This window comes from Melanerpes formicivorus, unplaced genomic scaffold (assembly GCF_026170545.1).
Source record: "Melanerpes formicivorus ecotype bairdi unplaced genomic scaffold, bMelFor1.0.p_v2 SCAF_2, whole genome shotgun sequence".
Lineage (NCBI taxonomy): Eukaryota > Metazoa > Chordata > Aves > Piciformes > Picidae > Melanerpes > Melanerpes formicivorus.
In genome coordinates, this window is record NW_027142354.1 from 51518485 (window position 1) to 51589919 (window position 71435).

Below are 71435 nucleotides of genomic sequence, written 5' to 3' on the forward strand. Positions count from 1 at the left end.
AAGTATAGAGGTACTGAAACTAAATGAATGGCACTTGGTCACAATCAGGAGAGAAAGCTTAGATTTGCAGGGAACTGGTGCCTCCCTCACTGAACATTTAATAAAGCCTGTCTTTGGGACAGGGGAAGGGATGACTATCAATATATTCTTTCTCTCTCTCCCTCTCTGCTTTTGCTACACATTTACTCCATTGGCAGACAGTACTGAGTGGGAAACAGTACTGTCCACCCTGTGGATGAGAGCTGATGTCTCTATGACTTTGTTTTGCCTTCTCCACCTTTCCCCCTGATCTGGTTAAGTTTGTTTCCCTCCCCCCCCCCCCCCTTTCATTTTCATACAAGGGTGTAGCAGCCTCACCTGGAGCCTGTTGTACTATTACTGCCAGTAGCAGCGTTTTAGCTAATTGCAGGCTTTGTCACTGTAACCTGTGAGATGATGCCATGTGCACTACCAGATAGCTGATCACTCACATCCAGTTGAGATGCCCCACAGCAACACACTTATATCTGGGTTGCTGGGAGCACAGGGTTTGGAACCAGCTTCATTCTTTTGCAGTAATTTTGGAGGGTTGTGAGGTTGCAAGCAGAATGATATTTGTTTATCCAATACCAGATACCATTCCGGGGGGGCACCAGCCCTCCTGTTGTACGGCTGCAGAGTGGCACCGGAACGTCCCTAGGACTGGCCCCGGGCGCTGCTGCAGAGCAGCGAGCTGTGTTTGAGGGTGTGTGCGCCTTCGAGCGTATCAGAGGCAGGCTTGTGTAAGCATTACTACAGCTCTACCACGTGCAGCTGCACCTGTGGCACTGCAGGCGCAGCCAGGGAGCAACCTTGGATCCTGCAGCACCCGTGAGAGCTGGTGGCTTCTGAGGGCTACAGCCTGGAGGACAGAGCGTGCTCAGCACAGCAAACGTGCCTCATGCAGCCTGCACACAGGGACGAGGGCTGTGGGGAGGCTGCTGAATTAAACTAGCTTGTGTCTTTTATGTAGCTGTCCTTCCAGCAGCGCTGTGCCTCACTCTGCTGCTGCTGCTGTCAGGCACTGGACACATGCCGTGCCTGTGGTAGATGAGCCACTTCTCAGGTTATTCCTTCCCTTCCTATTGATGTTGCTCCAAAGCAATCCCTCGGTGGTAGCACTTGGTTTATCATGGCTTGGCAGGTTTTATGGCCCCTGAAGGGTTTTGAGTTCACTCATTTTCTCATCCTTGAGAGGATTGCAAAGTTTGGAAAGTACTTTCACTTTTTCTTTCAAGGTAAGGATGGGTGTTGCTTTGGCCTGTAGTTTCTTTTCCTTCTGAAGTTTAGGATTTCCATTGCAGCCTCTGCCCTCTTTGTCCTGCCAGTGCCCTGTGCTGTTGGAGAACACAATCCCCCTCTTAGCTGCCCACCATCCACTCAAACCCTTAGTCCTCAAAGAAGAAAACATAGGTGAGTCGCCAGAGGCATGTGAATCCAATACATTGCAACATTTGTGTGTTTACCTGACCTTCAGTGTTTACAAATTTAGCTGGCAGTCTCATGAGAGAGGGTTTGACCAAATTATTTGTCAGCTGGACCTTAATGCTCTTCTTGTTTCTGGTCAGTCTGGCATTACTGTAAGGACAGCTTGTTCCAAGCAAGCTCCTAAATAAGCTTATGTGCCTGAACAGCATCATCACATGTTCTCAGTACTGTCTCCTGGTCCTTTTTTAACTCCACCCTTTCAAGTTTTTAACTTCTCTGCTATTGCTCAGAATAATTGCTCTATTTTCCCAAATAAGTGGTATCATCTTGCTACTGTCTTCATTGGCAGGGTATAGCTGGTCTTTCCTCCTTTGAAGAGAGGGCCTGATGGCTTTCCCAGGCTGTGCTAAAGCTTGCACTTTCCAACAGAAGGAAAGGGAGAGGCCATCACGTGTAGGATGGCCAGAATTCAAGCAATATGCTATATAATGTCATAAAGCTTAGTAAACTCGATTTCAGGTTTTTCAAAGCAGCATTCAAGCCTTATCTTTGTCATATTTAAAGCATCATACAGTTCTAGATGCTGTTCAAAGGCACTATGGATTGCCTGCTCTTCCATGGTTTGCAAATGGTCTATGCTTAGTGAGGGCTGAAAAAAACCCCCATGCCTCAGATCCAGGCATTTCTGAATGTGGGATGCTTGAGAACAGATTATTTTCAGCCTCATCTATTTTCTGATTCTGTTAAGACTATTCCTGATAAGCCTGTGTAGTCAGGAAAGCTTCAGTATTTCCCAGCTCCAGCAGGAACCTAATCCCAATGTCCTACTATTATCAATAAGATGTTTCACCAGGGGCTGTGGTGAACCCAAGATTTGGGCTTTAATTGTTATCACATCCTCATTCACCAGCCCTGGACTGTTGACTGTGGCCAGCTTTCACTCGTCCATGCAATGCATGTTGCCATGAAATACATCTCCTCTTCCAGGAATCTGCAGAGTCAGCTGGCTGCCACCGTAGGCTGCCTAGAACCTTGGGAGCTCTTCCTTGATGCAGAGCAGTTGCAGCTTCCCAGGGCATCCTCTGCTGCCTCCAAGGTATCCTGGCTGCTTTAACTCCCTCTTTCTGTACAAGCCAAAATGCTTTTAATGGCCTTCTGCAGACTCATCATCAGCTGGTGTTAGCTATGGGACTAGCAAGTGTAAGTGGTAGATCTGAGAGAAAACCACATAATTCCTGTCATTACTGCTCAGAAGCAGCTTGTGCAGGGAGTTAATGCTGAGTGCCCAGGTAGGCACTATTTCATTTTCTATATGTGGAAGCAAAGGAAGATGCTTTCCTCTACCTGTGGGGATGGAAAGTCTTTTTGGCCACGAGGCTATCTTGTGATACATGGTTCAGTAGCTCCTGACAGCTACCACAATTATAAATAATGATAATAATCAAGAATGCTTCAAGCATGTGTGCTGCACCCCTCTGCAAACTGATTTTGTAGTGGCTTGATTTCATGTCAGTTTAACAAAATGCTGAATGTGCACAGTTCTTTTTCATTTTGTCTTAAAATAGGACATCTAAATAAGGCACTCTGTAGGCCTTTCCCAGTCTCTCCTGGCTGTCAGCTTTCACTGAGCTTCCCCACACCTCCCACTGCATTTTTTTCTCCAGGGTAGGAAGAGATTCTGCAATGTAAGTGGGATTATTCATGGGTGACAAATGTAGCCTGGTGTGATTGCAGGATAGAGAAAAGCAGATACACACTGCAGAAAATCTGAGAAATAGAAGTGAGGTTTATAGAGGGATTATGTGCCATAATGTCTTAAGATAGTGGGGGGCTGATCCTGTGCTGTGTTAAAATGCAGTCTGGCTTTAGCCTTTCCATGAGCTGCTGTTTCCAATGACAGCGGAGAAGCTGGCGCTGCCTTTGCCATGGGGGTATTTTGTTCTTGCACTATCTAAACCAACTCAGGCTTGATTTCAACCCTCCTGAGGTCCCTCTTGCACAATCACATCAGAGCTGATCTCTGTGGTGTCACCAGAGCCGCTGAGATGAACGGCAGCGTATCAAGCTGAGTGGCTCTGCCTCTAGGGCACCGCTTTCCAGCAGGGGAGGAATACCTTTGAAAATAAAAAGCTATATCCCCATCTACATGGAGAGCCTCACAGCAGACTCCAAAAGAAATCACTTTTTATTTTAAAAGAACTGCTAAATAAACTCCAAACCACATTTTTATAAGGGAAGATGGTATTTGCAGAAAAGGTCAGGGCTGTAACCAGTCAGTATCCTCAGAGATAGGAATTCTCAGCCTCTGCAGCTTCCCATAATATGTCATGTCTTTAAACCCTCAAGTCCCCGTTTTCCACTCCTGATCAAGAAAGACATGAGGTTTTGATTTCAAATTAAATGTTCCACTGGTTGGGATGTCTTTCCTTAAAGAAAATGCACAGAAAGAATGATTGTTGGAACTTCATTAGTTACGTGGTTGTGCCCCAGCTCCCTCCATGTGCCAGGACCTGTTAGCGCTAGCACTGCAGGAACAGATCTGGGAGGGACCTTTGGAGGCATCAGCGGAGCTCCTGCACCCAGGGAGGTCCAGCTGCACCCCCTTGCATCCTGTCTCCATAATTCAGTTTTGGCTGGTGACAGGGTAGGTGACTGTGATGAGTCTGGGTGATGCAGGCTGCCCGGCGCTGCTCGAGGCTCGGGATCTGCTGCATTTGTCACCAGGGAAGCGTGTGGCAATTTCTGACTTTAGCAGGTGTGAGAGAAGCCTTTCCTGCGAGAGTCTGCGAGGAGAGCATGGAAACACGAACATAACTAGCAGTGAAAACTGAGTGGGATTTGTGTTTCTGGTGAGGTGTCAGGAAATAGCTTTAAAAATGCACTGCTGAGAGGCTTCCCAGCAAGCTTTAACTATTCCCTCACCTGGGAAGATCGCTGTGATGAATTCATCAGGCGTGACGCAGCAGAGAGCTGCTCTGGAGATGCCTCGGCTCTCCTGGCATCTCTAGGCGTGGGCTCAGGGAGGAGAGCAAAGGGCAGTACCTAGGAATCATTAAAGAGGAATGCAGAAGCATTGGCAGTAGGCTTGACTCAGCTCTCTACGTGGGCTGACATATGTAAATTGCCATATACATTTGTAAATGTTTTGGTATGCCTGAGCAAGCCAATATCTGGAATTAATTTTGTTCTTTTGGGAGGCTAGACAGGGAGCCTGTAGGAGACTAAATCCAAATGGACCACATCTATGAATCTCGGTTGGATTTGTTCAGCTGGATGAGACCTGTGTACGTGCATTTGCAGTTTGAATTCCCTTTATTTGCTTTTCCTTACCTCACTTGTAAAGTGACTCAGACCAAGCTGAGCTAAGCTCACTCCAGTCTTGAAGCAGACTTGTATGCTAGTACTAAACATATTTTAAGTTATACACTCCTCAGGGTTGTGCAATGCAGAATCTCTGCTCTGCAGTCTGGTTTAGGGCTTCTTTTTCTCTCCCTGCTTCTGCACTTTTGAATGTCAGCACTCTGTTACTGCGCTATTTTGCGCAACGTGACGCCCTAAGGGAAGGTGAGGGTCACTTCTCCATCACTAAAGCCTAGCCACTTTTTTGGAGCAGAATGCAGTCTCACCACTTTACGCATGAGGAGATGAAAAATAACCTCTCTAGTTGAAATGGCAAGGAGGATGGTAGAGGGCAGAATGCAATTACCTGAGCTTCGCCACAGCCACGGTGTGAACCAGCTCCTGAGATAAAATTCAGTGGGGGGGTCTTTCCATGCCAGTGGGTGGTCCAGCACCAGCACAAGCTACTCCTTGGCTGCAGCCTGACTGCAGGTTGGTCTAAGATCAGGTCTTGCCAAACTATCACATCCCTGCTGGCAAGAGGCACTTTCCCACTGGTGTTTGACCACAGCCTGTGGCAGGATTATAAAAAGCTCTTGCGCCCTAAACCTGAAGGAATGCTACAGGTCCTGGATTGCTGCAGATCACATTTAGGCTTGTAAAGCCCATCTCATCCAAAGGCTTCAACTGGATTAGTTATTTTTAAACCCCACAGAAGGAGTGTTAAAAATGTGCTTTTTCATGCAAGCTGCCTTAAAAAAAATAGCCGTGCTTTATGTTCTGAAGTGCTTTCTCATAATTTCCCTGTCCCTTTGCTGCCTACACCCCAACGCTGTATGAAAATGACTTTGGAGACAACATAAAGTGCTGCTTCTGCAGCTTGCTTTTTGTAGGGCTTAGGATTTTGCTCTTCTCCTTTGCTTAAACTTCACTCACCATTTAAGATTTTGATATCTGATCGCTGCTGGGATGGCAATGGAGTGATCTGAGAGAGAATTACTGCTACTGTACATTCCTGTTATGTCCCTGTACAGAGCCACTGGCTGGTACTTAATGATAGATTAGTGCTAGCTGACAGTGGAAAGCCAAATGGAAGTCCTCTGCTTTTAAGGTAAAATCTTCAGTGGTAACTTGCACTGCATGAACTGACTAAATCTTCTATAGGATCAACAAGGTTGGAAAAGACCTCAAAGATCATCAAGTCCAACCTGTCACCCAAGACCTCATGACTACTAGACCATGGCACCAAGTGCCACGTCCAATCCCCTCTTGAACACCTCCAGGACAAACCTTTTCAGCTGTGACAGCTTTTAGAAAGCATTAATGTTTTATTTGTTAATAGGTCTGACTAAAATCTTAGCACCTAGGGCTTTGGCCCCATGCTGGGGGCTGGGGGCACCTTACCTGCAGGCAGGTGCCATGGTCAGCCAAGATCCCCCTTCTTGGCCAATATGGGTTGCTGAGCTGCACCTATAGTCAATCTAACTGAACACTGTGGTGCCAGTGCCAGCCTCCCAAGGAGATTTTGTAATCTCTCACCAAGGTATTGAGAAGAAACCCATGACCACTTGCATGCCCCTACTGTCTTCCTAACTTGAATACAGTCTAATTTAAAACAGTTGAGGTGCTTCTGACATGCTGCAGTGAACCAAATCTATGGTTCTTGCTGCAGGAAACACCCCCTGAAAAAGGCAGGGACTTTTCCTGAGCCCCAAGAAGCACACAAGCTTCTGCCCCTCAGGTTTTTTTTACCCCTCTGGTTTGTTCTGCATCTTCCTTTTTACCTTCAAACCACACAGCCAATGAGTTCTCTCTTCCCCAGGGGGACTGGCAAGCCAGTGACAAGGTCTCTGCCCCTGTGCTGGCTCTCCCTGGTACGCAGAGAGAAGCGGCTGGCTGCGTCTCCATGCCCTGTCCCAGATGGGGGAACCTCTGCCCAGCCGACACTGCGGGCCAAGCAGCCACATTACCTCTGCCCCTTTGGCTGAACCTGCTGGCTCAGCTTCAGAGGGCTTGCCTTCCCCCAGCTGAAATCCCAGATAAACAGAAACCAGCCACAGACTTATTCAAAACATTTATTAGTGTTTAAGGAAAATAATAGTGTGAAAGGTACAGAGCTTTGTCTAAAGCCATATGCATTTTCTTCTTCTTTTTACAAGCTTATTTGGCTGCAACTTCTACATGAGATAGAACTAGTATGTTTTTTTTTTTTTCTCCCAGAGATTTGGAATTAAGGACAGTTTGGTATTATTTTTTTTATTTTTTTAAAGTATTTTTTTCCTTTCTCCTTCGTCCTCTTTATTTTTTCCCTTTTATAGTTCAGCACTTTTCAAGTTAGGACAGCATCTTCCAGGGTTTTACTGCTATCTTTTTTTTTTCCACTCTCTCTCTCTCTCTCCAGTAGGCATTTTCGCTTCTCCCAGTATTTTCATCCCAGAACAAGGCTCATTCCAGATGCAAAGCATAAAAGGAAACATTCATATACCTTGGCTTTTAAGCTAAACCTCCTTCATGAACAGCGAGTTCATAAGGAATGTTAATTAAAGCATCATACAGTATCTAAATGGACTTCTGTTTTTTTTTCCCTGTTTTGTTTTATATATAAAGAATTAAGGCTATGTAGATGTCACAATAAAATAATCTCAGGTAAAACGCACCCCATTTGTTAGATATGAAAGGAGGTTTAACAATAAATAAATGCTTTATGCTGTCAATAACATTATGGAACTGTATAAAACTAATATTTACGCAGCTTTAAACATAAGAGGAAAAAAAAAAAACCAACCCCACAACCCACCCCCCAAAAAAAAAAAACCCCAAACACCCAACCAACCAATACTAGTGGCATGAATATATACAACACAGGTCATGACATAGGTTTAAATTATAACAGCCAGCAGTGTTCTTGGTTTGTTGTTTTTTTTTTGTTGTTTGGTTTTATGGTTTGTTTTTTTTTAAATGGAGACACTATAATAAATAGAAATGTTAAATATTTACAATAATAGCATATGTGGAATCAGTAGATGAACACATAAAATCTTCACACACAGAGGAGGAAAAAACAAAAAACAAACAACCAACAAAACACAAATTGTTATGCCTTATACAAAATAAAATATCAAATAAAATATCCCTCCCACCCACAGCTTGCCCTCCCCCCCCCCCCCAAATTTTCACTGACTAAACAAGGGGAATGTACAGTTTTTCCCCCCCTTAGAACAACTGAATACAAATAAAACTGTATGCATGCTGAGGTGGTATGTTGAGCGAGACATTCAAGGATGTAGTGCTCTGTGTTTGGTTCCCATTGATAATTCAGACCTCTGCTGAGGGAGGGATCTTATTTTTGCTCGATGCAAGAACGTTGTTGATAGCAAGTTGTTTCTGTTTTGCATTTGGTTTTTCTTTTTTCCCTCTTGGATTGTCTTTTTTTTTTTTTTGGTTTGAGCTTGTTCTTCGTGGTGGCTACGTGCCACCAAGGGGAAGAGGACACTCACAGGAAACCTATGGAGGCATGCTAGAAACCTTAGAGGATCACCAGTAGCCACTTAGTTTGTGGAGCAGAAGAGTTGGCCAGCAGAGGTAGGCCCAAGCAAACCTTGGCAAGCTCCTCCATGGGACAGCTGCACACAAGCCAACGGAGCGGTTGGCATTCTCATGGCTAGGAGCTCTGCTCCTCATGTTGACATGGTCTTTACTACTGTAGTACCTGGTCTGATCCCACCTCTTTCCAATTAACTCCAATGAAAATTTTATCAGAGAACAGAAGTTATAATCAGGCAGGATCAAGGTCATATCTTCAAAGGCTTGGTGATCGCATAGAGACACACCTTTCCAACTTTAATGGTCCTCTCCTGCTTCCTACGTGGCTTCTATTAAAAGCAATGCCTATAGCTTCTGCGGGTGGATTCATGCATTAAACCCTGAATACAGCTATTAGGAGCTGTGCTCACTTAGCAGTAACTAAAATCCGAGTTGGAAATTGTAGCCAAATTCCAACACCTTCTCCTGTTTATGCAGCTCCTTCCCACCATGCAGCAAGACGTACGTTACTTCGCTGGGTACGTTCTGTCTCTACTGAGATGCCTTCCTGCCCCCACAGCCTTCCTCCCAAACTTTCTAAATGAGAAGGCTCAAATCCCTGGTGTGATTCCCACTTTCTAAAGGAAACTTGCTTTTTCTCTAGAGGAAGCTGAAGAGTTCACCCTTCTGTCCCTGTGGATGCTCTAACCTCCATTTCCAGTACAGTATCTGGGGATACGAGATTACAGATCTGCAAGCTGAGAATTACAATTGCATAGGGGGTAGGAGAGACCTCTCCAAACACCTTGTTCACACTTACAGCTGCTTAGAGACACTAAGCTCTTTACACTCTCCATCTTCAGTAACTCATTCTACAGAGATTGGTGGTCATTATCTGCATGACAATTAAACACCAAATCCACCCCCCTCTCCTTATCTTTGGCATTTGGATAAACCACAGCTGATAGGCAGGTTAAAGTGGGGCTCCACAACCCAGCAAATGCACCATGATACTGCTAAGGAGAGACACATTTCTGCTGGGCCTTCAATGCAGCCCTACAGAAGAACAAAGTATACCACGTCCTTTGTTGTCTGAGCCTGCACCCATCCTGTAACTTTGGGCTGTCTCTAGGGGTGAAGGATCTCTGTCATCCAGTGGGCAGGTGCAAAGCAGAGAATATGCACAGGGGGTCCACCAGCATACTTTTGGGGGTCCTCCACATTGTGCAAGTCTTAACAGTCACATTGCCTTTTCTGGAAGCTGACTAGTCATCTTCAATATGCTGAATTGTCTGGATTAGCAAGTGCTAAGTTATGCAGTGGTTAAAAAACAAACAGGGGGCACTTAAACTAGGATGGGAACAATGGCTCAGAAGTTAGCTGAGAGAAAGCGGTGGAGCTCCAGACCACATGGTTCCTGTTCAAGAGACAGGGTAGCTATTTCAATTAGAGAGTGTCACATAGAGAGCCTCGAGCTCTTGTGTTCCCAGCCACAGGCAGAAACCAAATCCCCCTGGAATTCAGCCATCTGCTCTAGGGCTGTGCCCTAAACCTTCAGAGGTGCTAAGCCACAAACAGCCACATGCAATCTGGCAGAGCCCTCTTGGAACCTTCTCCCCTGCCAAGGGAGCCAAGAAAAAAAACAAAACAAAACAAAACCCCCAAACAAGATTCTAAATTTCAACTGATGTCCATTTCAGAATAAAAGGGGAAAAGAATTTAGTCTGAGACGTTTTGCCACGTTCAGTGGCTGCTCAAGTGTCGAGTTTGCTGGATATATAACCCATTGCCACTGCTCTCCCTTTGCTACTATATACACTGTTGCTGAGGTCCATATATATCTTGCAATGCCCTGTGCTTGACCTCTGAATGGGAAATGCTTTGGAATGTCCATAGATGGGAAGATGGGACTCAACGGAGGAGGTTTCCAGTGGAGGGGGAGGATGGGGGTAACAGGGAGTTGGTGCCGTTTTTCACCTCCGGATGTCAGAGAAGTCGGACAGTTCATCTGCCCGGTCCGTGAGCCCGTGTGCCCCTTTGGGACCGTGGCCCCCAGCTTTCACCCGGACATGAGCATTCAGGTGGCCCTTGGTACCTCTCTCTCCCTTAGATGCTCGTGAGCTCTCCCTGTGGTCTGAGTCGGAGTGGGCCAGCATGTCCCCACGGCCCCCGGCGGCTTTGCTGGCTTCACCTGGTTTCTTCTCGGAACCCAGGACGGCGTCACCATGCACAGCTGAGGTGCAGAAGCTCAGGATGGAGCAGAGGCTTCCCCAGTTCTGTTCGCACTGGGCCTGGACACTTTGTGTTATTGCCTTTTTCACCTCCTCGCCGCAGGTGAGGAGGATATTCACTAGGTCAACATATGGCCTGGAGGTAAAAGAAACAGTGACAGGAGAGTCAAACAGATATGTAAGGGTCATCTGTCAGTAAACCAGTGTAACGGCCTCTCTGCCTCACCCTACCCTCTGCAAAGCTCAGTTCAGGAGCATTTCCCCCTGTTGCCCACCAACTTGGCAGCCTTGTAGAGCAATTCTGCCCCATGCTTTGTTAAGCAGTAAAATCAGCCACAGTGAGAAATGCACACAATGGCATCCTGTCAAACAAAGCTTCACTCAAGTGATTGCTCCCCCATTTGAGATGCTCTTGGAGAACTGCAATGTCAACCACAGGAAGAATATGAGGTCTATACACTTGGCAAATAGGGCTGTTAAAGGGGAGAACTGCTTTTGCCCCTACCTCCTTCTATGATCCTTCATCTTTATTAGTCAGGATACACAACAAAGGAAAACTGCTCATGTCCAGAGCCATCAACCTCAAATAGCTTACTATATCCAGGTGAACAACCACTACAGAGCATGCACTGATCACTGGCCTGCAAGAGGAAAGCATTTCCACACCTCTGCAAAGAGCAACATTCAGCTAGCAGTGCTCTGGCTTTTCCAGTCATCTCACGATTTCCCATAAAGATGCACCAGCTGTTGACCTTCACCACAAGCCAGACTCCCAATCCAGCTGCAGAGAGCTCAGAGACACGGAAATTCACTTTGGTGACACCGTTTCCTCCCACACCAAGTGTTTGCTCTTCATTTCTTCAGCGAGTTGAGTGCAGCTTTCAGTACGTACCTTTCCCCAGACAAACAAGGACTCCAAACGAGCCATGGCCCAACACTATTCCTGCTTCCCACCCGCCCGTCTGGGCCCCGCAGCACAAGGCAGCACAAGGCAGCACAAGGCGGCCCAGGCGCAGGCACTTTGGCTTCCTCAAGCCACAGGTCACAGAGTGCAGCGATTTTAAAATAGCTGCGGTCACAAGTTTTGTGGGTCAATATTGATGTTGTCTATTGACACAACTGCTCAGCTGCTAGCGGGCCCAGAAGAACGTGCTTAAAAGTCTTCCAGGGTAGGAACCATCCACAGTGCGCAAACGAGAACCGCCCGGGGTCAGCGGCTGCGGTTGTGTGAGGGCGATGGGGCTGCGCCTTCTGGGCGTATCGTCCACCAGCTCTGGTGGCTATGGACAAGTCTAGATCTCTTTCCGTGAACCAAGTCAGAAGAAGTAAAGTCAAGAGATTATAATCAATCTCTGACACTACCCTGATTTTACTTTGCCCAACTGCTTAAACTCATTTTTGAATAACTGATCTTGGACAGCCACCTATTCCCCATCTCAGAATATTTCCCATATTTGGATTGTTTCTGCCTGTTTAAAAAAAAAAAAGTTACTTGGAATGCAGCAATGACCAATGTGCCAGGGCCTGTCACCACTTCCACCATAGCAAATCAGCCTGACCCCCACCACAGCTGACTCAGAAGGAGACTTCACCGCCCTGACTGCGTTCCTCAGCGCTCACCAGGAGAAAACAAAGTAAAAGTCAGAGAACAAGCCCGAGAGCTGCCACTTGCTCCTCCACTCTGTTTTTGTTTTAAATGTAAAAGAAAATGAGAACAGAGTACACTGCATACAAAGTGACCCAGCAAAAGGAAGGAAAAAAAACCAAACAAACCAAAGCAAGATAAATCAGTTGTTGAAATTGGGCATAACCTTTACAAAAATCTGCAAGGAAAAGGTTGCTGGTATGACTAAAAAGTGTCTCAGCTGCCAAGTATTTCAGGTATTCAGAGTCTGCCAGAGCCCTGTGGATTAATACTGGCCTGTTTCTCCTTCACTGTTTTACTTTCTGCATTTCAGCTGGCCTGACCATAGTACCTGAACTGAGCACAAGGCTGCAAGTCAGCAGACGTGATTTTATTTCCAGCTCTGCCACACTTGCCTATTGATCTTGAACAAGTTCCTTAGTTCAAGAGCTTCAGAGGCCATTGCCTCTAAATTTAGGGGAGAGGAGGAGGCTGGCTGGCTTCTATTTGGGGAGTCCCACATAGGAAAGCTAAGCTCTGACTCCGTGAGATGCTGAAGTGTAGGAAGCTCTAAATGAGATCATGCAAATTATAGGTGTTCAGCTGAATGACCCATCTCTTCTCAAACCAAGAACCCCCCAGTTAAGCTCCCCAGAAATAGGCACCTGCCTTTGAGCATTCCTGCTTTAGCCTGTTCATAAAATGAGGCTAATTCACTCCTCCTTTGACAGGCTTTTGGCTCTCATGGCTCCTCTCATCCTCAAATGATGGGAGGCAGAGGGGGCGTTAATTGGTGCGAAGTACCCAGTTTACAGCCTACTAACACAGTCTGAGCAGTGCCCACAGAAAGATGCTGCTGCATCATGGAGCCCTGTTTCCCCTCTCCCCCAGGCACCAGGATGCTGCTCTTTGCCCTGGGCACAGCCAGCAGCCTTAGCAAGGCCAGGATCTACCACCAGCCAAGCCTTTGATCCCAGCCTCAGGAATGTCCATGGCAAGGACCTTACTTTCAGGACACCACATTAATCTTCTGTGAACCACAGCAAATGATTCTGCATTTCAGTACACTGGCATCAAAGCGTCTCTCTGCAACTGCAGCTTAAGTATTGGGGGTAGTTTCAACTGAAAGCGAATCAGAGTACAGCTTCTTTGGGTACTAATGCAAATGCCAAGTCCAAAATACATGATTCTCTGAAAACACTTATCTGTCACAATCACTGGGATGTGGAGTTTCTGTCTAACATCTGCTAGGGATACAAAGAGGCAGGGTAGGAAGATGCTCTAAGGTTAAGCCTGTTGCCAGGCTGTGGCTCAGCCTTGTTTGGGAGTGAGATGTTCACCTGCAGGAGAAACAGGCTCTGATTTTTCTCATTTGTGCACAGAATTGGTACAACCAGCTTGTGCCTGGTCTGTTGCTGTCATGTAGCAGCTTTGATCAATTCCAAATAGGATTCATGCCTGCCATTCCTTGGAGGGCAACCGTGTTCCCAGTCAGTGGAATGAACTCCTCAAACTCCAATTTGTGCCTTCATTTTGTACACCTCCATGTTTTATTAAAAGGCATTTGAGATTAATAAAGAATAAGATGAATGGGAGATTACCTGGGGGACTGCAGCTCTTTCAGGGACAATTAACCACAAGACATTTGAAAGTACGTATTTAAAAAAGGAATGATCATCTTGCTGACAACTTTGCACAGACCTTCTTTCCCCTTCCCCTCTAGCTGTCATCTTTAGCAGGATACTGGGGTCTGGCCAATGTCTTGGAGCTCAGAAAGCACAGAGGCTTCACAAGATGCCTCTGGCAATGGCAAACACTGATGCTGTATTTGCCGAAGGACCAAGAAGACCTCCAGATCCAACTTTAACCCATTTCACCTCCTTCCAGTCACATCTATCCCTTTGCAAAGAAGTAGCTTTCAAGAGCCCTTGGAAAGAAAGCATTACCTTGGTCTTGTACATGGGAAAACAAGATGATCTTAAGGCCAGAAGGAGATGAAACAGCTCTTGGGCAGATGCACAGCCCATTGGCATCATCGTGCTCCTGGAAAGAGCTCCCACACCCCTGACTGCACTAGCAGGGAGGCACTTACTCATGCTGCAGCAGGTCTTTGAAGTGAATCATCTCCACAATGACCTGGACGTTCTCCTTGGCAGCGGAGCAGAGGTCATGCTTCAGGTAGCACTCCCGCTGTAACTGGAACACCATCTCTTTAATGGCAGGGCACTTACGGCTGATGCAGCTGAATTTATGCCTCAAGGCATGAGCCTTACACTTCAGAGTGTCTTTAATGAAGGATTTTCCCTGAGAAGAAAAGAAATGGAGTACGTCTGTATTTTTGTCCATTAAGCACAGCAGCTGATTTATGCCCAGCTAGCCGCTCCTCTGTAGGACCATGTCAAGGGTTATTAGATTGCTAAAGGTATCACTTAATGGCTTTTCCCTCTCTTTGTTTCTCTGCTCTTAAAGACCATGCCAAGTTACCTGGGGCTTTGCTATCCCAGTGGAGTTGAACACAGGGCTTTCTCACTGGTATTTTGAGGCTTCCTCTACCCCAACATCTCAATGCCCAACAAGGGAAAGGGCAAAAGTAAGCACTTTGGAATAATTCAGTGCTCGAGGTATTGGCTTCATTTGTTTCTAGGGTGGCAGCACAGCAGCTTCACACAAAGGAGAGGGCAACCTGGCATGGCTGAGGTCCCCAGGACCAAAGGCAGATACCCGTTCAGTAATGGGAGCTGGACAAAATGAGCTTTGAGAGTCCTTTCCAACCCGGTGCAGTCTGTGAGGTGCAAACTAGGTTTCAAAATATTTGTTTTTTTTTAATTTTTATTTTAAAATTGGTTTTCAAATGCACAGACATAAGTGAACTGTCTATATACACCAGCCCCATTACCCAGCTGGCAGCATTTTCTCTACCACTTCCTCGGAGAGGGACTCAACTCAGCGCTAATAATAATCCTACAGTGTCTTGATGTCTGCTTGCTGCAAGAATTGAGGTGAAGCAAATCAAATCAAGAAACTATAAAGTTGCAGGAAAGCTGTTTTAGCAACATCTCTTTGTGGCTCCTTCATTCAACTGCTTGGTGAGCATCAAAATTCTCCCTTCCTTTTCTCCTTGCTCTCTGATACTATAGCTGCAATGCACAGTGCATGTGTCACAGTCTGACAGCACTGCTCAGGCCCCCTCTATGTTGCTGAGCAATAGGTATGTAGAAACCTCCTGCACTGGCCCCATCTCTCCACTAGCTTCAGATTATTTTACACAGATGCTTCATGAAGACCAAGTTCTTGTTATCCTTTCTCCAGAGAGTACACTGGCACAGCTCCACTGACATTAAGATTCACCCAGACCTGCAGGCAGATGTCCCCAAATTGTTTCAAGCCAGAAATGTTTCTTGCTGATCAAAGAACTGCTTCAGTCATCATCCCTTTCTATTCCCCATACCAAAAGGCACTTGCCCTTCCCTTCAGCAACAAACACACACAGCACTGTAGGCAAGTAAGGATAAAAATTAAAATTCTTACATAAACCAAACCTGACATCAACTCTAAGGTGACAGAGACAGGAAAGGAAAGCAGAAGGCAGAGCATAGAAAATGGTCAGTGTTAGTCTTGTCATTTAAGGCAGCCTGAAATAACTGTAGATAATAGAGATGAGCCATGAAAAAGCCATGTCATAGGAGAGGCTACAGTCACCTCCATATCAAATGAAGCTCCAGGGGCTTAATACTGCTACACTGCAATGGAGACAGCTTGGGTGTGAAACAGGCTGTATTTGATTAGCAGTACCCGGGGATCCTGGGAAACAGGCATCAATGGCTACACTCAGCTTTCATAGGCATGTTTCCCTCCCCTCCCAGCTGGGCTTACTTCTTTGGTCAACTCTGTTCACTGACAGAATATTGTGCAAAAATAAATAAGCATTTTCTGGAAGACACTTGGAAATAAAGGTTTTCAAATACCCACAGGACAAAACTCCACTTTTAACAGCTACCCAGACCCTTTGTACATCCTTGATGAAGAGCTTAAAACTCCAGCACTTCAATAGTGTTTCCTACTGGGTGATCCCACTATCACTCATGGCACAGGCTGGATCCTGAAGGTAGCTCTACTGTATACCAAGCTTTTAACAGTGGTTAGTAGTTGGTGCTTTTACTCAAGTTCTGCTGTAAACTGCATGTTCAAGTCAAATGGCCCTTTGTAATGTTCTCTTCTCTCCACACTGAAGTGGGAGAGTAGGTTTACAAGCCATAATAACAGGATGTCTCAGTGGTGCATAAATGGTCTGGAGAGAAATTGAAGGACACAAACTTAATACCACATACCATCTAAGCAATGTATTTTAACATCAGTGATTGAACCAAAGACTTATTTGAATACAGCAGCTTTAGGAGGTTGCCTGTACAGGTTGAAAGCATGTCTTGAGAAACAGCTTTAGTAACTGCATATTGGGAGCATTTTGATATACCTCAATGAACTGGGAGCTCGAGCTGCATTTCAGAATCAGCTCTAAACAAACACAGTGTAGAAGCCTAAGCCACACAGTGTTTCTGAAAGCCATGTTGAGCTACATTAGAGTTCTGATGGAGTTATCCTGGGTACAGTAGGTGGAAGCGATCCAGGGAGCTGTAGCTAGAGACAGCCTGTCTCCTGAGACAGACTGCACACCTCTACTCTATTACTGTTCTGGGGTCTGGATTCTGGGCCCTTCAAGAGAAAAAAATCTTAGTGAAGCTGGTCATGTACAAAAGCATATTTGCTCCAGAATGCTATTCCCACACCCCCCCCCCCCGCCCCCCAAGATGTGTTAAAGAACTAAAATACATGCCAAGTGGATATTAGAAGCAAGCAGATAGAGAAGACATTTCACTGTGTTACCTGGGCATCAAATTTTCCAGCGTTGTGCAGGAATGTCATGCAGATCTCGTGTAAGCCTCGGATCTCGCAAGAATTGTTTTCAAAGCATTCAAACACTCCACATCCCACATCGCCAGCATTAACCAGGCAGTGCTGGATTTCAGCTAAAACGAGCATTGTTACAGTTAATTCCAAGAACTGTTCATGGAAGCTGGTGCTGGGTACGGGTGGGGAAAGGAAAAAAGTTATTTTGCTAACATCATCAATTCAAAAGAAAAACCCACGTGACAACAGCTTTTGTACCCACAGCATAGCCACTTCTTGCAGAAATTAGGCCAGAACTTGGGCGTATTATGTTATGAGAGTGATATCCAAGAAGCAAATGCCAAATCCACTATGCTTACGTCAAGCTGTTTCACTTCAGAACTGCCTAATGCTTCTGCATTCCTCAGGAGCAAAAGATGGACGTGATTTTTGCCGTCTGACTCGTACCAAAGTCCCCCATCAAATCCAAGCGCCGAACGAGAAGCCCAGGACCCAGCTGGCTAAAAATGCCTCGTTCCTGGTGCTCTGAGCTGCTTTCTGGTGATTTAGTGCCACCTTTCCCCTTTCTTTTTTTTTTTTTAAACCTGATTATTATGTTTTTTTGAACAGAGCACTGGGTTTCCCCCTGTCGTGATGTCTATGGAATTAATGACAGAACTCCCACTGACAAAGCGCTTCGCGCTGGCTCTTGTACAAAGCTGCAACAGTGCCCTTGCCCATGCAGAAATCAATTTAAAGAATATATAAATATCTATGTAGTACATAAGAGAAATCTAGAGCTAGCTGTTATGCACATATCCAGTCTGCCCTTTCAGATGTTACGTAATATGTGTGTGTGCGCGTGTGTGGGGAAAAAGTGCTGTCTAATACTTACTAACCAAAAAAACCCCAAAAATCTAACTCTTAACAAGACAGCTTCTGGTCCTTTTTAAAAAATTGTTGCAGTAGTACTGCCAGGGGGAAGGTGGTTGCTGAAAAAGCCTAGGGATAAAGTTAAACAGGGGCAGCTTTTAGACCAGAACTGAGGATGCTAAGAATTCCTGTGCTCTGTGCCCTAGTGGTACCTTTAATTAAAGCTCGCCCTTGGGAGCCAGCCTAATCCCCCTCCGAACCGCAGCGTGTTTCAGGCATCCCCAGCCCCCTCCTTCGCCATGCGGTCCATTTGCAAGTCTTTACAGCAACTTTCGGTCTAATTCCAACCCGCTGCAAGGCAGAGAGAGGAGCCGCGGATGTAAATGCGGAGTCTGACGGAGTTCCCATGACCCCCCGCCCCCCCTCCCCCCCCCCCCGCTCAAAACCAAATCACTGCTGCTGCTTCCCTTCTTCCCCCTCCCTCCCCCCCATCTTCTACCTGCCCCGAAGCGCATCTGGGGGTGGGCCACGGGAGCCCCGGGATCGGCTGCTGCGATTGTCTCAGCCACACGCGAAAAGCTGCGCAAACACACACGCACCAGGGGGGGTGTGTGGAAAAATGGAGCTCTTTGTGGAGCGCTGCAGAGCGCGGAGCTGGGCTTTTTTGGGGCCGGGAGCTCAGCTGTAGTGCTTGTGTTGGCATCCGGATGCAAACCCTTTGCCGGATCACATGTCCTGGCTCCAGCGTGCTGAGAACTGCACAGTGCCGTGATTCACATGTGGCAGTCCCTAATGGGCATTCGTGCATTCCTGCTCGTGTGTGTTTAAACACGTCTCGTAGCACTGAGAGTGTTAAAAAATAAAAGGGGGGGAGGGAGGGAAGGAGGGGAAAAAAAAAAAGGAGGGGGGGGGGGGAAGGGAGAGCGGGGGGGAAGGGAAGCGTCTGGATCCCGCGCTCTCTTTGCACGGCTGGGAAGCGATCCAGCGAAGTGCACGCCTCAGCTCTCTCTTTCTAGGCAGATAATACCCGGGGGAGGGAGCGCAGGGGGCGGGAGGAGGAGAGAAACCCCCGGTCCGTTGCATCATTGCACGACTCCCTATGGAGGAGGCAAAGCACCAGTCACTTCCAGCCGCTTCCCTTCCCTCCTGTCCCCCCTCGACCCGGTTTCAAAAGCTGCGCCGAGAAACTTTCTCCTCCCCAGCCTCAGTACCTCCGCCGGGTTCCCGCCGCCCCCAGCCCCGCTCCCCGTCGGCACCGGGCTGCTCGGCACCGACTTGCTGCCCGGCGCGGCTGCAGAGTCGCTTCTCCCGGAGAAGCCGCGGCTGTGGCAAGGGCAACACGTGCTTTGCCAGGCTGGGCTTTAAAGGTAATTAGGAGGGAGCTCGCATTTCCTCTGCCCATCTACGCCCGACAGTCCGACACCGGAATTAAACGCCTGTCAGAACTCAACGCCGCGATTTCCCCGGCGCACCAGAAGCAGCAAATGGACGTGCGGACAGCCCCCTCCCCCCCACGCTTGCATCCCCTCGTCGGCCACCCGCCGTACCTGTATTCTGCAGGGACAGACGCCCCTTTTGCTGCGGGGTCCTGTCCTGCGGCCCTTCCGGCGGGTGGGTGGCTTCAGTGCCCACCGCCGCCCGAGCGCTGGCGAGCAGTAGGGCCAGGGCCAGGGCCAGCAGCTTGCCACGGAGCTCCGCGCACATGGTCGTGCCTTCCCCCCGCCGCCGCCGCCGCGTCCTCCCCCGCGGGGTGCCGCACCCGGGCCCAGCGCGCTCCTCGCCGCGGCCCCGCGAACCGCATGTGCCCGACGCGGCGGCGAGCGCGGAGTGGCGGCGGCGGCGCCGGAGGGTGCCTCAAATATCCCCGCCGAGCCCCGGTGTCACTCGCATGAGGGAGCCGAGCAGGTGTCGCTCCGCGCCGCGGCCAATGGCAGACGCCGCCCGGCTCCGACCGCCCGCCGGGGGCCGGCCCTGCCCCGCCGGCAGGTTGCAGCCTCCCGCCTCCCCCGGCCCCCCCGCCTTGTCGCTCCGCGGGGGATGGGCGTGCAGGGGGCAGCGCGCAGACACTGCAGCCCCCCCGGTGGTGGTGGGGAAGGAAGGTGCGGTATAGGCGGGGGGGAGGAGGACGTGGAGGGTGGAGGCATGGGGGGGGGGGGGGAGAGGGGAAAAAAATAAAAAAAGGTGAGAAAACGGGGTTTTAATAAGAGCGCTGCTTTGGAAGGAGGGAGGCAGCACAGAGCGGCTGGTACCCCCGCAGCTGCGGAGCCGGGAAGGCAACTTCGAGCGGTTCCAGGCATCGATGTTGCCCTTGTCTGAAAAGCCGCGGGGGTGCCGGTGCTCGGAGCCGGCTGTCCTGCAGCACTGATACCTCACTGCAAGACTTGATTTAAAAGAAAAAAGCCCTATCCCTCTCCGAAGCAGCTATTGCCCTGACTTTATTCGAAATCCTTTTCTCCCTCTTCCTTTTATTTGTTCCTCCGGGATTTTGGACCCTGCGAGCTTCAAAGGGATTTGGGCCAAATCCATCACCTGGGAGGGAGGACATGGCACCTGAGTGCAGAGCCGGCAGGGCGAGCAGGGCCAGGTGCAGTGTTCCTTGACCAACTCCCCCCCCCCCCCCCTTTCCCCCCCCAAAGCCTTTCTGCCATTGTGGGGAGAGCATCACAACCCTGGCAAGCCCCCCAGAGTAAGCCCCTAGCCAGCTCTGGCTGCTCCCTTTTGTCCCGTAGCTGAAGAGGGGGAGGGGGACGGGACACATAGGGAAATCTCTAGCAGGTGATGAGAAGTGCCGCGCTGGCTGGGGAGGGGGCGTGTGTGTCTCCCCTTACCCTGCTGTAATGCACATCGGCTATTTCATCAGACCCCGCAGGCCCCATGCGGCTCCTACCTCCCCCAGCAGCCCGGCAGACCCCCAGCCTCCGGCGCTGCTGGGGCGCGCTGGTTCGGGCCAGGAGCGGGGGTCCCGCCGGGGGGGGGCGCAGCCAGGAATGTCTCCAGCTGCTGCTGCCGCCCGCTTCCTCACAGCTGTCAAAATGCACTTGAGGAAATCCACTCACACCTCCCTGAGCAAGGGTCTCCTCAGCGGGACGTGACACCGCGCCGCAGGACCATGGCTCCACGGCTACGCACCAGCAGGCACGTTTTGACACCCCCCTCGCAGCCCCCGAGACATCGCCCCCCCGGCTCTGCGCGCCTGAGCCATCCCTGGGTTTGTCCCAGGCCAGGAGGTTTGTTTGCTGGGTCTGAGTGGTGTGAAGTTTGTCCTTCTTTAGGATTTGACTTCGAAACATCTTTTTAAGATTGAAATTCTTAGCGTGGTGCCAAAGCTCATGTGGAAATTCCCTTTCATCGATACGCTGCTGCCTTGTAAACTGCAACTTGCAGCTTTCCTCTGAGGAACTGGCTGTGCCAGTGCAGATGTCTGCAAAGCCCCTGTGCCCCTGGGATGGGCTCTGCCCTTTTTGACAGCAGGGCTATTAAAGGAAGAAGTTTTTCTTCTTCATTTTTACCTCACCCTGAGTGTCTGGTGGCCCTTCTTTTGTCCTCGTTCTTTTACTATTTATACTGCTGAAGAATTTTGTTATTTAATTGCCTTTGCTAGGTCTAACTCACTTGACTTTAACAGTTCTCATCTCCAGTGCTCAAAGACCAGACACTGAACAAACTCAGGAGCAACACCCAGGGAATTTGGGCAGGAGAATTTAAGGAACAGCAGTTTTTCTCTGTTGAAGGAGGTAGCAGGGGTACATTTACTATTCCTAATCAGCAAGTTTGTGTTATACATATAATATGCTGGGCTTTTTTTCTTTATTTTTTTTTCTTTTCCCCCGTAAGCCTCACAAATTGTGCTTTCTTCTGATGCCTTTTCCCTGCTGCTTTAGGTCTGATGCTCTCCTGCAGCCGTTCCTCATCAATCTTTCTGCCTCTATGCACCAGATCCCAGGTTGCTCCCTTTGGTTAACTTCTCTAGTCAGGTCTCATCATTTCTCAGAGCATGTCCTTCAAATCACACGGACCTGGCTGCCCTATTGAGGCTGGTCCTCCCCGTCAGCCCATATTGTATTCGTTGCTCCATCCAAGGTTATTTTCACATCAGTTCCTTACCAAATCCGTGTCTAAAACAGCACCCCCTCGTGTCACTATTTGGTGAAGAAATCTGCCGGATGCCAGCAGCACGTTGAGCATTTCCCATCTTCTCCTGCTCAGCAGACACGGGCGGTGGGTGGCACATAGAGCTGTAAGATTAGGGTGCACTCATTAGGGTACTCCTAGGATTAAGGGATCTGGTCTCACTCAGCCTTTCCTTAACAAGGCAAGAAGCTGTGCCTGCATTCTAAAGGTGAAAGCTGTCAGGAAAAATGCTTGTGATACACAAGTCATGCTCTAGCAGATTTGGCATCCTCTGGAGCGTGGTGAAACTCGCTCCCTGGCAGCACGATCAACTGACACTTTGAGTGCCAGGTAATTTTATAGAATTGTTACCAGCTCTGGTGATTTAGAGGCTGGTTTCCAGGAGACTTGGGATGCCTGAATTGCGAGGCCCTGAGGCCCTGAGCCCCTGAGCCTGCAGCTTTGCTCCAGTGGCAGGGAGAGCTTGCATGGATGCAGGCACTCGACTGCAGAATGTTGACTGGTTGTGAAACATTTAAGTGACTTGTTTGAGGAGCAATGCTTTGGAGAGGACCACAACTCCTTGCAGCTGTTTTTAATAACTGTTGGCTTTTGGGGATACACTTTAGAGTTCCTTTTAGCTAGTCTGTATGGGTTTTGCTTTTTAAGAGTGTTTCATAATTTTATTAAAACTTTATACGATCAAGCAGCAGCATGAGCATTTTGCAAATATCTTCAAATGGGAAGCATTTAATTGTCTGAGGTTTTTAGGGAGATTAGCTACTTTCATGATTATTAACAGGGCTGTGTCCCTGCAAGGCCGTTGCAGGCAGGTGAAGGCTGAGGAATGCTGCGCAAGAAGCTCTGGCACACAGGGAGAGAGCAAGCACACCCAGTTTTGAAGGACGGAGAGGCAGATGACTTCAAAAGGGAAGAGGATGCTGTGGGGAAGGTGTGCCAAGGTTTGGATTCTGGGTTTTTTATCTGTGACTAAATGCATTTCACAGTAGAGTTAGATTAAGCTGTGCTGTGCAGCCCCAGCAGTGCAATGGGATTTCATCACACTTGAGAAAATAAGCAAGACAGGGGAATTTATTGTTGTCACTTCTCATGGATAATTTCCCCACCTCGGGGCTTAGTGCAAGGTGCTGACTTGCAAATGACACATCATTATGAAGCCGGCCCAGAGCTGCAAAGCATTGCTGGGAAAGTGGTCAAGAGAGTGGAGGAAGCTGCCTTTTGGACTTGGTTCCTCCTGGTGTGGGACCTGCTCTGGGAACGCGTTGATTTAATTCCCACAAGTTGGTTCTCGGGTGGTGTGAATAAAGCTGCTGACAGTGACTGAAATGAGATTTGACGCTGGAGAACCTGTGAGGCTCAGTAAATGTAGGTCTTTTGGGAAGATTCAAAGGACTGTATTTTAAGCCACTTTCCCCCCATCATCATTGATTTAGCACTTTTGAATCTCTGTTACCTGTAGCTTTTATGATGAGTGAGCAGAAGGTGACAATAAAACCACAGAGAATGAAATGCAAGAGAAAGAGCTATTTATAGTAAAAATCTTACAGCCATCTCCCCCTCCCTTGATAGCTTGTATAAAATTCAGATATTTGAGAAATGGTCTGAATGAGTTATGAGCAAGGTTTAAAGATGGCCTGGCTTCTTTGATAAAATGTGAGCTACTTAAAAGATTTGGAAGTGTCAGAAACCCTGGCGAACGTTGTAGTGTTTAGAGCAGCAGGAAACCACTCTGTGGTCTTTATAAAACAGGTGTTTACTCAAGTAATTGGTTACTTTTTTATGTGGAATAAGAAAACCTGGTGCAGCTACACTGGACACGACATAAAAGAGAGGTACGTAATTGGTGACCAAAAGAGTGTGGAATGTACACGGTGTACCTGGGGAGGTATTTCAAGAAAGACAACTCCTTGAGACAAAAAGCCAAAACAACAGACACGCTAGGTTGCACTCCAGAATTGTTTATTCCTCAGTTAATCAGCTGTGTAATGAGTGTCCAGAAACAATCCCTTCTGCCCAGGTACTTTAAATTTCAAACATTGTGAGCTTTGAGGCCTTTATAAAAAGGATTGTGTGGAAGTTGGATGAAACCCACATGTTTCTGAGAATACTTTGGTTCAAATGACAACAACAACAACAACAACAATAATATGATATGTTTCTGAGAACACTTGGGTTCAAATAATAACAACAACAATAACAACAACAACAGCAATAATATGATGACAATGATGATGAAGTGATGCCAACAACTTTCTACAGAGTATCTGAAGCAGATGCTGTTAAACTAGAATTCCAAACAATTTGCCAGAATTATGTATTGACTTTATTCTTTAAGTCAAACTAAAGGTATGCTTAAAAAAAATGGGAGCTCTGTTGGTAAGTATGTGCAAAAGGGTCATCAAAATGTGGCTGTTCAGATTAAAGACATATCAGACTGCAGTCTGCTTAGTTACTAGATATGAGCAATGGTCAAAACCATCTTTTCCTCCTATTTTTTTCCCCAGTAGTACTCCCCCCTACACCGTCCCAAGAGACTAGTGAAGAGATCTGTAAGACATGCTGAGTTACACTCTTAACTAAAATAGTGCATGGAAAGGACTCTTGTAAGGAGATACTTGCAGGCAATCTCTGAAATGCTGGTTCTCATCCAGATGAGCTGCTATCTGATGGTTGAAAAGATAGACATTGATGTCAAAATTGCCATCTTGAAAGGATAGAGTGAGTTTTAGCAGGAGTTTTTATGACGTTATGTGTCATTCAGGTTATAAAGGGTTCTAGCTGGCACTCCCACAAGCTGAAAGAATCTTTACCTGCTGTCAAGAGGCTCTCAGAAAACCTCAAATAATTTCCTTGAGTGAAGTGGCTACCTCAGTCAGCTGCAGCTTGATGCACAGAAGTGCTGAACATCCTGTAACACCCATATTCTGAGGCTGGACTTCAAATCAGCAGAGAGAAAAGTACACCAGAAACTAGGGAAAAGAGTTTGGAGAAGAAGTTTTGATTCAGGGAATTGTTCAGCAGGCACCAAAAACTGAATCCCCCTGTGTGTTATAAAGAGATGGAGAATCTGCAAAAGATTTGCAGTGGAGTCTCTGGTTTCATCCAGACAATGGCCCGCTGGGACACAGCAAGCTCTGTCTCCTGACCAAGGGCTGTAGTGTCAGATCCTGCTTGGAGGAGGCTGGAAACTCATCAGAGATCTTCTGCAGAAATCCTGTTTGATTTGGGGGAAAAAAAGCGCTTGTGTATAAAGAGTTATCTGAGTTTTCCATCACAAGACCATCTGGTATATAAAGAGTCCTCTTTGTTTTATGTGCTTCAAGGTTAACATGTGCTTTGTCATGGGCAGGATCAAAGCTGAGAGATTAATTGGGTTCCACCTGCAACACAAGATGGTTTTGCATTTTTGAACCTGCCAAGTCCTGCAGCAATAGCTGTAGCAAAGATGAGAATTAGCACTACACTATAATGCCAAAGCCCAATGCAAATAATTTAATTAAGTTTAAGAGTCATGGCTGATGTATTTATCAGACACGCCCAGCTTATGTGTATTTATGATGCAGTTAGGTGAGGCAGAAGTTAAAGATGGGTGAGATGTGTTAGTCCCATGATGTCCTTCTCCTGTGCCAGATTCTTTGGATATTGTGGTTGCTCGATTCCTCCTCCACTTCAGCTCCTGACGAAGTGATAGTAGTAGTCAAGAGAACATTGCCAACATGGTCTTTGCTCTGGAAGAAACTGTCTTGGCATTACTGGCCTTCCAGTTCATACTAACCTTACCAGCTTTTGGTCAGGCCAAAAAAAGTGGGATTTCCCATTGTGCTAGGACTATCAGAACCCCAGGTCAGGTAACGGGACTGTAATTTCACGGGGCTCGCCAAGAAGGAAATGTGCCAGTGCAATTACAGAGGTAATTATAGCACTGTAGTCACCACCCACAAAGTACGACTCTCTGCAGAGTACAGTGATTCCAGAATCAAGAGTCCAAACAATATAATGCTCTTAAATCATCCTACCCTGCCAGTCCTGGCTCTCGGTTGTATTCGCTTTGGATGGAAAGTGAGTCTGCCTCTCTCATGAAAGGCTATGCAGATACCAGCAAACACAAGTCAGCTGGATGGTTTGCCTGCCTCTCCTCTGCTTCTTCTCCACTGATTCACTTCAGCCAATAGCTGAGGCCGAAATCAAGCATCAGTTTTTGTTTTCACATTGCACCAAACAAATTCAATGCAATTCAGCAGAGTCAGTAAGAGCAATGAGGCGGAAAAGCACCTCCACGGTCCCATTTTGGGCTGTCATTGGATTTTCATGACCATATTTCACTTTGTACCTGTAGGCAGCTTTGCTGCTGCTTTGGGACTCCTCACTGCAGGTCAGACAAGAGCTAAGCCATGGGTCTCACTGTTTCTGTGGTGTAATGACAATTGCTTGGTGGCACCTCACCTCACTCATGGGATTTGGGCAGATGCTCTGACACATGGCACAACCAGTAAACCATGTTGGCTTAGAGATGCTGGCATTCATGTCCTACATGACACAGTTTATGGGTTTCTATTCTTCTTGTGCAATATCAAGTGCCGTGAGTTGAAATTCACGTTAAAAAACCACCACCACCACCAAACTTTTTCAGTGAATAGTGAACTGTCAAGCCCGGATAGATGACACTGACAAGATTCCTCAAATCTTAGCAGTTATGGGCAGGACTTGCAGATAGCCCTATGAGGAGAGGCTGAGGGAGCTGGGATTGTTTAGCCTGGAGAAGAGGAGGCTCAGGGGTGACCTCATTGCTCTCTACAACTACCTGAAAGGTGGTTGTAGCCAGGAAGGGGTTGGTCTCTTCTCTCTAGCAACCAGCACCAGAACAAGGGGACACAGTCTCAAGCTGTGCCGGGGGAAGTTTAGGCTGGAGGTGAGGAGAAAGTTCTTCACCAAGAGAGTCATTCATCATTGGAATGGGCTTCCCAGGGAGGTGGTGGAGTCACCATCCCTGGAGGTGTTCAAGAGGGGATTAGATGTGGCACTTGGTGCCATGGTCTAGTCATGAGGTCTGTGGTGACAGGTTGGACTCGATGATCTTTGAGGTCTCTTCCAACCTTTGTGATACTGTGATACTGTGATACAGCCTGTAGAAATAACAGGGAGTCATAGAGCTGTGGCCCTGCTGCTTTGTGAGTGTTAGGTGAGTGGTTACCAATAACGGAAGAGGCAACTTTTAAAAAACAAATTGAAGTCCTGCTGCTGTAATGGGGTCTGCTGATTCCACTGGGGCCTCTTGGATGCAGGAACCTGCCTAAGCCCCTCTTTTTGCAGGGTTGATGCTAACACCTACTTTCAAACTAACTTTATTGTCCCAAAGTAACTTGCAGCTTGCCACTGTGATGTCCATGTTGCCTGCATCACCCATAGTAGTATTTATTATGCATGTCATTTGATGTGTTTTTATGATGGAGAGTTTTTGCTTCCTGTGGAAGCCTTTTCTTTTGCAGTGCTGTGGTGGTGGTGGTAGCTCTGTCCTGTTGTTTATATATTGCCATGTGCTCTCTCTTGTGCACAGTGTATCCACAAGCATGCATGCCTGCTTCCAGCGGGATCTGGCGCCAACAAAAGCGCATTCTTTGAAGAGATAGGTAATTACTTAAGGCTTTGTCTGATGTTGTAGCAGGACCAATAGACTATATGAACCAGTTTAGTAATCATAGTAATGCGTGGTCTTGAGCTGAATAAGAAGCTATAATTTTTTTGAGGGGTTCCACTGACATAATAACCACGAGAGCTCGGCTAGTCATCAGAAAGCAAAGTCTGGATTATAGCTGGGCTCATCACGTGGAGCTGTACGTGGTAGTTTCTCATGCCTGCAAAGGGATTATTTAAGTAGGTTTTCTTTCTTTTTTTTTTTTTTTTCTCCCCCCTGTCTTTATTCTAAATCACTTTAAATCTATAACCCCAAATGGGAGAATTGCTAGATGCTGTGTTCTGTGAAAAAAAAAAAACCCAACCCTCAGAGAGAATATTTGCTGTCTTCTCTATTCTAGTGTAATCAGATTTTATTCTGGAAACACATCCATGAATGGAATTCAAGTATTTCACTCTTTTACTTGTCCAACTACAAATGAGTTGTGGTGCTGCAGCGCTGTACAACTGTGTCTGCATGTCTGGCTGGTGCATGGATGTCCCCCTGTGGTATTGTTCAGGTGGCTCTTCTCCAATCCATGTTTATGAAGCCAGACTGGACCCTATATTTGTTTAATTGCATTCTGTCTATGGGTTGGGTGGGGCCTTTCTTGGGGCTATTTCAGCTACACCCATTTTCATTGCCAGTAGTGGGTCCCATTTGCCAAATATGCTTTGATTTTTTTGGTTGATGTCATATTGCATTTATAAGTAGTTAGGGACCATTTCAAAATAGAGATGTGTTTATATAAATTTTTATATGCATTTTTGATAGCCTCAGGAAAGCAAGTCAATGGCTGAGGAAATAAATAGAATAGGCATGGAAAAAGATCATAAGGCTATTGTTTATGAGTAGATTATAGTCAGATGATAATAAGAAGGAGAATGAATAAATTGGAGAGGGAGAATTGACATGATGGATACTAGCTTTAATGCTTTAATACTGAAAGTTCAATCCATCTTGGTTTTGGGATTCGTGTTTCTTGAAAATCCACAGGAATAAATTGGACTCTGGGTTAAGTGGCTCAGACAGAGTGACTGAAGGGTAGAATGTGCAGAATAAGAGCACATGCTGGGTGTCCATGGTTTTCTGCTGCCTCCTGGGACTCCTCTCTGCCTTTTCAAATCTCCATGTTTAGTCAAGTTTCTATTTTGATAATTGATGGCAGATTGGCTGAGGTAGATGCTGCTGGGGCTTTTGTGTTTTCTTTCACCGGTGCCTTTGCTGGGTGCTCTGAGGCTGTCTGTTGAGATTCACCTGTGTGTGTAATGACCCCAGCAGGAAGGTTGGGGTTGGTTCTTCCCAGTCTCCTGTGACACATGGAGTGTTTCATTCCAGGCTGTCCCTGGCTCAGGTGTGTAGCATCTGTGGAGCACAGCACTAACAGCCTGGAAGAGGACGTAGCTCCCCACAGCACATGGTTGGTAATGTGGCTCTGTGTCAACCTGTCTCACTCTTGGGGTGGGGAATATGATGGAGGATGGGCTCAGCAACCATAACACTGTCTAGCTGCCAGAGTCTTTTTGGTAAACTTTGCAGGGCACAAACTTGAGACTAGTATAAATTACACTGAGGCCAGTCCCAGCTTGGATGGCACTAGGATTGGATTGCCAGAAGGTTTTTCAATAATAACAGCAACTGCCCTAACTAATGACATAGTAATACCCATTTATGTGATTTATGGGAACTCTGTATGCAATGATTCCAGCATATACAAGCAGACTGAACGTCTTTGTAGCATCCTGAATAGAGGCAGCCATGTAATACACAACAGGAGCTTAGTACTTGTAGGAATATCCAGCACTGCCTGTGGCTGGAGGAGCTGTTTACATCCATCATTTCAACTGGCCCCATTAGGAGTTTTTGAAAGCAGCAAAGAAAGTTTGCTAATGTTGAGACTAGGAAATCAGGTAGTCTGCTATCTATGTGATATTCCCAGCTTCACCTACTCACTTGGGTAGCATAGTCAGGCATGGGGATGTTTGTATTTGGGCCTGGATTATCAGTGAGTATAGAGCTTGTATTGTCTTGGCTGGGCCCATCGTTGTGGGCAGACTGTCTGACTACAGTGGGTTGAGTCCTGAGATCATACCAGCAATTCTTCTTCCACAGCCAGTCTCCTGTTATAGGCTTTTGGAACACATTGGGGTATTTTCAAATTCTTTTCTGCATCTGTCTGTGAGGGTTATGGAGTTCCCTTGGCATTTGCTATTCTTTCAATGAACTTGTGTGACAGTCTCAATGTACTAAGCAGGCCAAAATCATTGGATTCACATTTGCAAAACATAGGCTGTTCAGTTCCTTCATTGCTGGGTGAGATTTGTTAGGTATGGAAACCAGTGTACCCCCACCAGAGCACTCTTTACACAGCACAACCCAGGGCACCCTTGGAAATGTATGGGTATATATGTCTGCATGTGCTCTGTGTGTGTACATTCCTCATCGTGGACCTGGAAAGCAGCGTTCAGGGCAGATGTCTTCAGCTGGCTAAAATGAAGTGAGAAAAGATTCAGACTGGTCTTGTGACAGTGTTAGGCAGGAGCAAGCCAGGAAGCCTGAGGGTTATTTTTTGTGCATCAACAGACCTAACAAAAGAAAGCCAGACTTGGGAGGCTCAATACAGATGAGTTTGTGTGTGCTAGTCACCCTAGAAAAAAATGGGGGGGGCGGGGAATGGAACATGTCCCAGGGAACTCCAAGCTTATTCATGGTCTTCACAGTTGTCCATTGTGCAGTTTACTACTGCAATACTTATTTAGCTCTCAAAACCTTTGTGGATTCCTCAAGTGGCACAATCACTGCCTATCAATCATCTCAACTGGTTCAAATGCAGGCCGATAGCATCTTGAAGGTATCTGGGGGGGAGATGAGGTGGATTGGTGATTTGAGGTCTGCTTGGGTTTGGCGTCTCTTGGATTCTGATAGAAGAGAAGAGATTTATTTCTAGGAAAATTTAACTGTCTAAAATGCATTGAGTATTCCTTTTTCCAATTCAAAAATCTCTATTAATTAGCTGCCATAATAGTTCTGTACCTTTTTGCTGACATTTTTTGAGCAAACTTGTACAATTTTCTGGAGCCTACAGATAGCTCCATCTCCTTAGCCTGTCTCCTGAAGTAATCAGATGATTAAATGTCTCACCAAGAGGATATGATTTCTTTCAAACTGCTATCTAGTCCCTGCAAATTTAAACTTTATCTCACTAAAATGATTTGGAGCCTGTTACTCTCCCACTAAAAGTTCCCTCTGTGTTTGAAGGATACAAAGCACATAATCTAAGTGGAAGGTGTTTTCACTTCTCAAACCTTGGGTTAGATGGTGTGTTATTCTCTGACATCTGTCTTGAACATTTAAGGGTTTGAGTGACCTTCAGTAGACTGGGGTATCACTGTTTTGCCATGATGCTTAGGTACTGTTTTAGTCTGACAGCATCATATCTAAGCTATGAGCATATTTCACTCTCGGTGTTTTATCCTGAGTGTAACATTAGATTGCTTTGTAAATGAAGGTTTCAACAGTCAATGCCTAAGTGTCTCTTGGCATTTCTTACTGCTGCAGTTGGATCTGCTGAGGGCAATTTAGGTAGTTGCTTCTGGCTGTGTTCCAGGATATGATTTTGTTTCTCTTTCACTTCCATCTGACCAGCGTGATGATGGCAGAGGTTCTAGAGAACTGTTTCTGGTTAAGCACAGTCCAATTTTGGCTGAGGGCTACATCCTAACTTATTTATTCCTGGAGATGGGATTAGTGTTTTGTGTGAGCCATTCTTGTTATGTCCTTTCTCTTCCTTCTGCTGTCATGTTTGCCAGCTTTAACTCGCTGAACTATTTCAGAGACAGCCCTGTTGTGACACCTCGTGCACTGAACTCTGTCCCTGTGACATGACTTCCCACCAGACACACCTGCTATTCGGTCACCTCCTGAAGAATATGATTTTTGGCCCAGCATGAAACAGCAAATTCTCACCAGTCAGTTGAAATGGCATCAGCACCTGGAGAATTTTTCATGTCATGAATGGGTTTCATGAGCAGGCTTCACCACAGTTTTATTTGGAGTTCACATGGGTAGCAGTTTGTCACTCAGATAAATGGTGCTCCCAGAGTCATCAGTTGTTCTTATTCCCTTCCACTGGAAATGGAAAATAAAACCATAGAATCGTAGAACTGTTGAGGTTGGAAAAGACCTTTGAGATCACCAAGTCCAACCACTCACCTAGACCTTGCAATCCCACCAGTGTTCAGGAGAAAATGTGTTAGCACAGTTAACAGGCTCACAGTTCTTAGACTCACTCCAAACCTGCGCTTTACTCAGTTGGCAGTGGTAAAACAACAGGTAGCTGAGGTGAAGGTCTCTCAAGTTCTCCCAGCATTAAATACAGTGATCATTTTATGAGAAGTTCCCTGGCCCTATATAGGCATGAACTTCCCTAAGAGCTTGAGTTCTCCTGATGTAGCTGATAATTATGGTTTATTCACTTCTTGCAGTTCCCATGTACTTCATTCCCCATTTTCTGTGGGTCAGAGTTATTCCTGATCAGCAATGTGGCTTTCAAGCTGTCAGTGTCATACCTTGAATGGCAGCCTAGCGGCCGGCGCTTTGTCTGAGCCTTGGGAAGAGTTGCTGATGGTGACTCTGCTGCTTCAGCAACTTCTAGTTTTCCTCCGTGTGGTTTCCCTCCATTTGGGTAATCCTGTCGCTGGTGACCTTTGCTTCTATACTGCCTAGAATGTCATCTGGCCTCAAACCCACATGGGAAACAGATGGTCTCCTCTGAGCTGTGGGACACCTACCACAAGCTTGCACATGGGTCTCCTCCAGTTCTCAGCCAGTTCACTAACAATCCCTTTTGGAAGGGCTTTATCCTGCACAGACGGTAGGAATGGAAATTGGATACAGATGGGAATTACAGCTGGTGCTTTAACAAGACCCCTATTTCTTCTTCCCTGGGGGAGTCTATCTTAAATTCAGGTTTATGCTGTACCTTCTTTTTCTTTACCAGTGTGGATTTTGAAGTTCCTTCATTCAGTTGTTTATGATCTGACCTTTCACAAAAGCTTTTGTAATGGAGCCCTTGTAAGAACAAGCGTCTTTTCCCCTTATGAGTTTTACATTCAGCTCAGTACAAGCTGCTTCTCAAATCCATCACTGGGCTCAAGTGCTCCACCAGGACCTACCAAACCAGCCTCCTCATTGCATGTTATGTGCCAGGTCCATCTCCTCCCTCTGTCTGGCATTTCAAAAAGGTTTTCATTGTAGCTGTCTGCAAAACTTGAATCCATGTAGGAAAGAGAAAAAAAATAAATACTAATAGCTATTGCTATTAGCATTTTGGTATAAGGACCTAAAATCCTTCATGAATACTGCAGTGGCTTCTCAGCAGCCCTTCAGTTCACACAGCACCCCATCTGATGTGCTTTTGCAGACTTCAGCTCATCTGCACCCTTCTGCACGTCTTCACCAGTAGAATAACTTTTTCCTAGCTGAAAGCCTTTGCCAGCTGTGCTAATACTTGCTTATAAAATTGCATACAGAGATTTCACAATTCCAGCAGGCAGGACTTTACTCTTAGCCTCTGCTTAAAGTGCAGGCTGAAATCCTGGACTTGGCACTTTCTGAGAAGTAATTTCTTTTACTCTGCAGGCACATTGCAGTGAATGTTCATTCCCTGTTTCTCTATGTAAACCAAGCAGTCTTCTATGAATTTCAGCTAAAATCAGTATGCTGTATTCTTTGCAGTGAAGTAAAAAGAAGTCCCTTACAACACATTTCCACTTAATTAAAAGAGATTGTTTTGTAAGGGGGTTAAGGGTATTACGTTAGGCAAAGTTTGCTAATGGGTGCTGGTGTTATTTGTCTGATCCTGTTGGATCATCACTGACTGAGTAGCCATGTGCCTGCTTATCATCTTTTTCAGCATTTTCCTTTGATAGCTCTGAGACAGAAGACTCGAAACCTCCTTTGGTTAGTGCTTACACAGGCTGTATTTTCACAGATTGCATTGGGGCGGAAGAGACCCTCAAAGGTCGTCTTGTCCAACCCCTCTGTAGTGAGCAGGGCTGCCTTCAACTTGATCAGGCTGCCCAGGGCCATGTCAAGTCTGATCTTGAATGTCTCCAGGGTTGGGGTCTCAACCACATCCCTGGGCAACCTGTTCCAGTATTTTCCTACTCTCATTGTCAGGGTAACTTAATCAAATGCTGTTGAAATACTGCCTTAGGCCAAAAGCTAAGATCTCTGGCAGAAACAGATGCAACACAGCAAGCATCTGCTGAGAAAAGTGCACTGGAGAGAGGACGCATGTTCCTCCTTGCTACACCTGCTGCGAGGAAGGTCCCCTGAAGTCCAGTCAGTGCAGAAGCAGACGTGCCACAGCCTCACTGGGAGTGGGGCTGACTCTGGTGCAGCATCTGTGAGAGCTGAAGGCAATGGAAACACAAACTCAGTTGCCCACCTGCTGCTCCACCTGCACAGCTCCTGCTTCTGCCAAGCTCTCGGGTGGGGGGATGGAGAGCAAGAGGCTCCCTGCTGGGGGGACCACATAGTAGTGTTGTCTCTGCTGCAGGAGCTGGTGCAGATGTGCTAAAATTAAATTCATGGATAGCAGCAAATTTGTGTGGAATTAAGGATGTGGAAGAATAGAGAGGAAAATAGAGAAAGGAGCTTCATGCAGATTTCATTGACACCTATTATGTGTTCTGTCTCTGCCTCTCCAGCCTTGGGCTAATATTTTTCCATACCAACAGGAAAATGTGCACGTTTCCTTCTGCTGTTGAAACCCTGACTTTATAAAAAAAGGAAAATTATCTTGGATTTAGATTCCTGCTTCTGTCTCTGTGAACATATTTCCAAGATCAGGTTCTCTTGTCCACTCATTCTTTGGGACTCAGTGGGAATCAGTGCCATGATGATTAACATAGAGTCTTTCTCTCTCTCTTTCATTATTGTTTAGCTGTATAGTTTAAACTGGGACTTTTGGTGTTTCTGTGCACCATTTGCACAAGGATTTTGTTGTGTTAAGCTTGATGTGTCAGCTGAGATAGTGTTTATTTCTTTGTTAGTATTGTGGCTGTAAAGGAACAGTATGTTTTCATCCGTAGTGTTCCTTTTCTAAGCAGATCAATCCCAATGAACTCTTAGTCAGCAAATGATATGGGTTTTACTAAACATTTGCTCAGAAAATACATTCCATGGTGAAGATATACTGGCATGTTTGCTGATAGGAACATGCTTCAGTGGTACACAGTCAGAGCTGGCCTGTGATTTATGATAGTGGGGTTGATTGTAAAGCAAGGGTTTGTTGCTTTATTTTAAAGAAGCACTGGGATGATAAGGGTGCAAATCAAATCACATTTTAAGAAGTATATGAAATGTAAGAAGAAATGAGAAAAAATGTTTAGATTTCAGTTCTGTGAACCCTGACAATGTCCTTTTAAGTGCCCTGTACCGAAAAAAACAAACCCTAATTATTCTCAGGCTGTTTAAAAGAAGCAGAAGAAAGAGATCCAGTCCTTCATGAAGCTCTGCCAAAGCCTCAAGTAGAGGCAGACGCTGATGTCAGAAGGGAGCTGCTCTGATTGTCTTGTTTCCTATGTGATTGACAATACATGTGACACCATCCCTGTGCCCAGTACAACTCTGTTGGAGTTTTTCCATTGGCTTTGGTGAGAACTGGCTCCAATCCTACGTTTGTCTAATGTGTTAATGTGTTAACTGTGTCAAAAACTTTGCGACACCATTGACTATTGTATGGCTGATGATCTATTGGGTGACTGCTGCATCCGAGTAGGACAGTCGACCGCAGGAATTTCCTTTAATGTCTGTTGCATTGTTATTAAAGACAGAACTATCATATGGCTCTGACAGTGCAATTTCATTATAACAACAGTAGAATTTCCAGGAAGTTGACTTTAGGGTTGCCACTTACTTACCAAACCAATGAAGTGTTGTTAGACTGAACTGAGAACACTTTGCCTTCGATGGAGTGGTTATTATTTTTACAAGCATCACATCCTTGCTGTAGCTGTTTTTTGGGTCAAGAATGAAAAACAAGTCTCTGCTTTGTGTCCAAGCATTAGATAAAGAATATCATAGCAGAAAATATGGGAGGAAAGCCTTAGATGCTCTCCTTTAAGTTTCTGTCATCAAGAGGTTTATTGTTATGGTGTGTGTGTGTAGAACTGAATGGCTGAAGCAATTTGCAGTTGTAGTATTTAATGGGCATTAAATAATGAATCTATACAGCAGCCACATCTGCAGAGCAGCTCTGTCTTACTATTCTAGAACATTATTAGGACAAACAGTCCCCCTAAGTTGAAAATGAAGCAATGCTTCAGCTTTGTTGTTCAAGAGTGGGACCTGTGCCTTTTCCATTCTCAGTGCAATGCAAGGTATGTGTTTTTTGATGACCTTTCACTGCTCACAAGTTTTGTTCTGAAAAGGTAAGAGCTTTTTTGTTTTCAACAGCTGCAGCCTCTTAGAGTCCCTTGAGGAGACCATGGCTGAGCCCCAAGGTCCTTTCTTAGTCATGACTCTGCCTAAGCTGAGCTCCAGCTGATTTAAATGGGAGTTTTGTGTGAGGAAGAGGGTGAAATTCAGGATTTGGGGCAGTATGTTCTGTGAAAGGACATTCACCCATAACCTATATTGCCTTGACTTGGTAGTATTGTTTTATCTTGTATATCTGACAGTCTCCCTTTCACTGCTTACGTAAGAAAATAGTTTGTACTGTCAACAGCTCTGTTTAACCTTTAATAATAAAATTAGTAACTAAAACCAAGAGGCCCAAGTCCTGAGGCCCGCATTTGGGTAAAGTTTCCATTGAAGCCAGTGGTAGTTTTGCCAGGGACAGGTTTGGAAAAGCCCTGAATTTTGAACTCAGAATTCACCCCAGCAAGCTTTTTCAGTAGCCTCTGTTTCTCTTCTACAAAGGACAACCAGGACTACAGTGGCAGGGAGAGGAAATGTTAGAGGAATCTTTCTGTACTTTCCTTTTAATGACTTTATTGGACAAGACATCTGATGATACCAGGTTTTTCTAATTCTCATTTTTATAAGCTATCTAATGCGCAGGAACGTCAGTTCTGGGCATATGTTCCTGTCCCTGGAGTCTTGTTCAGACATTAGAGAAACATTTTCTAACTCAAAAGATAAACACTTCTGCTAGAGTTCAGGGACGGAAATTGTTTTCATCGCAGCAGGTGTTGCCTATTAGTTCTACTAGGACTAAAACCCTAAGCTGGGCTTTAAGTGAGATGCATAATCAAGCTCTTACATCATTGTGAGATGTACCGTACTTGAACCTTTTGCTTGCTGAGACTGTATTTCCTCCAAGAAACATCCTGTTTTGCAATCCTCCAAATTCCCCATGTGCCATACAGCATTAGGGATTTCGTCACCTCCTGGGCACACAGACTATGCTTTCTGCAGAAGACCCATAGGGAGGGAGAGACAGAAAGCCAGACAAGTCAGAGGTTTCTGTACTTCCTGGTGGGACCATGTGACCTATGAAAGATAGCTTTATAGCTTTATTTTTATTGCCTCCCCCTCACCCTGCCCCCCCTCTTCACTTCACACTGTTTCCATTCTAGACCTGAGTCTGCCTAGCAGGCTGCTGGAGGCTGCTGGTTGCATCATGTTGAGGAAGGGATCATGCTCTCTTCAGTGTGCTTCTCCCTGTTCAATTGTTTTCAGGTCCCATCTTGCTTTTAATGGTCTTGGCTGCTTTATTTCTGTCCTTTGCCTTGCATGCAGTGGACAAAATAATCAGGCTAGTATAAGGCATTTCTGTTCCTAGAGTCCAGGCTTTATCCCCACCTTTCACTGAGGTTTACTGCTAAAGGCAGTGGATTTATTTGCAAGCTCCCACTTTGTATTTGAGAACAGAATATATCTCTTAATAATTTTTCGCTTTGCATCTTTGCTGTAACTATTTACTTATTTCTTACAGACCTAATTTGACTCACACAAATTCACTGGAGATCATTACTCTGGGTTTATAAAGAGGTTTTGCCAGACCTCAGAGTGTGCCAGCAGGCTCTGACTGCCCTGAGTAGCTGTGCCCCCCCCCCCCCCCACTCTGTGTCTGCTAATCCTGATCTGCGTTGAGAGTCAGCCTTTGATGTTATGGAGCTGTTTGGCTTGGCATTGTACCTTGACTATCTGGCCTGATTTGGCCATGCTTAGGGCTCTAGATTGTGGCTGACCCTGGTTGTGGCCACTGGACCTGCTCAGCTATTGCCCAGGTACTGGGAGGTTGTACCTTTTGGCTTTAGCTGGGGTAGCTGCCCTGCTGTTGCCCTTGGTCCTGCTTGCCTGTCCTCTGCAGAACATCCTGCTCTGTCTCCTCCCCGGCTGTGGGAAGCAGGATCTGGCCTTTAGATGCTGCAAACCCTTTCAACAGTGGTTTGCCCAAAGGACTGCTCACTTGTTATGTTTTGTACAACTGACCTAGGTCATGGTTTGTACCCTGCTTAGAGCTCTGCTGCTTTTTCACAGATCATACCACAGCTGCAGTGCTCATTGTTTAGCAACAGCATTCCACTTTTTTACTTTTTACAGCCAGTTCTATTGGTTGATCTCACAGACAGAGGAAAATGGGCTGGATTTATTTATTTATTTTTCCTGTCCTAAGAATTTTTCTTCATTTTATCCTTGTGGCAAAAGAAAGGTATAATGATAGCTACAGCACTCCTCTGCTGGACTAATCACTGCTTAGTCACCTACAAGACTGTAGTTAAGCTGGCAGTGACTCTGAAAAGTGCCAGACAAAGCTGGAAAGAAAAGATTGCCCCTAAAATTTCATGGTGAAACTCATCAGGACTCTTGGAGCTAAGGAGACATGTTAACACAGATCTAGCAGATGTATGGAGGGGGAGAAAAGGAAAGAAAGAAAAAAGGTCTTAGCATGCTTATCTTACACGAATGTCCTCTCACTACTGCAGCAAACAGCTCTGTGCTGGGGGTTAAAGCAGGTCTGGGAGGGGATGGCAGGCAGTGAGAACAGGGCTGGCAGAGCAACCCAGAGCAGCACTTTTTCCTCATCCCACTAGAGGGTGGGTGCAGTTTGGACAAAGCAAGGCTTTGGCTGCCTGAACTCTGCCTGGCTTGGCCTGGCGCACAATGGGAGTGCGAGCATTAATTTATCACCTAACAAGGCTGGCAGGGCTGCCAGAACTGGCAGTTGGTATTTAGCTTGAGGATGGATGTAAGCCTTTTCCCTCTGTAATTCAGGCTCTGTAATCAGAAGATGCCCTGAGTGTTACTAACGTATGAATTGAGGGAGCCAAAAGGTCTTTATTTTGTTTAGTAGCTCAAACCAAAAGTGTCTGCGCGTCTTAAAAACGAGTTCAGAAGTTGCCCATGGTAGCGTGCTCTACCAGGCTCACAGGCAGAGGCTTTAAACAGTGTGTGTTTCAGAGACAGGCAAACCAGAAGACATAATGGATCTAGTGGTATCTCCTTTTGATTTAATATTTGCAAACCCAGCCATTTTGCGAGAAAGGCACACAAATAAAACAGCCCCCTGAAAAGAAACAGAGTTTGTAGTTAAGTAAACATCAGCACTCCAGGAAGAATATGATCCCTTGTGCAGCCATCAGTATCATCAGCACCACCCTCCCTACACTCTGCTTCAGCTGCAACAGGCCAGAAGATACAATTTTGGGGTTTCCTTTTAATATTTTTCATTTTTCACCTGGTCTATTTGTCTGTATTGTAGGAACTGAGAAGGCAATCTTCTTTTAGAACAGAGCTAAACGTTTTTGGAGCTGGACTACATAAAGCTTGTCCAACACCAAGTGGGATAAAGGTAGAAAACAATAAAAATCTGTGGAGTTTGGAGTGAGAGAGAGAATCTCTGTAAAAAGAGATTGAGTAGACCGACATTAATTTTGTGTTGAACAAGGCAAGGCAAGGGATTAGAGCTCTGTGAAACAGGGAAAGGTTCAAGAAAGAATCTGATGAAACTTCTTCTGTAAGAGAAGATAATAACAACAACAACAACAACAATAATAATATCACTTTCTGGCACAAAGTTGAATCAATCTGTAGAGCCCAGTCTATTGAAAAGTCAAAGATCTGATCCTAAGAAGAGGATGTGCAGTTATATTAATGAAGATAAAGATGGAAGAGAGAAGGACAACCCTCTGACTTTGGCATACATTTCTTTCTGACAGCACCTGTCAGACTTTCAGATCTGGGATAACATAGTATAATACTGCACAGTTGTACATAACAGTAGTGGAGTTTTGCCCTGGCTCAGGGGCAAAATATTGCACAACTGACCCAGGTGCCTTGCAGGCTTTGTATATCCATTCTTAGTCTTCTGTTAAAGCATCAATGTTGGCTTCTGCTGGAGACAGGAGACAAGGAGAAGATGGATCACTGAGTCTGTTCTGGCATGATAGTTCCTATGTTTTGTTCCATAGAAAGGGTTGTGATCAACAAAAACATTGCCAACCTAGGTCACTTGCCAGTTTATGAGCAATGGGATTGCTTTGCTGGTTTCTGCAGCACTGGTTGTTTTTGCTGTTATTGAAATGTGACATTGGCTGACAGCTCTGTGGGATCTCACATATGGAGACTTTGCTCTGCAGGGATGGGAGAAACTGGACAAATTGTAGCGGATTTTCACATATGGGGCCAATTCATGCCTGATGAACCCCTGTGGAAGCTGCTGGCACTGCACCAGCCAAGAGGCTGACCCGTCACATCCACTGAGTCATTGTGGTGCCGTTTGTCATGATTAAAGCACTTGAAATTTTCCCCCTAATGGGGGACCATGCTGAGCTCCAGCGTGTACCGCTCTGCTGCCTGCCCGTTTCCGTTGTTGCTAGATCTTCTGGAATTGTTTGTGTTTGTTTAAAAGGAGAACAGCTTTCCAAGATGGTGGTTGAAGCAAATGTGCTTTACGTGGATTCTAAAAGCATTTGACATTCTTTTGTCATCTCCTTAAATGTGTGACGTGAATTGGTGTGAGAACAGGCGATACGGATAAAGAGGAATCAGATGATAGAAATGAGACCGGAGTGGTGGAAAGCAGAAGAGATGGGAACGCTACAGGGGTTTGCTCAGGGATGGTTTCAATCCATCCTGCATCCAAGTGGCTTGGAAGCAGATAGCGCTGCTACAGCAGCGATACACGTCTGCAGAAGATGGTACCCTAAGATAACCAGAGATGGAGGGGAGAGGAGCGCACTGGGGTTTGTGGAACTGAGAAAGGAATTCCCAGATCTTTCAGTTGGATTGATGTGTGTGAGCATCAGTGGGGGAAATTTCACCCATAGCTTGGGTGTGGTTGAATGTTGCCTGGTAGATTTGCCAGGCTGTATTTGCAGTCTACTAGAGAAGCTGGTGAGGGTATAGATGTGACAACGCAACTGTTGTACAGCTTCCCCAACAATTTACGGCCACGGCTTAGAAAGCAAAGAAGTGAGGATGTCAGTAGGAGTGATTTAGTGAAACCAAGCTCAGGTCTATTGTTATAAACCGCCTCTCAGGGCATAATGTGGGGCTTGCTTCCACCGCCTGCAGAGTGTTCTGGAGTAGGGGACAGGCAAGAAAAAGTAAAAATCCAAGAAAAATATGTTTGAAACTTAAAAAAAACCTAACAGGGCTGCTGTAGGCTTCAGAGAACCAAAGAGGCATCTCATCAAAATAATTTAAGATGCTTCAGAATGGGCTGAAAGGGTGAATAATGATCTGGCGACTGAAAGACTTGTGTGGGTTTATGGCTTGTAGTGGGGTTTTTTTTTTGGTTTAGTTGTTTTGTTTGGTGTTTTGTTCCACAGACACACCCCCCCACACTCCCCCGCCCCCCCATTTTCTCCTAAACAGAGCTGGCAGCAATGCAGTCAACTAAGAATGGCACAGTGGAGGGAAACCAAGTAGTAATGTGGGATTGGAAGGGGAGTAGGTGGGAGTGGGAGAGTGTCTCAGGGTGGTGGAGAGACCTGGAAGCACCTTTCTTTGTAGGCGGTAGGGCATGCAAAATAATAATTCACTCCGTCTTGGGGTTCTGTTTTTATGTGCTGCTAACTTTGGGCTACAGCAGCGTATGAAAAAAGGAAGAAGATGTAACTGTGGCCTCTAAGTAGTCACCAAGAAGTGACTGTGCCCCTAAGCCACCACCTGGTGATTGGTGTAGTGTTTACTAACTGAATAGGGACAAACATGAAGATATTTTAAGCAGACCACATAATCTGTCTGGTAAGGCACCATGGCAGTTAAGAGCATTCTTTCTTTTGTGCAGAAGTGCTTGCATTTTAGCAAGCTCTTCTCAATAGCAGTCAGTTGCTCTCTCCAGACACTTAAGCTCACAGGTAAGTTCTGCTTCAGGTCAAGTTGTTAGCACTGATGTTGTGTATAAAGACTGATAACAGGCCATAGAGAAAAGCAGTAGTGATCATGCAGAGCCTTGAAGCTCCAGAATAAAACCTGATTTTCATCTGCTCTCTGAAAGCAAGGAAAATGTGTGAGTACTGCAGGTGAAAGCAGTGGAAGCACAGCCTTACATCAAAGATTTATGCTTTGGTGAAACTCTATTCTGCAGATTTTGGAGGAAGAACTTTGCGAGATGATTGTTCTTTCTCCATGATTTGTTGGATACTGTGCCTGGTGAGGTTCTAGTCTGGAGTCAGAAAGAGATGTGAGGGTGAGCTGGGCTTGACATACAAGTGTGGTGTTGGTCATGTCTGTAGAGAGCCAGGAAAGAGAGGATAGGCTTGAAGCACACAGCTGTGAGTTGCAGGTATAAAGGAGATGCAGTGATGAGAAATGGGCTGAAATTGAGGGTAAGGAAGGTTCAGAGTCAAAAGGCGTAAGGAGGTTTGAGGCAGCCGGAAGGCTGAAGATGGAAGATGTAGCTTGAAGGATGTTGAGCACTTCAGTATTCACACATTTTTTGAGTTCTTCCACCTCTTTTGTGTCTCATTTTGTAGTCCAGAGTCTTGAATCCCATTTCATGCTCCTTCCACTGAGCACAGCCTCTTGCAGAGACACCACATGGGCTGGAACATCTCAGCCCCTAAACAAGCAAAAATTGCAGCCCCTTACCAGCTCTGCAAGTACTGCTCCGAAGGCTAAAGTCCTTCCTGTAAAGCCTCCTTGTGATGGATTTTGCCACTGTACTTGAGAGTATGTGCATTCAGTGTGCAAGCTGCACTTCTTACCAACTAGTAATAACATAATAATAAAAAGAGGCTTTATTATTGCCTTCCACATCTTGCTTGTGTAATCTGCCTGCAGAATCTCCAGGCAATCTTCTCCCAATCTGGATGCAGTTTTGGTTTCACAGACACAGTTTTTGAAGGGCCACCTCTGTCAGCCACTATGCATTAGAACTGTAAGAATAATAATTTTCCTCCCTGGAAACCAAATCAAACCTCAGCACAGATCTGACAGCTGCCCAAGCGATTGAAAACAATCAGTCACAAAATGCCTTTACATCAACAAATAGAGAACCAAAGAAATATCAAGTGAGATTAATCACTATCAATTGTTCCAAGATTTTATAACAAAGGGGTAGGAGGAGGAATTAGTCTTGCAGACTTCACACACTGTTGTGTTGTGTTGTGTTTTTTTTTTTATGGGCAGCAGTTATCCAAGTCAGTAAAAATGAGGTAATTATATTGCAAAATTCTTTGGATGAGAATGAGACTTAGCTCTACAATCTGAAGCTACATTTACCCACAGCAGAAAATTGCTGGAAATCAGGAGAATAGCAGCTTGCATGTTTATTTTTCCTAGAAGAAAACAATTGACTCTTCAGAACTTGTTTTGGAGTGACTGAAAACAGATGGTAGTGGAGATGCTTTGCAACCCAGAAGCATCAGGGCGGTTATGGATTCCTGGGAGCCTGTGTTGTGTTTGCTTGCCTCAGACTTAAACAAATACAAACTGGACTGGAGAGCAAAAGAGGCTTTTCAGGAGGCAGGAGTTCTCAATCACTGGTCTCTCATACTGAGAAAATGGGAATGCAGCTATGTTCTTTCTTCTGCTGTGATTATTAATTAGTTTGTTGTGTGCTAGAGGCTGGGCAGAGCTGACCTTGCCTTCCACAAATCCTGCAAAAAATTGTGTTTAAGTTCTGTAGGAGGAGGCAAAAGGTGTTCTAGACAGAAGCTGGGAAAAGAGGGTCCCCCACACTTTTCTTCACGGGCTTGTTTGGTGGCAGCAGATCTTTCTCTAACTGCATAACAAAAGTTAACTTGTATTGCAGTAGCTCCAGACGTGTGCAGTACCACACCAACAGTGAAAAAAGAAAGTACCTCTTCTTGGGCTCAGGGAGATCCACTGATTTCAGTGTTTTTGGGATCCCCTGCCCTAAAGGGATGCAGTGAGAAGACACATTTGTGCTATGGAGATCAGTTTCTTTATCAGAATAAAGCTGGTTGTTCAGTGGTTCTTTAAAACACCTTTTTCTCCTTTTCCTTTTCTGATGCTTTTTCTACATAAATGCACCAAGAATTTGAATTCTCTTTCCAAGCCAACAAGTAAATGCAATCATGCCATGTTTCTGCTTGCCAGAACACCCAAACAAGGCTTGTTATTTTTCTATTAGCCATTGAAGACAGAGGTATAGACCACTCTATTTCTGTGTGCTCTATATATAGTCTATAAGACACAGACATTCAATGTATTTTATGTATTTGTCCTCTGAGTTTCTACATTTATGTTACTTATTGCATGACTTCTGCCAGGTACTGCTTCAATTGTGCAGTTAAAGAACACTCATGACAATACTCTTCCCAATCCAGGAAAGGATTTAAGTAAATGCTTAATAATTTCATAGGGTGAATAGTTACCCTTGGTTCAGAGAGGCTGCTGTATTTAAAGGCTAGCTGGTGTGTCTGTGCCTTGGTGGACCTGGGAGCAGGTGCACATTTGCACAATGCTGTTGCTTGTAAAGTTAAAGTGATGCTGGGGGAGATAGAATGTGAAGCAAACTCCCATTTTTAGGTCAGAATTGTAGCACAGGAAACTGCCTGGGATCTGAAGGTGGAACTGTCACTTTTATGTCACTTTCCTCATCCTTGGTTTAAAAGATGAAGATGGGCTAGGCTTGACTGGCCATGACACAAGTCATTGGAGCAGCTGCAGATTTTCAGGGTTTGCTGATGCAAGGTTAATTAGTGTTAAGTTTGACTCCTTGCCTCCCACTTTCTCTCTCTGAAGTTACAACTAAGCCCTTGTGCCCTTTTATTTACCTTGCATCTTATCTCTGTTATCCTCTCCCCAGGAGTCCAGTTCTCTCTTCATAGCTTCAGTCTCCTTTCTCTCTTCTTTTGTTATACTGAGCCTGTGGAATTCTTTTACTGAAGAATGGCTGGAGTGAAAAGTCCCAGCAGCCCAGCTCTCACATAATCTGACCTGAGCTTAATCCAATTTGTCTTGGCAGGAAGTTTTATAGCTGGGATGGGCAGCCTCAGAAGAGCAAACCTGGGCTGCCTGTACTGCACACTCCTGCCTTGTTGCACCACAACTGGCTTGGTCCTGGCCAAGAAGGTGTTGTAGGTTAAGGTCTTTAAATGAACTAAAAATGGATAGGTAGCTAGCCTGGAGAGAAAGATCCTTGCATCAGCCTTCAACAAAGGAAGAAACTAGGATAGAGACAGAGCAACATGTCTGACTTAAAGGGCACTGAGGGAGTGGGTGTGTCTTGTGCAAGTCATTATCCTTGGAGGTTTCTTCCTAGATCCACTCTTTCTTCTACCTTGTCCAGAGGGCTTCTTCTGGCACCTGAATGTGCTGACTGCTTCTCTCTGCACTCCTCTGAGGGAGTGGAAGGAATATGACTGTTGGTGGCATCAGTTGGAAGTATTGATGTGTTGCTTAGATTTATAGGAGAGCCTTTCTACAGAGCATTTTAATAAATCATCTGCTCAACTAGTCCTTGGTTCTTGGCAGTATCCTGTTCTTCCCCTCACAAAGAGTGGGATGAGCAATGCACCAGAGCAATGAGTGGCAAAATCTTTTGGGTGGATGGGATGGGTCTGTCCCAACATGCTGAAGTTGGCAAAGTAACTTCAAGTCCCCAGGAGGATTCTGAAGGATATGCTCCTTTTCACTCTGCTTGTTTCAGGCTTTTGGTCATTTTGGTGGGAGCGGAGGCTGAAGAAATAGAGGAGGTGGTATAAAACTATGTGTTGCCTGTATCCTGAAACCACAGCTTCTTCTAAGTCTTTTGACCCAAACACTGCTCTCTAAACAGCCCAGACTTGTGGTGATGGTGGAAGCCTGTGTCCATAATGCAGGAGTGGCCCTCCTCTCAACAAATAGTTCCTCAGGTGCTTGCTAATTTAGAAACACGGCTAGAGTGCTTTGGATGTGAGAAGTACTCTGTTCATGTTTACAAAGCCTCACAGTGGCATGATATAATGTTCCTTGTGTTAATGTTCCATTTAATAATAGCAGTCAGGCCATCTAGGTAGTCCATTTCAAGGCATTAATTGAACTTCTTGGGTGCTCACAGTCATTAACCTTTGGCTGCAGCCCACACTAGAGGCAAGCTAATCACTCCAATGTTCTCCCCAGTGTGCCTTATTGCTTAAGCACACTACAAGAATGTAGTATATCACTGGATAAATCATTCACCATGATATCATCAAAACTGCTGGTTTGCCATTTAATTCTAGTGGGGTACAGAATGTTTCAAACCATGGCAATTAGCATTTGCATGGACTGGAAAACCTGGCTGAATGATATCCATGTATGCTTACAAAAAAGGAGGGGGAGAACAACAGAAGCAGCAAACTGCATGTTGGCAGGTAACTTCATCTTGCTTCCCTGGCAGGTACCTCAAGCTATGTGGTAGTTATCTCTGCTGATCTGGAGCATCTGCCAGGGCTTTGCCATTACTGTGCTGGAGGTGTGGGGTTTGTTTGTGGTGTAATAATGTGCTATAATGGAGAGTACTGGGATGTAGCCATGCACATAGCCAGAAAATCTGAAAGTATTCAGAGGAAAAGCAATGGAGGGAGTTTAGAAGTCTGTATTAGGAAATTTATTTTCTCCTGTCTGGTGAAGTTCTCTGGAGGATGTTAGTTTTGAATATTTGTAGAAGTGTCTCAAGCTGAAAAGTGACTTTGGGCCAAAGCTGACTGTCCTTGCTGGGGTGAAATTCACAGTGACTCTTAAGAGAGTTGTCTGAAATGACAGGGTTCAAGATTTCCTTGCTGGTACTGTATGGACTTCTGTAATGAGCTCTGGTTGGTGAAATTACCAAGAAAATGAATCAAAAGAGTTGTGTTGCTAACTCATTCTTCCCACACAGCAAAAGAAACAACAAAAAAGGATCTTCCTAAACCCTGCTCTCCCACACCTTTTGATTGCCAAGTTCCTGTTATAAGAGAGGGGCTTCCTGTCCTCTCCATTCTGGGCACCCCCTTGTCCTTTTCTCTTCTGCTGGCTGAGTACTGAGCTATCTGCTCCTGTGTCTCAGTAGCAGCTATTTGGAAGTTCTCAGACCACTGTATCCAAACACAAATTTGGGTCTGTTGGGGCTGAAATGCATTCAAAGACTGTTCTGGGAAGTAAAGGGCTCTGTCTGTCCAAAGCTGGAGGCAGAGACATCATCATTGATGCCTGACGATTCCAAGAAGTAGCTTTGTACTATTCTTGTGCAAAAACCTGCTGCCATGGGGCTGACAGGGATCTGGAGGGTAACCACACATGAGTGGTAGCCCTCAATTACCAGTCACAGTTCCCACTGAGAGGTACTTTGGTACTAAAGACAATAAGATCAGAATATTCTGTGCCTGTCTGTGCCAATGTGACCTTAAAGCAATAGGACCAGAAAGCGGAGCTTCCAAATGATGTGGCTAGTGGCTACAGTCCTGAAGGAATCTAAAAACCTCCAGTGTGCCTATGAGCAAAATGAAGAGGAATGTGTAGCTACTGGCTTCGTGCTAGGACACTGCAGTCCCTACGTCTAGCCTAAACTCATTGCCAGTGCAATGAAAGAGCAGAGATGAGTTTGAGGGAGCGCAAAAGAACATGAGCTCACCCTGGAGGTCTTAAGCTGCCAAGGTTTTCCTGAAAAGGGAGCTGATTTCATGCAGACAGAGTACAAGGACTCAAATGTCCCCAATAGGAAAGTTTCTATTAAAAAAAACCCAACCAACCAACCACTTTCATATTCATGTGAAAATTCTCCTGTTGTTTACAAAATCAGCTCTTTGGAGAGGGGGAGAGGAGGGTGATGGAGGAGGAGGGGAGGGGGGGGGGGGGGAGGGGCAAAAAGAAAAGTAGCTTTTTGTTAGCAAAATGAAATCCAGACAAATATTTATAGCTACTTTCAAGTGGCTTGTTCTAACATGAGTCGCCTATCCTTAATACCTTCCCTTTAGCACCATTAAGCATCTCGCTGGCACTCAGAACAAATTTGTGAATGTCTTATAAAAGTCAACAAGCCGCAGGAAAAAGAAAATAAATAAAAAAAAAAGGGCCTTGTGCAAACAGTGCTTCATCACAAGAACTCAAACAAAGAAGGTCATATTCATCATTTGCTCGCAGAGAGGGAAAGCCAAGACGACTGTTGAAAGATGACACAAGGCCTGGCTGACTTTAAATCTCCACCTAACAGGAGTTTCTGTAGGCGCTGCCAGGGTGGCCACACTCCTTGCAAGCTGCTCCCTTGCCGGCTGCCACATCTCACATGCTCTGCTAACTGCTGTTCTCCGTCAGACCGTTGGCTTTTGTGTGGATACTGGGATAGGTCTGAGCCATAAAGTCACTTGAGGGGGTAGAGTCTTGTCCGATGGAGTGTGCTGGTCCATGGGTTTAATAGAATGAGGCGGAGGGTTAAACCTGGGACTGCAGGGATATTTAGTATGTAGCTGGGTTTTTGTCAAAACAGTCATTCTAACTGGAGAAAAACTCCTTTCTTGCGGCACCTGTGACATTTGTGATGAGTCACTGAATGATTTTGCCAGCTCTCAAACCTGTGCTCTATTCTCCTTTTCTCCAGCTTTTGGAAATCTGATGAGAATTGAAACAGAGGGGGTTTGTGTTCTTTATTTTCCATAACAGAGGAGCATGTGTGTGCACACAGCTCATACCACACACAGACTGCTGGTGTGATGCAAGCACATTGCTGCATCCTTCTGAAATGGGAGGTATTCTCCCCACATAGCTGCAGAAGCAAGTGTCCCACAAGGTGACCACTGTTACAGAGGAGAGCTCATCTCTTTAGCTTCCAAAGCTGTGAAATGCTTGGAAACTGGATAAATGCAAACCTTTATTACTAGTTGTGATGCTCCTGTGTTTGAAGTTACCTGGCAAAAAGACTGCTACCAGCACACTGCTGCTTGCTCTTGACTGGAAGATCTATGCCCATGAGAGAATTTGCAGAGTTCAAGTGAAGGGGAGTGGAAAAAGCAACCCTCAAACTTTTCATAATTCAAACAGAAAAGAAATGGGGGGGGGGGGGGAAATAACAATCCACTGTGGGATGATGAAAGAGCCTCATGGATTTGAACAACAGGTTTTTTTTTCCTAGGGTTAATGTCTGCCTGCTGCAGAGTTAGACTTTCTCCTGCTCTGAAACCGTGTAAAAGTTAAACAGTTCAAGAGCATTTGCTGCTGTAAATTGTTATCCAGAATCCCAGTGCCTACGGCTGCCTATGGTTTATCTCTCATGCTTGTCTTCTCCTTCAATATTTAAGGTCATTTTCTGCTTTATGGCATGACATAAACTGATAACAAGACCTTAATAGTTGATTTAACCACTTATTTTCTTTCAAACATTTTGTCTTGCCGAATTATTGAGTCAGCTGTAATGACCTTGATGTAAACATGTACTTTTGAACTTAAGTGAGGATCAAAGGCAAAGCGATGCTAAATGGAGGCTGGAATCTGGAAATGATCCATGTGAAGTTGGCATTAATCTTCCATTTTATTTTTTTTGTTGTTGTTATTTCATTCATTTTTGCAATGTGGAGTCCAGAGTAAATTTGAAATGGAATAAAAGTGATTGTTATAAATGCCAATGCTGCAACCATTGTGGCCTCTTAAAGTTAGAATAGAATAGTATAGCATAGCATAGCATAGCACAGCACAGCACAGCACAGCACAGCACAGCATAAAATAGAATAGAATAGAATAGAACAGAATAGAATAGACCAGGTTGGAAGAGACCTTCAAGATAATCTCATCCAACCCATCATCCAACACCACTTAATCAACTAAACCATGACTCCAAGCACCCCATCAAGTCTCCTCCTAAACATCTCCAGTGATGGTGACTCCACCACCCCACCAGGCAGCCCATTCCAATGGCCAATCACTCTCTCTGTAAAGAATTTCTTCTTAACATCCAGTCTGAACCACCCCTGGTGCAGCTTGAGACTGTGTCCTCTTGTTCTGGTGCTTGTTGCCTGGGAGAAGAGACCAACCCCCACCTGTTTACAACCTCCCTTCAGGTAGCTGTAGACAGCAATAAGGTCTCCTCTGAGCCTCCTCTTCTCCAGGTTAATCAACCCCAGCTCCCTCAGCCTCTCTTAAAGTTGATCTGCCTTGTTTCTTGCTCTAGCATGACCATCCTCAATAATAATCATGCACAGATGGCACAGGACAAAAAAAACCACCCTGTGTTATATTCTGATGGTTCTTTTGCTTGGATTCTCTGACTGGAGTAAAATGCTAGCCAGGAAAAGTAGTAGACAGCATTCAACTGCAGGCTGAGGTATTTGAAAAAGAATGTATTTGTCTGTACCAATTCTCTTCTTTAAGAAATGGAAAAAAAAAACCCAGGGAGTTCATCCTCCCTAGGCTATGTTTATGATTTTTTTTTTCTACAGGATCAGCTGCTTATCATTTCTAAAGAAAGCAGCCAAAATTTTACTGAATAGTAAAGTTAGAGCTTTTGCTGCGCCGATGTGAAGAAATGAGAGATGAGTTCTGCTGGCAAGAGCAGTTTTGCTTCACAGTTTTTCTGACTGCTGGCACTGGAATTGAGAGGAGGTTTTGTAATCTGACATTTAACTTTGCTTAAGGTGACTTAGAACTCAAAACCAAACGTCCTGGGCGTCTTATGTGCTGCTGTGTGAACCTGCAGAGAAATGGAAGCCCCTTTGAGAAGTGGCCTCTGATTGTGTGGACCTGACCTCCTAAATGCTTGACTTTAAGTACTTGAGCTGAGATTGAGAGCATTTGCAGCTTCCCTTGGCTTTAGCTGGAAAAGAAAGGTGACTAGCTGGAAAAAGAAAGGTGTCTATCTGGAAAAGAAAGGTGACTATCTGGAAAAAGAAAGGTGACTATCTGGAAAAGAAAGGTGTCTATCTGGAAAAGAAAGGTGACTAGCTGGAAAAAGAAAGGTGTCTATCTGGAAAAAGAAAGGTGTCTATCTGGAAAAAGAAAGGTGACTATCTGGAACAAGAAAGGTGACTATCTGGAAAAGAAAGGTGACTAGCTGGAAAAGAAAGGTGACTAGCTGGAAAAAGAAAGGTGACTATCTGGAAAAAGAAAGGTGACTATCTGGAAAAGAAAGGTGACTAGCTGGAAAAGAAAGGTGACTAGCTGGGGAAACCAGGCCTGTTTTGTTCCTTAGGTTGGCCATTCAGAATGAGGAGACACATTTAAGCACCCTATCTGACATACTTGCTTGTGTTATGAGGGCAGACAGAGCTAAAACAATTGCAATAACCCAGTTTCCCAGGTTTCCTATACTTCATCTTGTAGCCTGCTCTTCCCCGTTGGTAGGTGGTAGGAACAGGAGGCTGTCTGAGGTCAAGGACAAGAGTGGCGTTCTCTTTAAAAAGAAAACAAGCTGTTCCCCTCAGCCCCCCTCACATCCCCCTCACTGTTGAAATTAATAAAATCCCCACTGTAGTTATCACAGCTCTTTTGTAGGCTTTTTTTCCCAGTGTTTCCAGCAAATGAGTATCTATAAATGTTAACTATTTCAGAAGTTAGTTTTCTAGGCTTTTTTTTTTTTTTAGTGGCATTAATCAGAAGGTAGATTTTTATGGAAATGGATTCTCCAGCAGCTGTAAATCCCCCAAAGTAACAAAAAATGTTGTCTTTTATTTCCCCCCCCCTCCCCAGCCACACAGTCTTTAAAATGTTATCAGGGTTTTTAAAGTTTGATTTGTACAAGTAGTCATTTTTCCAGTTGGTGAGCTGAGCAGCACTTTCATTTTTCTTCACCCCCAGTCCATCAGACATGTTTACTTTAAACAAAACAAAACAAAGCAACAACCAAGCAGGAAGATGCTTTGAATCCTTGGTCTTATTCCTAAAATATGTGTTTTTGGGGTGCAAGTTACAGAGCCTTGTCACCAGCCCTCTCTGCACAGACGTCCTCTCTGATCCTGTGGAGCAACCTTTTGCAGGCTTGAGTATGGAAAAGAAGCCGCTGCCATTGTAACATTGCAAGGAAATACTTCCTGTGTATTTTTGCACACCAGCCCAGTTCTGACACCAGTGCAGAGTCAGATCTAAATCTTTTTGGGACTCTGCATTCCTGCACTGTGGCACAGTGCTGGAACAGCAAATGCTCCCGGTAACTTTCCACTTGCCTCATGGAGACCCCCTGCTCACAAAACCCACTCATCCATGAAGAACATTTCCACTCCCAATTGATATTCTGTGCCATTTACCTTTTTCTTTTTTTCCCCTCCCCCCTCCCCTTTCCTTCCTTCTTTTGTCAGGAAAAGCAATGTATTGGTAGGCTGGATGTAGGTCAGAGCAGGAGAAAAGGACATTCCCAGGACCCTCACGTGAGGTCTTTTCTAACTTGTGTTAGGCTTCCTGCAAGGGACAGCTTCACTCTTCATACCTCTCCTGAAACTGTTTGCTGCTGAAAGTGTGTGTGTGTGAAACCTTGAGACTGGCCATGATCCCAAGAGCTCATGGTACAGGGAAATTGAGCATTGCCCATACTTCAAGAACACCAAATCTTTTCATATCCTGCAGCTGGCTCCATAGCCCTAACAGTCCTGCTATCTACTTGTGAACATTTCACACCACTATTTTGATTTGGTTGTATAAAGACAATTAGCAAAGAGCATCAACTGAATCAGTCATAAGAGGTCTACATCAGCAGCACCTGATGAGATCACAGGGGGCAGAGGAGGAAACCAATGTCTGCACATTTGCTATTACCTTTGGTCCTTTCTAGTTTATAAAAGGAGGTGTGTCAGGAAAGACACTGGAACTTGGATGGAAAATGAGTAGGATTCACGGAAACAGATAATCCCAAGAGGAAATGAAACTCTTAATGAAGTGAATGGCTCAGTATTTTGAGCAGACATTATCAACAAGTAAGAATTTAACAGACCTGGCTGTGTATGACCCTTCTCTCTGTTGTGCAGCTCAGAGTTTAGGGCATCTATCAGTCATGGTCAGCAGGGTTTTTGTGGAGTGGATCAATATGCCTTTATCCCTTCTCTAGAAAGTGATTGAGTTTAGGTTGGATTTGGTGGGTTGTACTGATTGTGCTTTGTTTCATCTCAGTGTTTTTGCTTGTAGATTGTTTGGCAATCACAGCCAAGTGACACAAGCCCCAGTACCACCCATTCCTACTTGGTGCATTTCGGCTTTCAATGATTATGGAGCAGGTTTATAAATAAGTTGACATTCACTGGTCTGTATCTGGGTTACCTTTCTGCTTCCATATCCTTTAAGTTGGCAGTGGATTCTTGGGCAGCACTCCCAAATTTCTTGGAGGAGACCATTCTTCACACCCTCTGATGTTGAAAGCTTTGGGACCACAGTTCTGCATATTCTCACTGTCCTCTAAAGACTGATGTGGGACAAGATCCTGCTCTCCTTTGTTTAGTTGTTCTAAAGATCATGCCTTTCGCTTGGACTCTTGCCCAAGTATTTTTACAAGTCCAGACTTTCACTCTGCCCTTGAGAGCTGCTAGGGTTTTTTCTCAGGAGTTTGTTTATATATGTCTCTCCCTAGCCTGGATTTTGGGGGAGGGAGAAATGCACAAGAAGAGCTAAAGGCCTGTGATATGATAATATGATATCTAGATATATGATAGGACATAGGAAAATTTGGTATGATTTGTAATGAAAAAATCAGGTGCTCAGCTTGATGTAATGTCCAAGGGATGTTTAACTACAGCAGAGATCGGCTGGCACTCAAAGTTCTTGTACAATAGAGAAGGAGCATCAATCACTCTTTCATTCATGATGTTTTTACCCCCAACTTGCCTCAGCAGAACTGTGCTGGTGTGAAATCTAATCTGCCCACCAAAGCCAATCCTATCACAAGGACATTCTTTTCAGCACTGCTGGGGGGCAGGGTTACATCATACAAGGTGAAATTGCTGAAGTCTATTCACTGCCATCCAGAGGTCATGTTCCAGATGGGCATGTGGTTTGATTTGCCTGCCTGCCCTCCCTTCCCTGTGGCAGCATCCTCTTCTCTCAAGCCAGGGAGGAGATTTGCAGGCTGTGTCCTTGCTAGCAGAAAATGGGATGGTTTGGTTGTGATGCTGTGAACCCAGTCAGGAGGCAGTTTGCTTCCTGTCATTTTAATGTGATTGGTCAAAGATATCCACTGTTGTGCTCTGCAGTTTCCATTAGATCCAGGCAGGAGCTGCTTTAGGTTTCTCAGCCTTTTGGAGCTCTCTCCAGAAGTCATGCCATATCCCAGGCACTGCTGTGGATGCAACAGCCGTGGAAATTACACAGAGTAGAACAGAGATGGTTTAGAAAAACCTGCTAGATTTGGTTCTCCTAGTACCTCAACTTCCAAATGCCTTTCAGGAGGGAATGTATGACTATTTTCTTTTTATTGAGATTTTTGCTGTCTTCCCCTTTCCCCTAAACTGGCAAAAGTAAAATGTGCTATGTTACACAGTTGGAAAGAGAAGTTACTATGATTAGCATCCTGAAGAGAGACGTGACTCGAAGAACAGACAGAAGTGTCTCTGGGGTCGCACTGTACACAGGGTGCTTTACCTTATTTGTGTTTCAGGTGTCACTTGCAAAATGCAGCCTATTTGTTATTTGAGGTAGATCTCAGTGGATAGGCATTCTTTGATTTGTAGTGCAATGAAACTGGAGTGTCCTTTGATTGAACTTGAGGCATTCAGGAAAATGCACAGGAGTAAATGGTTACCTGGTTTTGTAGGCTTATTCCAGCATTATTTGTGTGTCTGATTCCGTGTCAGGTTGGTACGCTCTGTGTTACACTTTTGCAGGTCTTACTGGTGATTTTTACCTGCCATGACCACAACTCCGTGGTCCCCTGCAGGAATGATGCCTGTAAACTGTTGTGAATGTCTGTCTGCAAATGTAAGCATGAGGATTCATGGAGAGATTCATGGTAGTTAAACTGTCTGACAAGCAGCTCTTGAAGACTACCAGACACTCAGGACGCTGAAGTAGGGCAGTAGGTTCAGAAATGAGGCAGAAGTTTGGGTGTGAACTTGAAGACTATGATGAAGCCAAACAAAAACTTCAAAAGGAGATAGTAAGAAGTAACATGATCTTTTTCTGATGATTTTTTTCCCCCCATAGCACAGCAAGAATACAATGATGCTTACCTTGGTTGTACCTTCCTAGCCCGCAGTAGTATGCAAGTGAGAAACATTTGAACCAGAGATTTGTTCTTTTCACCTCTCTGAGATCAGTGGCAGCTGTGGGCAGCCAGTAATCTCTGAAGCCCAGGCTACTATATTTAAGTGTCTAAATATAGACGTAGAGGCCTATGAGCCTGTGGGTACCATTGAAGTGGACTGGAAATTTCCCATTTGCCTGTTTGGGGATTATATTTGGCCCTATTTCAGGTAACCAGCTTGAATAAGAAGAAAAAAAAATAATAAATGGATAAAGTGGCTTGTGTGAGCTGGTTGAACAAATGGGACAAGTGGCTGTCAAGGCTCAGGAGCTCTGGATGCCATTCCTGTGCTCCGACTGTTCTTGCATAGAAGGAGCTCATGCTGGTAAGCATGCAGTAGAGATGCAAAGGCATCTTGATTGCCTCTTCTCAGAGTACAGTGCTGCAGCGTTTTTTCTTGCTTACTGTTCTTTACAGCAAGGTCTAGAGAGAGCAGGACCTTGCAGGATGCTTTAATATGCCTTCTGCTTGGCTAGCAATGTGATTGAGACAGAACCTCCTCCATCTGCTGGTCCAGAAAGGATTAAGGATTTTCAGTCCTTTTGTTCATCCTGAAGTGTACATGTGCACATAGTTAAGTAATTTAGTTAAGTAATTTGAAATAAAGGCATTTAGAGGGGAGGACAGCACAGAATCATCAGTATTTGCTGTAATGGGAAGTAGATACAATTTGGGGATTTATCCTGTATGGGCTTACAGCTACTAAATGAATCTCATGGAGATGAGCCAGCCTAGCAGTGAGCTGTGCTGCAAGTATGTGCTGGGGCCTAGATCCCTTTCCCTTTGAAGACAGGGAGAGTTAAACCATTGACTTCATTGCAGTGGGGTTAAGCCTGTAAATAGTTCATAACACTTGCATATTATTAGTTACTCTCATGGCCAGATCTAAGCATACTTGATCTCTGGAGGAATTTGGCTTTGCATACAGTCAGACATTCCTCATTTCTCGTTTCTCATTAGTTAGGTAAACACAAGTGCACAGAAGCTGGGTTTGTCATCTTAACCCAGTTGCTTCTTCCTGAGAGGGTGATGAATATTCTTTCAGAAACTGGATGAAATACAACATTTCTGAAAAGAAATCTATAGTTGATCTCTCAACGAACTATGGCTGTGACAGCTGAGCAGGGAAGGCTCAGGCCATGCATAGGCTGAAGTCTTTTATGATGTGAGGCTGTTGGCATCTGCTCTGCATGTCACAGAACATAAGGACAGAGAGTGGGTGGCTCAACAGCTGGGATGGGAGTCGAGGGGAATGGCAGTGAGCTGTCATCTGAAGGCTACAACAAAGGGAATGAGAGGCTTCAGAATATTGTCTGTAATTTAGTGTGATTTGCTGCGTGGTGTGTTAAGCTTATGTGAATTTCAGTTCTCTTGCTTTGTCTTCATCTCCTATTCCCCAGTACAACTGCATGCTTGTCCTTTCACACTCACACAAAGAGAGAGACACTTCCCTGGGGATTTCTCATCAAGAAAAAGAACCAGCAGGTGCACCTGGCACATCACACAGAAATGAGTGGGCTGCAATGCCAGTGCTGGAGTAGCAGCCAAAAGGTGGGAAGCTGGATGCACACAAAAGAGATGTGTCAAGGTCTGAAGTACTTCTGCACTCCCTTCCTCAGTCATCATGGGGAATGATCACAAGGCTCATAACTGGGTGGTCCAGCATGGTTCTGAAGTGGGAGGTGAATTAATGCACTGAAGCAGTCATCATGACATGACAGAAGCATGGCTTGGATAAGCAGACTTGAGACCTTCTTAGTGTTGTAATGCTTGCAGTTGGGTTTTATCACTCATTGAGCTGTTAGCCTGTTCTGGTCCTCATTTCAACAAGGTAGTGTTGCTGTAGCTTAATCATATACAGCGCACTTATAGCTCATGTTCCTCCTCTAAGAACTGAATGAGTTGCATCTTGTCTGTTGGTATCTCTGGGCAAATTCCATGCAGAAGGCATTGGGCAGCCACACCCAGGGCCAGAATTTTCTCCAAACCACCAGGGGTTGGTTTTTCCCAATGCTATACATGCAAATGCAGAACACCAAGCCAGCCAGTTTTATTTGCCCTTTCCAAGTTCAAAGGCTTGGACCTGGACATGTGGGTAGGAAATCAGTCTAAAATTAGACTTACCTAACCTGACTTTGCAATTAAGCTTGATATCTAAGCATCCATGGGAATGATCCCCAGGCTTGAATTTACTGCCTGTTGTGAGCTGAGCTGTTTCCCTGTCTGAGGCTAGTACTGTATTGTTCTCTTAAAGGCTGTGTGAGTCACATCTTACATGATTTGCTTTATCACTCTAATTGGTCTACATATTGAGGGGGGGAAAAAAAAAGGACAAAGACAAAACATATTAGGAGTCCCTGCAAACTTGTGAGGTTTTTCCATATGATCTTCTAGCTGAAAAATAAAACACTTCTAACTTCTTTCATCTAGGCTCCACCGGCGAAATGCCTCTTCCACATGTCAGTGGTATAATCTACATAATGAGCACAACTTCACAGAGGGACTGGCTGATGCAATGGACATTCTTTTCCTAAATGGCTTCTCACTTTTATCGTTTGCTTTGGTTTCCCACAAGATGGGCTTAATACTGTCAATTGCTGAGCTATTACTTCCTGTCTTGCACAACTTCTGAAAGCGCTGCGATTCATTGAGTTGAGATTTTTGTTCCAGAATCATCAGTGGCACACACAAAAGAGTGGACTCCCCCCCCCCCCCCCCCCCCAAATAAAAACCCACCCCAACCCCAAACCACTTTGGAATGTGTGTGTCCTTTTAAAAAGCAAATAAACGCACACGCCCCTATCCCCTTCTGATTTCATACTTTACTCTTTGACCAATGTCATTAAGTTAATGTTGGTTGTTGGGTTTTTAAGCAATTTAAGCAATGATACAGCTCTCCTGACTGTCTTGGAACTTGTTTGTGCCCTTGGCTTCTGAATTTTCTTTTTTTTTTTCAGACTTGTTTTAGGTTTTATTATAAATGCTTTTTTAAAACGAAAGGCCTTTTAGGAATGCAGGAAAATATTTGTTTTGAAGTCCTGCTTTCACCTTCCTTGCTTTCCTTGGCCCAAGCTCACCACTTATTCAAATTCACAAAGTTCTAGGACTTCAGATTTTATTTCTGTAACCCTGCTCGGTAGGTTAGAGATCAAATCCTTTCTGGATCCTCTCTCAGTCTTTCTCCAAAGATGGTTGGCGGTGACGTCGTCTTCAGTTCTGGTTCAATCTGGACTCCCAATTCTTGCTGGATCAGAAAGGTAAAGCCAGAGAGGTTAAATTTACTATGACTGTGCGTCCAGGACTTGGAAAAGCTTTGTGGAAAACAAAAGTCTAGTTTGCATGAAAGAGGGCATTTTCTTTTGCTGTGTTATTGGGACGTGTCATCCCAGCCAAGAACCTGGAAGACATTAAGGTATATGTGATTGTCACAGACATTGAGGGGTTTAATTTTTTTAAAGGACCAGCTGCACTTTTAGAGAGCATGAGGTGGAACTCACAAGTAGACAAGTAGACATCAGTATCTGAAGGGGGCCTGCAGGAAGGCTGGGGAGGGACTTCTCAGGATCTCAGGTAGTGATAGGACTAGGGGGAATGGAATGAAGCTGGAGGTGGGGAGATTCAGGCTGGATGTGAGGAGGAAGCTCTTCACTATGAGAGTGGTGAAGCACTGGAATGGGTTGTCCAGGGAGGTGGTTGAGGCCCCATCCCGGGAGGTGTTTAAGACCAGGCTGGATGAGGCTCTGGGCAGCCTGATCTAGTGTGGGGTGTCCCTGCCCATGGCAGGGGGGTTGGAACTAGCTGATCCTTGTGGTCCCTTCCAACCCTGACTGATACTATGATGCTATGATACTATTAAGGTGACATTTTGGTTAACCAGTAACAGCAGTAATGTGCAGGAGCTCTTGGTTCTCATTAGGTATGTGTATGGGGAGTATAAAATTTTATGTAGTGATGGTTTTCAATAAAAGGAAAAATATCTCACTCTTGGAGTGAAACTCAGACTTTCACTCATCCAAAGAGTTTGCCTAAGGCCTCCCCAAACTCACACTGTCCTTTTTTTGTCTTTCATAGCTGCCTGATTGCTGGGTCTCCAGCATTTATTCTGTCTATGGAGTATGTCTGCTGTCCAACTGAAGGTGTGATTACTCCACCTCAAGCAGCCAGACCAATAGTGGTGTAATGGCTGTTGCAGATGCTTATAGTTGCCAAATATATTTGCACACTCAGGCAAGCATACTGAGCCTGAGCTGAAAGTCCTGCTGCTGTCAGCCATGCTTTTATACTAACCTGATAAGGTATTGGTAACACTATATTGGGGATGTCTAAAACAGCAATGCAGGTTGTACTGTAAATGCAGGTTGTACTGTAAATGTAACTTCAGAAGTTCCTGCAGCTGGATCAAAGCCATACTGCTTTGAGTAATAGTAGGAAAGTGTGGAGAATGTGTGGTCCCTTCCCTAAAGATTGTACATGTCCTCCTAGAGAGGTATTTTGTATCAGTTCAGGTGAAATGTTGATGCCTTAGTTTGAAGCTGAAGCCTTTCATAGAGGTTTTGCTTCCATCTTTCTTTAGACTCTTTTTAGGTGTGGCACTAGGTCATGTCTCCCCTCCTGCTCACTTGCCCAGGACCATGAGCTCTGAATGCCTTGCTCTCTGTTTTGTTTATTGTCCTGATGCTTTTGGGCACAGAGCTTGCAGCCTGTGATTTACAGGGTGAACCACAAAACCCAGGATGGCTTAAACAACTTTCCTGGGGACTCACAGGCAGGTGAAGATCGAGCCAGGAATTGATTCTGCGTCTGTTGAATCCAGATGAAGTACTCTGTCTGCTGTTCTTTCCCCCATCTAGAGGAAAGTAGAGGACTTTGTGATATTCCATGAGTCCAGCATTCTTCTGAAACTGCAGTTCAAACCCAGCATGTTAAACCTGGGTGCTAGAAGTGAGATGCATCCATTTTTGTTTTGTCATATTAAGGGAGTGCCACTTTCAGAAGCGATGTCTGTCCTCAGCTTCCAGAGTTCCACCTACCCACTCCCTCTGCAAACCACACACTCTATTTTGAAGCCTAGCAGACGTATTATGCCTATACAGCTTGTGGGGATTTGTAAATTTGGAGCCAAAGTGCAGTCTCTAAGGGCTGCTGACACCTTCTTGAACTTGGAAAAAATGTCATCAATGCCCAATGTCATCACATGCTTCAGACAGAATTTATGCTTTGACCAATTTGAGATTTCCTTGGGGAAGGGAAGAAAATGGAACTCATCCAGTCCTGGTCCCAGCTCAGATAATCCGTGGCAGAGGGAGGCAAGTGAGCTCCTGGTTTATTATTGTCTGTCTGTAACATGATGCAACTGCCACACAATGGAAAAAGAGGTTGTAGTTGTAGACTGAAGGATTCTTATTTGAATATCTACTCAGCTTTGTCCTTTTCTGCTCATTCATCATTTTAGTTCTAGGTTAACAGCTGACTCGCTGAGAGCCGTTAATCTGTGGGATTTTATTCACCTTTCTGGACTCGCTGAGTGCATAATGAAGCCTCAGCGTCCAGATGATATCAAATTCAAATTAACTGAAATCTGTTAGAGAATACACATAATATTGTTATTGTCTCCTTGACTGGATGATGAGTGCGTAAGCTTTTCCAAAGTAAATGCAAATGTGCTTTCCATGAGCATTACTGCCAGTAAAATATGATCTTTCCAAAGCTCATGGCAAGCTCACACAAAAGACGTGTGAGCGTGGAAGGAGCCACTATATAAATATTCAAATGAACATTCACATTGTTAACTCTTCATTTAGCTCTCCTGGATTGATGAAATTATCCTTTCTTTTTTTTTTTGTTTTTCAATTTATTTTGCTCAGGAGGACATTTGGTCTGTGCACAGCTCCTGGTTTAGATGCCCTTTTTAGTCTGGCTTCACCCTTGAATGCTTTCACGTAGACAGCTGACTTGGGCAAGTCATCTTGAGAGAGTGGGCCAGCCCCCTTAGTGCTGCATTTCCAGTTCTAGCATGCTTTCCTGGGGCCATTGCTTGAGAGGATTCTCTCCTCCAATCACACTGTTGTTATCATTGTTCTGAAGATCATCTAGTCCAATTCTACCCCTGAAAGCAAGTGGGGTTAAAGCAGATTCATCAGGGCTAAAGCCGATTCATCAAGGCTATGTTGAATGTACCCAAGGATGGAAACTCCACAACCTCCTGGGGCAACTTGTTTAGACATTTAAACCACTCTCACAGGAAAGCAACTTTTTCTTATGTTTAAAAGGAGTTTCCTGTGTTTCAGTGTGGCCATTGTCCCTTGTGCTTTCACTGAACATCACTGAGAAGATTTTGACTTTGCCCTCTCTTCTCTACCCAGCAGGTATTTATCCACTAAGATTTGTATTCCTGCAGTCATGCAATATGCTAAGCACTTCAGCATTTGTTTAAAAATAGAATGTTTGCCTTCTCAGTCAGAGGGCCATATAACAGTTTTACTCTAAAGGCACAGGAACCAGGAGGAAGGTGGGGTTCAGATTAGAAATGTCATCCAGCCCTGTGCTCTCCCCTGCAGAATATTCTGCCTCCTACACTGACAGCTCTCCTCTGCTTGGAGATATGCACAACTATGGCACCATGGTGTTATCACACTGTAATATTAAGCAAATAGCTTTTGTTCTACTTGCCCATGTGTACCAAATCCTTGGCATGAGGGAATGTCACCTGGCGTGGGAGAGAGAAAGGTGAATTTGCTTCCACAGCTCATGCTGAGACTCTCATTTACCCCTCCTCCCTTTTGTCTTCCCCATGTTCTCTGCCTTATTATAACCTAGCTAGGGACAGAGAAAATGTTGGCTTCCTGGGCTGGTTAGTGCAGTGGCAACTCTTAAAAAAAAGAAGAAGTAAAAAAAAATTAATTCTAATTAAGGAGTTGTCCTCATGATTTGTGGTTTTGTATACTGGAAAGCAGGCCAAGGCTGTCTGATTTCATTTCTGTAAAAGAATGTAACTCCAGTTCCTTGCCAGTTTATACCATTCCCCATGCCGGGCAGTAGATAATTTCTCATGGTCCCAAAGCTTTCAACAATACTCCATTATGTTTCATGACTCATAAATGGGCTGGTGCCCATGGAAAGCCATGTGTCTCAGTGCAGGCAGCACAGCTCCCCGCAGTATGTTTGTACTGATTTCATAGCCTCCAGACCTAGCGTGGTTTATTATTTTCACGACTTGCTTGCTGTTTTCATTGTTGCTAAGACCATATTGCATCAGTAGCAGGAATAAAATTAAAGGCCCTGATGCATTTCGATGCAAAATTAAAAGCATGATATGCAGAGCTTCAAAGGAGTGCAAAAGAAAGCACAGTCAGACAGAATACTGAACTAAAGTTCAGATCTAATAGCTCTTTGAGATAAGCAGCTCATACAAACTGTGGAGACAGCTGATAGATAAGACAATATTATCTGCACTGATTTAGCTGTGCTGATTACTGCTGGCTTACCTGTGCACTCAGGGCTCTGATGATGAATGTCACAAACCTACTCCCTGTTAAACCAGAATAAACTAAAGGAATAGGAGGACAGGCGATATGATTTTGAGTCTACTCCTGCAACTTTTATTCAGTGGAGCTGAATCAATGAAGCCAACTGTTACTTGCAACTGATGTCATCTATCTACCTGGACTTCTGTAAAGCATTTGGAACTGTCCCTCATGGCATCTAGGTCACCAGATTGGAAGAACATGGACTTGAGGGGTGGACTATTGGCTGACTGGTCACACTCAGAGGGTTGCAACCAAAGGCTCAATGTCCAAATGGGGATCAGTGACAAGTGGTGTCCCTCAGGGGCTGGTACTGACCAATGTTGTTTAACATCTGTGTCACTGACATGGACAGTGGCATTGAGTGAACCCTCAGCAAGTTTGTGGATGATACCAAGCTGTGTGGTCCAGTTGGCATGCTAGAGGGAAGGGATGCCATCCAGAGGGATTCAGACAGGCTTGAGAGGTGGGTCCAAGCCAACCGTGTGGAGTTCAACAAGGCCAAGTGCAAGATCTTACACCTGGGTCAGGGCAAACCCAAGCACAAATACAGACTGGGTGAGGGATGGCGCAAGAATGATCTTGAGCAGAAGGACGGGGGGGTGTCAGCTGGTGAAAAACTCAGAATGAGCTGGCAATGTGAGCTTGCAGCACAGAAATCCAGATGTATCCTGGGCTACATCAAAAGAAGTGTGACCAGCAGGATGAAAGAGGTGATTCTCCACCTCTACTCTGCTTCTGTGACACCCCACCTGGACTACTGTGCCCGGTTCTGGTGCCCCCAGGACAAGAGGAACGCTGAACTGCTGGAGTGGGTCCAGAGGGGGGTAACAAAGATGATCAGAGGTCTGGAGCTCCTCCTCAGGAGGGGACAGGCTGAGAGAGCTGGGGTTGCTCATCCTGGAGAAGAGAAGGCTCCAAGGAGACCTTACAGCAGCCTTCTAGTACCTCAAGGGGGCCTACAAGAAAGCTGGGAAGGGACTTTTTACAAGGGTTTGTAGTGATAGAGGACAAGGGGGGATGAATTGCATCTTGAGGAGGGTAGATTTAGACTGGTTATTAGGAAGAAATTCTTCAGAATGAAGTTGGTGAGACACTGGAACAGGTTGCTCAGGGACACTGAGGATGCCCCTTCCTTGGAGGTGTTGAAGGCCAGGCTGGATGAGATGTTGAACAGTCTGGTCTAGTGAAAGTGTTCCTGCCAATTCCAGGGGGATTGGATCTTGATGATCCTCAAGGTCCCTTCCAATCCAAACAATTCTATGAATCTTTGAATCATCATTACTTGCTTCTTTGTGCCTCCTAAGTACCATGCAAACATACGTGAAGGCACAGTCCAGACCTTGACACCTGGGTAAAGGTTGCGAGATTATAGTGTTGAGTTTGTGGCCCAGTCCTGCTTTTATTAATGTCCATGGAAAAACTCCTGGTTGCCTTCTGTCCTCAGGATTTTTTAATCCTATTGTGATTTCCTGGGGTTTTGATTCAGTTGGCATGATCTCATCAGCCTTGTGATACGGGGAGGGCTGTTCCAGAGGGGCCAGTTTGGAATGGAAGCCAAAAGGGGATCAGTTTAGGAGGTTGAATGGAGTGGTTTTGTCTGCTGCTGTAAAGCCATTTTGTAATACTCAGATAACTTATTGAAACTGCTGCCAGGTGCTGTTGCAAACATATGACTGTGGAAATAGCTGTTGGAGTCATAAGAACAGTAGAATTTGGGGGGGGGGATAAACCCCAAATCCACAATTTGTATATTATGTATAATAATTGATTTTCTTTTTACTTTAGCTTGGATAATCAAATCAAACAAGTTAGTATTGCTTTATTTCCCTCGTTAGAATCTCATAGTCCAGGCTAAGAGGATGGTTAGCTTGTTATAGATTGAAGACTCAGTTGAAACTTCTGTGGAAATCTCTCTCCTGGTTTTGCTGGGATAGAATCCTAGGCCAGCTATGGTCTGCAGGCTGTTAGCAGTTTGGAGTCAGCTAGGGCAGCTGACCTGAGTCAGCTAGAGGTGTATCCCAGACCATAAATGTCATGCTGTAAAGGGGGAAGTTTGATAAGAATGGGATCTCTTGGGTTTTCTGCCTGGGGCTTCTTCTCATTCCTGGAAGAGCTCACATCTTGCTCCTGAGGACTGCTTTCCTGTTCATTGTGACTGCCATGATACACCAGGCTCTCTATAGCTTTGTATCCTTTATATGCCATTGGTATTATGTTAGCCATTTCATTAAAATGACAATAAAAAACATTTTTATAACTATATTAATGCTAAAAAGAGGGGCAAGAAGAACCTACACTCTTTATTGGATCTGGAGGGGAACATTGTACCTAAAGATGAGGAAAAGGCTGAGGTACTAAATACCTTCTTTGCCTCCATTTTCAACAGTGAGGCAGGAGGACTGCAGGATAACTGTCCTCCTGAGCTGGTAGATGGGGTCAGGGAGCAGTGTAGTCCCCCTGAAATCCCTGAGGATACTCACAAGTATAGCCACTTGGATCCCCACAAGTCCATGGGACCAGATGGGTTCCATCCTAGGGTGCTGAGAGACCCTTCCTTCCTTCCTTCCTTCCTTCCTTCCTTCCTTCCTTCCTTCCTTCCTTCCTTCCTTCCTTCCTTCCTTCCTTTCCTTCCTTTCCTTCCTTTCCTTCCTTTCCTTCCTTTCCTTCCTTTCCTTCCTTTCCTTCCTTTCCTTCCTTTCCTTCCTTTCCTTCCTTCCTTCCTTCCTTCCTTCCTTTCCTTCCTTTCCTTCCTTTCCTTCCTTTCCTTCCTTCCTTTCCTTCCTTCCTTCCTTTCCTTCCTTCCTTTCCTTCCTTCCTTCCTTTCCTTCCTTTCTTTCCTTCCTTCCTTTCCTTCCTTCCTTTCCTTCCTTCCTTCTTTCTTGTGATTTAGCAAGTTATGAAGTTTTAAATGTACATATTTATTTGAGAGGGCTGAATATATTTGGTCTAGTGAAAGAAAAGTATGTTCTATAAACAGATCTGTTCCTTCAGCAAAGCTTCATCTGTTTAGTCATTTTTTTTTTGGAAGGAGTTGCATCAGTAACATTGGAACTGAGCTTGGTTGCTTGAAACAATTACTGGGCATTTGTACAGAAAACAGAGATGCAAGTCAGGAAGCTTTAAGAAGTAAAGCATGTGTGGATCTGTTGTGATGCTTAATGATTCATTTAGTGTGCTGTAGTTAATGATTATAATGACTATATGTGGTAATCCTGCTACCACTCTCACCTCCCCCTTCCTCTCTCATCCCTTTCCCCCCTGAGATAGACAAGCAAACAAAAATCTAGTAGCAGACAGTATCAAACATGGTGTTAGGCAGACTTGGCTAGCAGCAGGTATGTGTATTTACCACCCTCAGCAAGAGGCAGAATCGATTTGGGAGTCCAGGTTTCCCACAGCTTGGCCCATGCTTGTAGCTCCCATTGATTTTCCACAAGCTGCAACAAAGAAAATTCCCTGCTGTAGACCAAGCTCAGTGACTTGAAACTACAAGGATGCAGTCCCTAGCTGTGATTAAAAGTGCCTTCCTATTAGTTCTTGCAGCTGGAGCCAAAGGACCTGGTTTCATTCTCTGATGCTGAGGGAAGCAGGAGCAGTAATTAATTAGCTAGACGAGCTTTTCCATCGCACAGTCTGATCCCATGACCACCCTAGACAGGTTTCATTGCAAAGCAGAAGGAAGATTTATTTATTAAAGCTTAAGGCAATGGTACAGATAGGTAAAAGTTTTGGAAACAACCTAAAATCCTTGCAGTGTGCAGCAGCCTGGGGAACTGTTTACCCAATTTTCATCAAGAATGCCCTCCTTCCATCCCACCTCTGACCAACTCTAGACTACCCACCTGCCTAGACATGCTCTTTGGGGATTTTTCTCTCAATTCAAATGCAAATGCTATGCTGATAGCTTGCTCAGGAGGTTGGCAGCTAACTTACTCTGGGTGCAGTTACATGAATGTTTTCCCCAGGAGCAGAGACAATTTAGAAGTTTTGCCCCCACCTTTGGCCACTTACTCTTGGCACTGCCACACAGTTGATTGCCCCCTCAGTTGTGCTGAGGAAGCTCTTTGTGGAGACATGAACTGATGCAAAATGAGAAAATACAACCCAGCTGCTATTCAAAAGAAGTTTCCCTGACCCAGTTTACTGCATAGCCCTGCAACCAGTTGCATCAACACAGGCAGACAGGAGGTTAACAGAGGCAAAGGGATCTGAACAGGAGACCTAGGTCAGGCAGGGAAGAGGGAACTTCTCAAACTCTTAATTTTTCCTGGAAGAGTGGTTGTGGAATTACACCTTCAGGTTGTGGTTGCTCAGTACCAGATCTGTACATCCAGAGGTAGTAAGCTGCAGCAGTTCAGGGATGGGAATGCTGCTGCCTTCCTGCTGCACACAACATTTGGAATCCTGGCTTTACTGCTTTATTTCAGCTTTATGCTGGTGGCAGGAGGATGGGGAATGCCTGATGCAGCATAAAACTAGAGTGGTGCAGACAGGTGATATTTGATCAGGCATAAAGCCTGCTGGCACAAAGTTAACATGTTGAAATGTCTTGAACACATTTGAACTTGCAAAGCTTATACCTATGCAGCATTTTGTCCCATGGTCAACATAAACTGGACTTGGTATATTGGCAAAGGAGATCTTGCACTTCTTCCTCCATCACAGCTTTTTACAGGAAGCTGTTGACCTCCTGAGTGAGGTTTTTCCTTCTGACCTTCATGGTATCCACCTACCTTTAACATCATTTTAACCTTCCATACCTCTTGTGTCATCAAAACCAGAATGAAGAGCATGGATGCTTTGCTATACTCTGCTTGGCTCTCCACATAGATTGTCCAAAACCTTTAGATGTGCCATAGCAACAGTGAGCAGACTGGCAAACACAGTGTTGGCTTGGACACAAGCTATTGGGACTGATCTGCCCTGTTCTCGCTGTCAGGATTTGGGATTTCTGAGGTCTCAGCTGGAATGGAGAAAAGCAACCTACCTCCCTGAAGGCAAAGGAAAGTGAAAGATGCAGCTGTTGTTTCCATCAGTGAGGTGAAGTTCAGAGGCAGGAGGTGGATGGAAAACATGAATGTTTGCTGCAGATAACATGGAGCTAATGCTGTTGACCAGTAGCTTGTGTGGAAGCAGTTTATTAATCAATCCAAAACACAGGCTTTGCTACTGCTTCTTTGAAGATTGTTCCAGAAGTCTGCTTGCTTCTGATGTTTGACTCTATGCTGTAGTTTCTGGCCTGGCTTCTAGCTGGCAGATGTGGACAAAAGCTGTCACTTGGCAGGAAAGGAAGGTTTGGTTCTGATGTCCATCAGGACCAGAGCTTCTCCCACGAGGCTGCTGCTGAAGAGATGCAGAGCTGAGGGTGGCCAGACAGTAGCTGTTACAGAGCAATTACTGTCATGGATCACATTTGCTAATGTAATGATTTAATGCCTAAATAAAATTAGTGAGAACCTAGTTAAAATATCATGCTGTGTCAGAGAAGTGATACAAGCTGATGCCTTTTGGATATGCATTGCAAACTGATTTCTGTCTGAAGGCTATGAAAACGTGAACTGCTGGCTGGCTGGCTGAGAGATGCTGCATTGCTGAATAAATGTCAGAACCTCTGAAAGCACAGACCCAGATATTGCAATAGCCTGGGCTGCAGAACTGGAGGATTGTTTTTCAAGCACAAGGGCTATAAGTCTGAGCAAGTAATGAGGAGATCTGTGCAAAAAGTTAAGGAGGTGAATTTTTCTGAGTGGTACCTAGCATACTCTCAGAGTCCCAGTGCTTGAATAGGCAAGTCTGGTGTGGGGGCATGAGCATGAGACCTAGCAAAGTGTTTTCAATGACGATATTTGGACATGCAAGCCGACACACAATTACTTTTGTTTCCCTTTTCCTCTAATTTTTGTTTAAAAATGATTAGCTAAAGGTACCTAAAGGATGCTTTGATCCACTGTAGCTCCTTCCACACCATTCAAACAACCTTGATACGCTCTTCTGAACAGCTACCGGGTTTATATTTGTGCCAGCACCCCAAGCTTGTGCTGACTTGTACCGCTGCAGCAGCAGAATGAGTGCAAATGTGTTCCTGGAAAACCCTTGGTGCTGGAGAGGCATCTCTGACTGCAGTGATGCTCCTGGCTATGAAATAGCTGAACACCTGTTCCTTGCTTGGTGCAAAAAACCCCCAACAAACCCCAAACACCAAAACAAACAAACAAAAAACCCCCAAACCCCAACAACCCCCCACGACGACCCCCAGGAGCTCTGCTGCCTTTTTAATTGCTGAGTGCCCCCTGTCTGCAAGGCCTGCTGCTGAAGCTTAGAAGACTGATTTTTTTGTGTGCCATTCCCTCAAAAATTTACCACATTCCTTTTTCAGCTCAGAAGCAAACCCTGCTCTTCTGTTCTTGCGTGTAAAGGGCTGTTGTGATACAACAGATGGAATTGAGGGTTAACCATCAAGAAACAATTCCTACAAAATCCAGAAGGTGGTGGGAGGAGAAGTGATATTTGGAAGGTTCTTTGGCTTGGTGACATGAGGATTTTTATGTTCTAATGCTGACCTGTAATCGTGTGAGCCTTGCCTAATCAAAACTAAGAACTGGGCTATATTTGTTGCTTAAATATATTTGTTGCTTGCCTTTGGTAGGCTTTTACTGCAAAGCTTTACATCACTGCTGCCACCAATGCTACTGTGCTGGTAGATGTATTCATGCAGGGAGGTTGGCAGTCATGTGTCTTCTATCAGGTCTCACAGTTCCTCATTGAACATATTTATTCCTTTTTGGGGGGATCATTGCTCTGACCTGACCAAGTAATTTAGAAACTGATTCACAGCAGTGTGGTCCTGTTATGTGATTTTACTTCATTCCATTTGTCCCTGAGATCTCAAGTCACCATAAGCTAATATTCAATGACTGAAGAGTGCTCTCAGGATGGATTCAGCTGCAGTAGCTATTGCCAGGTACTCTTAGCATTAATGGGGACAAAACCAATCACAGAATCACCAAGGTTGGAAGAGACCTCAAAGATCATCAAGTCCAACCCATCACCACAGACCTCATGACTAAACCATGGCACCAAGTGCCATGTCCAATCCCCTCTTGAATGCCTCCAGGGATGGTGACTCCACCACCTCCCTGGGCAGCACATTCCAATGGCTAACAACTCTTTCTGTGAAGAACTTTCTTCTAGCCTTGAGCCTAAACCTCCCATGTTGCAGCTTGAGACTCTGTCCTCTTGTTCTGGTGCTGGCTGCCTGGGAGAAGAGACCAACCCCCTCCTGGCTACAGCCACCCTTCGGGTAGTTGTCTAAGAGTCCACTCAAGTGCATGGGTTGATGTAGGTGAATGTATTTTGATTTTGGTATGGCAACACTTACTAGGGGACCTTAGTCCTTTCACTGTCATCCTAGCAGTGAAAAAAGCAATAGGGAGACACTTGAAAAAAAAACCTGAATATGCCTCAAACAATTGAAGATGTCTTATCTGTGTAGAGCTCTGCTTGGGGCAGTCTGCCTGGGCACACAGTGATGGGGCTGGTGGTGGCACATCTCCTGTGTCATCCCAGAAATTGGATACAGGAGGTTGATTAGAAGTAGCTTGAGGACAACCTGTGAAGGAGAATTTAGGTTGGATATGTGCTACTCAGGCGACTTACCAGAGTGAATCACTGCAGTGTGTTATTGCCCCAGGTTTTTCACCAGCTGAAGTTCCTTCTCCACTGCCATGATGATGAGGCTGCTGAAGACTATGGAGGAACTTGGGGTTGTTTAGCCTGGAGAAGAGGAGGCTCAGGGGAGACCTTATTGCTCTCTACAACTAACCTGAAAGGAGGTTGTAGCCAGGTGGGGACTGGTCTTTTCTCCCAGGCAACCAGCACCAGAACAAGAGGACACAGTCTCAAGATGTGCCAGGGGAAGTTTAGGCTTGAGGTGAGGAGAAAGTTCTTCACAGAAAGAGTAACTGGCCATTGGAATGTGCTGCCCAGGGAGGTGGTGGAGTCACCATCCCTGGAAGTGTTCAAGAGGGGATTGGACGTGGCACTTGGTGTCATGGTTTAATTAGTCATGAGGTGTTGGGTGACAGGTTGATGATCTCTGAGGTCTTTTCCAACCTTATTGATTCTATGAACTGCTAACCTGCCCACCACAGAATTCAGCTGCCACCATCAGGTGTAAAGCCCCATCTCAACTCCCAGCAAGGCTGTGGGGATCTCTTCAGCTTTATGGGAGCTGGATGTGAGGAGAAATTTGGTATAAGGGAAAATCAGAATCCCACTGAATAACTTTATCAATGCCTTTTAAAAAATCCCAGCTGCCAACAAACCCACAAACCAGCAAACAACCAACAACTCCAAAATCCCCAGCCAAACAGAAAAAAACCCAACTGTGGAGCCAGGCTGTCAGCTAGTATAAACTGGGCTCACTCCTAATAGCTGAGGAGCTGGTCTGCATACAAGCAGATTCACAGTTGGCTTTTCCTTTCTGCACTTATTTTGCCATCTGTGTGGTGATTTATTTTTCTTATGAAGCAGTACATGAGTTGCCTCACCTTCAGCTTTGAAGGTCTTACTGATGCACTGGAATGGAGTTCCTTCCCCCTCGAATATTGAAGAG

The 71435-nt window shown here is 45.2% G+C and overlaps 1 protein-coding gene across 1 annotated transcript; it reads right to left on the reverse strand.

Annotated features, from left to right (window-relative positions):
- Positions 1 to 6846: 6846 nt before the first annotated feature.
- Positions 6847 to 19797, reverse strand: STC2 (stanniocalcin 2). Its single transcript, XM_068160317.1, has 4 exons — positions 19467 to 19797; positions 17044 to 17186; positions 14255 to 14466; positions 6847 to 10674 (listed from the first exon to the last, which is right to left on the reverse strand). The coding sequence occupies exons 1-4, from the start codon at positions 19621 to 19623 to the stop codon at positions 10281 to 10283; spliced, it is 906 nt and encodes a 301-aa protein (XP_068016418.1). The 5' UTR covers positions 19624 to 19797; the 3' UTR covers positions 6847 to 10280.
- Positions 19798 to 71435: the final 51638 nt, after the last annotated feature.

Excerpts from the sequence above, each read along its gene's own strand:
- STC2 (XM_068160317.1), bottom strand. The coding sequence starts at position 19,623 with ATGTGCGCGGAGCTCCGTGGCAAGCTGCTGGCCCTGGCCCTGGCCCTA. Across the intron at positions 17,187-19,466 it reads TCTGTCCCTGCAGAATACAG|CTGAAATCCAGCACTGCCTG; the intron begins GTACGGCGGGTG and ends TGCTCGTTTTAG. Across the intron at positions 10,675-14,254 it reads AAAGACCTGCTGCAGCATGA|GCCATATGTTGACCTAGTGA; the intron begins GTAAGTGCCTCC and ends TTTTACCTCCAG.